The 72,089-nt window shown below is 47.2% G+C and overlaps 1 protein-coding gene across 1 annotated transcript; it reads right to left on the bottom strand.

Annotated features, from left to right (window-relative positions):
- Window positions 1–3,827: 3,827 nt before the first annotated feature.
- Window positions 3,828–60,054, bottom strand: WNT9A (Wnt family member 9A). Its single transcript, XM_084282169.1, has 4 exons — window positions 59,921–60,054; window positions 26,306–26,565; window positions 22,370–22,632; window positions 3,828–10,689 (listed from the first exon to the last, which is right to left on the bottom strand). The coding sequence occupies exons 1-4, from the start codon at window positions 60,013–60,015 to the stop codon at window positions 10,216–10,218; spliced, it is 1,092 nt and encodes a 363-aa protein (XP_084138295.1). The 5' UTR covers window positions 60,016–60,054; the 3' UTR covers window positions 3,828–10,215.
- Window positions 60,055–72,089: the final 12,035 nt, after the last annotated feature.

Genomic DNA, 72,089 nt, shown 5'->3' on the forward strand with positions numbered 1-72,089 from the left:
TTGTTTTTGTTGTCCTTGTAACAGTCAGATTTTCATCTTGTTTGCTTGCTTCATGGGACGCTCTGTATAGAAAGTGTCCCCTCGTTATTATAATTCTCATTTCCCCCAGCCCAGGCTGCTCCCAGCCCCATCCAGCCTGGCCTTGGGGAGTGCCAGGGATGGGGCAGCCTGGGCCAGGGCCTCACCACCCTCTGCATGAAGGATTTCTTCCTCATAACTAATCTCTAAATATACCCTCTTTTAGCTTAAATCCATTCCCCCTTTTCCTATCCCTACACCCCTGACCAAGAGTCCTTCCCCAGCTCTCCTGCAGCCCCCTTTAGGCCCTGGCAGGCCACTGTGAGGTCTACCTGGAGCCTTCTCCTCTCCAGGCAGAGCAACCTCAACTCCCTCAGCCTGGCTCCACAGCAGAGGTGCTCCAAACCCTTAGATGACCTTCATGGCCCATCTCCGGACTCATTCCAACAGGTCTCTGTCTGTGTGCTGGGGGCCATAGCTGAGCACAGGGCTCCAGGTGGGGTCAAACAGGAGCAGAACAGAGGGGGACAATCCCCTCCTTCCCCTGCTGCCCACGCTGCTTTTGGTGCAGCCCAGGACACGGTTGGCTTTTTGGGCTGCAAGCACACATTGCTGGCTCATGCTCAGTTTTTCATCCACCGATACCCCCAAGCCCTTCTTGCCAGGATTACTTTCAGTTCAGCAAGGCTGCACTCAGTACTAGTAAGAGGCTCAGGCAAGTCTTTATTTCTTTCTAAGCTAAAGACATTTCTGTTGTTTGATGAATTTAATTTGTTCTCATGCTTCCCTGCTGCTCAGCACATCCACAGATGCAGGCTGAAACCACTTTCTTGCGAAGACCTAGCATTGGCCTTAAGGAAAGCAATGGGAGAGAAGGCAAAAGAAAACCCATTTTATTTTTTTGGAGGTGTAGACTCTCATTTGATACTTTTTTTTTTTTTTTTTTTTAATCCCATATTCTTACAATATGCATTCTAGCTTCACCCACTTCCTCTGTGGGAACAGCTGTCAAAACGCTGTTACATCCTAGGCTACTGCGGCTTTACGACTCACATTAGCAGCTCTTTAAGGGTCTGGCGGAGGCTGGCTGTGAGGTTTCTAGCCTGCGATTTCTCATTACCCAACTGGCAGGAAGTGTAATGCAAGGTCAGATGGGAAGCTGAAGAAGCCAGGGAGGTACATTGCAGGGTTTGATGGGATGTAGACCAAATATAGCTCCCCGGATCCCCCATGTCCAACCCTTTCACCCCCAGTCATCCACTCTCATTGCTTAAAACTGCCTGGGCCAAACATCAAACAAAATATCAGCCAGGTTCCTCAGGGCCTCGTGCTGATCATTCTCATCATGACAAGAGTCATGCTTGCCTGTTGGGTTTGGTCTACTGCCAACTGAGGAACACCCACTGTGCAAGTTTTGTAAGACCAACAGAAAGTGAGTCCTAGAAACTCCTTCTCCTTTCATTTCTGTCTGTGACCAAATGATTTGATTCATGCAAGTATATCGAGTGTAAGTCCATCCTTCTGTCCCTTACCTCATGTAGACTAACTATCCTTTGCCTACCTCAACTCTTTCTTCATGGATACGGTCCTTGCTCAATGCTGTTACCATACAACCCCTCCAGGTGGTCTCCCTGGAACTAACAGCTCTGTGTACAACTCACCTGCACCACATTAGCTCAGATGATCTGTGGAGGTTGCTCACAAGGGTGGATTTTCAGGTGTTTGTAAAGGCATTCCTCTGGATAGGGATATATGTGGCTAAGCGTGAGTTTTGACACTCCAGCTCTCCATCAATGAATGGAGATGGTGAAGATCAAAGCAAGGTGTCCAATGGTTTATATGAAAAGAGGAATTGTGGTCCCAACTCCGGTAGCTTCATTGACTGGCTATCCACTGGCTATAAAAGGCACAGGAGGTGACCATCTCATGTGCATCCATCTGCAGTGTAAATACCTGCATTTAAGCAGATGAATCTTCTATTCACCCTCAGACATCAGGTTTAAAGTAGAAAACATTGTTCAGTGTATGCAGCCTCTTCACCAGATCATTGTATAGAATTGTGAGGACCCTAGGATGCTAATGCATGCAAAACCACCAGGATTTCACAGTTTGGTGCTCTGTGAGGGGGACATCACACTTCCTACAGGACTTGTTTATTACAGATGTTGATGCACTGGAAGCTTTCAACTGAAACTTTAAAAAAGAAAAACAAAGCAAACAAGAAGTGGAAGGCTCATTGGTTGTACAGAGTTCTCACTAATTTAATGCACTTTTCATTAGGTGGATGCTATAGATAATAAGCTGTGAGAAGGAGTGCAATAGTGTGCATAATGCACTGACATGAGCAAAATACTGAATGAAAGAATCATCATCTCTGAGGACAGGCAATGTTGAGTGTGAAAAGTACACAGGAGCCATTTATTAAAGGTTTGGTTAAAGGCCTGGGTGTGACTGCTGCACCACAGTGGAAATGAGCTAACAAGGGTGTTGGTGCCTGGTTGCCTGACTCAAAAAACAGCAGCCCAGTAAGCTAAATAGCTTCTTAACAGCCCACCACCTATTCTCCCAACAGCTCAGCCACACGTCGTCTATTCCAGGGCTTTGTTTTTGTTTTTGTTTTTTTTTCGGATTGGTTTGGTTTGTTTTTGTCCAGTTGATTTTTTTAAACATCTTGATAAGTTAGACTTCAGGCTGCTACTGGTAGATTTCTCATCTTTCTCCTCATCCTCATGAAAAAGCAACATCTATGAACCTCTGCACAGCTGTAGCAAGGGAAGGCAGCATTTCATTGCATGCATATACATACAGGCATGGGATTGTTTCTGAGAGGCTTTGCAAAGCCAAATAAACCATGCTCATGTCAGTAGGTTGTGAGATGAACAGCAACAGTCTCTAGATATTTAAAGCCCAACTGAAATGAATTTTAGAGAATTGTTGTAATTCAGACAGGTTACACTTGGCAGTGTCCTCATTCGGAGCTCCAGTCAGATACTCAGTCAGAGGAACTGCAGACACTGCATGACAGTGACATTCTGCATAACAGTGACATTCTGCCAAGGTACCGTGGCTTCTCCAGATCAATATGATGAGAAGGCAATCCTATGAAAAGCTGGCAGAGCTCATCAACCCCCTGCACTTAACACTGTATTGGTCAAGACACTGGGACAGCAGCTGGCCCCAGCCAGAACAACCTGTAGCAGTCCTGAACCTGATCATACTTTGTGTGGTGGTGTTTCACGCAGAGTAGAAGATCTGAGTGGGGAGAGAAGGAAGCATGGAGTTTTGTCCTAGCTGTGGGTCACTCCATCATCATTCAAAATTGGGATAGAGACACTTCTTTAACTGATGGTGATATTATGAGGACAATTACATTTTGATTTGTGAGGCACTAGGTTGGCCATGCTTGGAGGCCAAGCTCAAGGACCTACGATGGATAGACCTCAGAGGTGACATAGGTTAAGTGTCCCCAAGGCTGGGCTTGATAAGGATTTCTTTCCTGAGAGAAAATGGCAATGCTTGCTTCTATGAGGGTCATGAGCACCCCTTCTCCTGAAATCCTGAGAGCTTTTAAAGAGGGGCAGCTTGCAATGAGCCCAAATAAATGAGGATATGGGACCTCAGACTGGAATCTAGGGCAGCATGCCTCCTTGATAGCCTTTCCAGCCTTTTAAGGCTTGCATTAGCCACAGATACAGGCTGGCTACAGGACCAGAGGTGAGGAGTAATGCTGCAGGAGGTGCAGGGGCTCCCACAACCATTGAAATTAAACCTTTTTCAACAGATGTGAAGAACGAGGAGCACACTTCAAGTATAATTTAAAATACATTTATTGTTTCATTTGTTCTGGCTTTTTTGTTATACAAAGATGTTAAATAACTTAAATACATTCTCAACAGTCACTCAGAATCAGATTTATACCTACAAGCTGTACATATGAGGTAGAGAAAAATAACTTAGGCTCCCATAAGACATTGGAAAAAAAAAAAAAAAAAAAAAAGAAAAACACTAATCCTTCATGTTAGTATTCCCACCTCCCTTTAAAAGGAAATGCCATTCCAAGTGTGCAAAACAAATCCTAGACTTTACACTCAGGTCGCAAAGGTAACTGTTAGAGACTGCAGTGGGGTGGGTGGAACAAGGAAAAATTCCCATGCTAGTTTGATGATTGTGTTTTGGGATGGGTTCATGTCTAAGGGGATCTTGGCAGAGTTTCCACGATGACCTTGGTTAGGCCTCAATGCATCTCCACCTCTCTCACCTAAGCTTTATCTCCTATTGTTATCAGTTAGGAGAAACTGGCACCTCCACATTGACCGAAACACCTGTAGAGTTGCTTATACCAACTGCAGACAAGAGCCTGGGCAAGCAAGATTTTAATGCTTTCCTTAGATAAAAGGAGTATGACTCCAATCCCATTGCAAATGGCCCACAACACCAAGCATGTCAGCACTTCTTGGCTTTCCTGAGCAACTCCACGGTGCAGGCAGAACTGGATGAAGGAGCGGAATCTACTGTCCCTTCGGATCACCTTGTCAAATATTGCTGAGCACAGATTTCCCATTTCTGAAAAGATTCAGCAACAACTGAGAAAAATATGTTGTTCAGACACATCCCCTGCTACCCTAATGAATTTTCATGTGTCTAAATCATTTATGGTCTTATACTCTTCTCGTACCCTGCCCCTGAAGAAATGTAGTTACAGGAAGCCTGCCACGATGCCAGAGCTAAGATGTGCTTGAGATATCCATTGTCTTTCCTTCCCCTTCCACAAATACTATTCATCTTTTTTTTTTTTCCTTTTTTTTTTTTTTCCATTTAGTATTTTTCCATTCAGAATTTTTCCATTCATTCCATATTCTGTTTTCTGGAACCTCTAAAATAGTTTGGCCAAATCCAGTTTTATCAGTGACAACTGGATTGAAAAGACTGATAATCATAATCATAATTGATAATCATGGCCATAAGCATGACTGCTTTAGCAATAACTAGATTTCAACAGGGCTGGTCCTGTGCCACACTGAGCCTCCTTTAAGTTACATGGACAGTAATGGTCATAAAACACACTGGTCATTTTGCACAAAAGTATTGCCCTCCAAAAGTCATCACCTAGTTAGCATCCTTAAAAAAGACGACCAGGACAAGCTGACCATGGAAGCAAGACTCACCCCACCAGATGTGCATGCAGAGCCAAAAAGACTGGGAATGCAGAGCTTTGCTGCACCTGTTTTAGCAAGAACAGTATAGACCTAATTTTACTGCAGCAGCAACTGAGGAATTTTTCACAGGCACTATAATCCACCAGAAAATTACCTTAAGCAGCATCTACACCATGAAAGTACCCTTGAGAAATCTGTCCCTTCATCTGGATTCTCATCCAACCCTACTATGGGCCAAAGCAACTTAATTTCTTCTCATATATTGGCTTAAGTAGGCCAGCTGAAAAGTCACTAACAAAGAAATTCAAAACCTGGTCTGAAGGAAGGCAGATGCATATGAGCTGGCCAACCATGAAAAATCAACAGAAATTGTTTCTCCCCTGCCCAGATCTCCACAGCAGTTCTCTTGAAAACAGTTGGTTCATAGCTCATCATAGCTTCCAAAGGTGAACAACAGCCTTCCTGAACTGCAGCAAACCAAGTTCCAGCTCCCCAGTTTTACAATGCCCCATTCAAAATGATAAAAATTACTTCAGTTAGATCAAGCCTGGAATTTGGTCCTCTTCATTTAACCTTCCCACGCACTCAGATTTTCCTTTTTTCCAGCTAACTTTAACTTTTAAGAGTCTTTTTCCCAGGCCAACTGAGATCAATGGCAAGTATCTATAGTTATTGTGAATAGATTTAGGTTTTCCTCCCTTCAAAGGCATTCCAGGACCAGTAAACAAAACTAGAAGTGTAAGCTTGAAGCCTGTCACTCTCCACAAATCATTTTTTGTGTCAGGAATAAAAATAAAATTTGGAGGGGGAAAAAAAAAGCCCCACATTTCACCAACTGGAGTCATTTGTGAGCTGGAAGACAATGAGAACGTAACGTTTAGGACTTGTTTTGCACATCTCCACATCTGGTATATATGAGTCAGTCACACAGAATAGAAGCTTGTTAAAAAACAGATGACGGGTGCAACAATTATTTGTGTGGGGTTTTATTTTTTTTTTTAATAGAAAATTCTAATATAAAACAGCAAACATTTTCAGTTTGCCTTGTTTACAAAAATATTATATATATTTTTTTATATTTCTGACATAACTAAATGCACTATTCAATAAAAATATTCTTCCATCAGCTAACTTCTCTTTTAAAAAATTAATAAAAAAAGTTATATAAATAATGGTTGCACCCCCTCCACCCCAAAACTGATCTTGCAAGTCTTGCTGGATCAGCTTAGGAGAACCAACACTTTGACATTTTGGGGGGACAGGGGCTAAAAGGGAATAATCAGAAACCAGAGACTTCCCCTTCACCAATCCATCCTTCTCCAGTTATATCTGCCACAAAAAAAAAAAAAAAAAAAAAAAAAAAAAAAAAAAACACTTTCTCAGGGTGCGAGCATGTTGGGGGGGGAAGTTGTTTCACACTTGGTTTTTGTTTCATTGTTTTTTTATTTTTTAATGAAATGGCACCATGAAAGATTCAGAGCCTAAATGAACTCTTGTCATTTTACAAAAATGAGCAATTTCAGTCAATTGCACTGGAGATCCAATGGTGTGGCAGCAGAATTAGCCTCTCTGGAAAAATCCAATTTCAAGCAGCTGGAAGCAAAAGGGTTTTACGGGACACTGCTCAGTGTCTGCAGAGGACTTCAACTTTCTTACTCAGGGTTTTCTGAAGGTGCATATGGAACAGCACAAGCAAAAGCTCCTGTACAGCTCCACAGATCAATTAAATTCCAAAACACAACCTTCATAAACAGAAAACCCAGATCAAGCACTCAAAAGACTTTTGAGAGGGTTTAACAACATTTCTACCAGGTGCTACTTGCATCACACTACTCAAGCTCAATTTTTTTTTTCCAAAATGAGGCTTTTTTTCCCCATTCTTAATTCAAAGATAAGGCAAATATTGGAAAATGCTGGACCTAAACATCTCCCTGTGCCCCCCAAAAACCACACACAACAAGGTGGAGGGAGAATAGAAATAACCCACATATGTTTTACCACCCTAGGTCAAAAGGCCAAGAAGACAAGTTCTCCTGATTTCAGAGTGTTAGTATATTTTATACACTGCCTATACATTTAACACATGTGCCTTGCTACTATTTAGTTATTTATATTTTTTTTTAACCACAGGAGAATAAACCTTGCTATTTACAATATATAACAGGCAAGTAATATATCCACATTAACATAAATACAATTTGTTTTTTGTGTCTTTTTTTTTTTTCTTTTTCTTTTTTGTTTAAATACTTACAGAAAGCATCCAGGCTTCAGTGCGTGAGTTATAATACACAGAAGAGCTCTTTCACTCAGTAGTTCATTCACTCTTTGCCTCTTCTAGTCTAGCCTTAACAGCCTGCCTCATTGCCCACCCCTCTCTCTCCACAAACACACCAAGCTATCCTATCCCATCCGACACAGGCATTTTCTCTGCAACAATATCCATGCCAGCACTGCCCTCTCTTCTGCATCTAGGGACTCATTCTCCTCTCACACCAGTGCAATGTGGAGTTACTCCAGCGAGGTCAACGGAGACAGAGACACCAGTGAAAAGAAGGAAAATGAGGCCCATGGTTTAAATATAACAATAATAATAATTAATAATAATAATGCACATAAATTGCAGCCCATTCTTTAATTAAGAACACATATTTAAAAAAAGAATGGGGCCAGAAATAGTAATTCAGACCCAAAAATCCTCATGTTTTGAGCAGGTTTGGATCCAGCCTTACTTTGGAGGGGAAGAGCTATTCTAGCACACACACACAAATGTAACAGTGAGCTTGCACACATGTGTGGGAGAAAAAGAGAGGGAGAAAGAATTTAACATAATACCACATTGAAACCATAAGAAGGTCCTTCTGAAGGGCTTTACAATAAATAAATGTTTGTTCAATATTTATATATATATATTTATGTGTCTGCGTATGTGTATATATATACACACATGCACACACTGAATAATAGGTTTCTAGTCAGTTTATTTTTTAAACCATTAGATAAACTGCTTGTGGGTGACTTTCAAAGTGGCACATCTCCCAGAAGCCGTGAGACCTTCCTGCAAACCCTCTGCATCGGACGCTCCACCATGCTTCCACCATGATGGAAAGGGACAAATACTGTGAGTAGAGCCAGTATGCTTTACTTTGCAGGACCATAGCACTACTAAAAGTAATATCCTAAAAGTTCATCCCCAGTACTCTACCTCCAAATTTGATGCCAACAAGCCAGGCTGGGCTGCAGTTATTTGTTACCAAGAAAAAAAAATATTTTCTCCTCCCAGTAGATGCACATAAACAGCTTAAATATTAGTGGCTACTATTTGGGGAAAGAAAAAGTAAAGTTAAAAAAAAAAAAGAAAAAGGAAAAATAATGGTCCATTTTGGAAAACTGCTCTCCTCTTTTTGCTTGGCCAGCATCTACTACTACTTGAAAAAGTCCAGCCAGCTTTCCTCCATTAAGAACCAGATCAATGGTTTATAGAAAATTGGTGGAAATTGCTACTACTGGACAATCAAAAACTGTTATCAAAAATAAAATACAATGCCCTCCACTCTCCAGTGTCTCCTTAGAAAGCTTCGTTGAGGCATTCACTGGCTGCTTCCAGTCCCAGAAGCACTTTTATATGATTAAAGGGTATTGCCACATCAAGTCCTGGATTGCAAGTATCCTCTTCAAAGGGAAAAGAAATGCTGAAGATCGTCATCTATTTCACAGCGTCAGAGCTATATCTACCACTGCAGTTGATTTCTGGCTTCTCTGGCCACTTGATGGTTTGTCTCTGTGTCAGTTAGCTGTTCCGAATCCAATAGATGGTTACCATTTAGCAGTTCTAATTTTAAAATACAGTTCTCAATCTAGTGGTTAAAAAAATCTTAAGGTCATTGGGTTCACTACATACAGCTTGTGTCTTGTACCACTGCCATGGTTTAGGGTAAATGGAATGATGACCTAGTAAAGAAAAGTTGAATCCTCCAAAGGTCCAATCCAGTCCAAAATGGCTGCTATACAATGCAAGACATCACTGCCTTCCAAGATGCACTGGAATTTCTCTTGTCCTCCTCAAAAGCACATGTCCAAATTCAGCTGACATAAAACAAAATAGTTCCAGTTCAGATTTCTGAAGCAGTTTCCACAGGGTGAATTCAATCAACAAGAGGTGGGAAGAGGACAGAAAAATGTCATGCACAAAAGTGAAAATAAAACAAAAGTATCTAGTGGTTTGTTTGTTTTTAAATAAAATTTAAAACAGTGCTATAGGAACTGTATTTGAAGAAATTGTATGAAAAAAATAACACAACTGAAGGGGACAGGCACGTCTGGTTTTCTACTGTCTTCCCAGCCTCTTTCTTGGATATACTGCCATCCGCAACATGGTGGACCCGACATTTTTGGAACTGTATTTGGTGATCAAAGCATGTGGATACGGAGCTGTCGTTAAAAAGCTTACCCTCCAAGTGAGTCTCTTTGTGAGAGCCTTGTTTGCTGGATGTGCAGAAATTCCTCTAGAGGAATGATCAGGGCTGTTCCTGCTTACCCCACACCTCTCTCCAGTTTCAGAAGGGAAAAATGAACACTTCCTGTACCACTGCCTTCAAAGCAGAAATATTTTTCTTATCTGTTCAGCTCTCTAAGTTGTTGGGTAAGCTTCAGGAATAAAGTAATATAGGTTATTTATTCCAGACAATATATTAGCCCAGAAGTTCATGGAGGATTGGTGAAACGATCAAGATGTTCCGAGGATAAATGATCCGTCAAACTGCGTGGACGACTAAGCTGAAGGTCAACTGGTGTCTAACCCCAGTGTGACAGGCACTTATTTCCACATGGTTGGACCTCATTAAAATTCAGTCTACAGGAAAACAAAACAAAACAAAAAAACAAAACAGCAACACAGCTGGGTCACCTGTACCCTACAAAGTGCTTATGTCTCGACATAGCTTTCAGATCCCAGAAGGTCAATCAAACCCTGTTTGTCTCCATATGTAGTTCTCATAGATCACCATTGCCCATCACTGAGGGTTGCCATCAGGCAGAAGACGCGTCAGTCTTTGCAGGTGTAAACCTCTTCTCTCTGGGTGCACTGCTTGCATTCCACATAGCAGCACCAACGGACCTGGCACTGGCACGGGCGGGTGACCACCCGGCTCTGTGTGTTGTGCCCTCTCCCACAGCAGATGCTGTCACAGTTCTTGTCTTTGTAACATTTCCTTCCCGAAGTCCCAGGCGAGTATCTGCTCATCAGACAGAAGCTCGGGGAATCGTCAATGTAGACAAGATCCGTAGTCCTTGGGATTTGATCACTGTGGCCAGGGATGGATTTCTTGGGTGGGGAAATGTCTCCTTCCCCTGTGGCCTCATTGGTAGTGCTGCCCACTTTGAGCGACGTCTCATACTTCTGCTTCAGCTGCTTCCCTATTTCATGGAATGGAGAGAGCTGCCTCCAGCACGTTCGGACAGTGCAGGATCCAGATACACCATGGCACTTACAGGTTGTCTCCACTCCAGCTTTGATGACCTGCGGACACACACAGCCCCAGAAGAAAATCAGTTGTGGGGGAACAAAGCAAGGCATAGAGAGAGAGAAAAAAAAAAAAAAAAAAAAAAAAGAAAACATTTGATAGAAGAACACTCCTCAATCACAGATTTGATAACAACACAAAAACTGTCATTTCAAAGACAGAAAACACACAAACAAAGGTCTAATGTAGCTAATAGAGCGGGTGCAGAGAAGGGCGACGAAGCTGGTGAGGGGCCTGGAGAACAAGTCCTACGAGGAGCGGCTGAGGGAGCTGGGCTTGTTCAGCCTGGAGAAGAGGAGGCTCAGGGGTGACCTTATCGCTCTTTTTAGGTACCTCAAGGGAGGCTGTAGCGAGGTGGGGGTTGGCCTGTTCTCCCACGTGCCTGGTGACAGGACGAGGGGGAATGGGCTTAAGTTGAGCCAGGGGAGTTTTAGGTTAGATGTTAGGAAGAACTTCTTCACTGAAAGGGTTGTTAGACATTGGAACAGGCTGCCCAGGGAAGTGGTGGAGTCACCATCCCTGGAAGTCTTCAAAAGACGTTTAGATGTAGAGCTTAGGGATATGGTTTAGTGGAGGGCTGTTAGCGTTAGGTTGGAGGTTGGACTCGATGACCTTGAGGTCTCTTCCAACCTAGAAATTCTGTGTGATTCTGTAATGGGGAGATGCTGCTGCAACCCACACAAATAGGTGGTGGCACATGCTCCAGAACATGAGCATGAACAGCAGAAACCATCTTCCCAACACACAGGTTGCCACCTTAAACTCATGTAGCTCCAAATTAATAGCACAGGCTCAGTGGAAATGCAGTTAAAGCTGTACTGTTTCCAACAGTAGCAGCTAGGCATAGCATCCCCCAGTTCACTTTGCATCTGAGGAAAAACATTTATGTAGCTGAAAAGCGTATAAGCTGTCGAGAACAAGAGCTTGAATTGCCTCCGCCAAAACCAGCAGCTCCAGAAACACACAGGTAGTTTTCCACCTGTTATCCTATATATCCACCTATAGATCCTACTCTGCAGTGTGGCAGCACATCCTAAAGGAGCTGACAGTTTTTTTCCTGCTAGCATTGAAGAAGCCTGCACATGTCTTAGAGTGCCATTGCTCACTGGCCAAACATGCACTTAACAATGTACATTTTCTTACAGAGTGAAAACCAAGGCTATCTCAGTCTCCTCTGTGCCTTCTCTTTCCCCAAAAATTTAAGATGTGAAGGAATGGAAAACAGACACCTGCGTGAAAGGTTCAGCAAGTCAAGGTAGCCAGACCCAGTACAATACCTCCTGACTACAAATATCAAGGGCAAAGTTTGATTGAGAACAACAAAGTGTAAATACAGAAGGAAGAGTAGAGCCAGTGGAACCGTGGTGCTCACACAGGAGATGGAGATCGAAATACAAGGTTACTTTAAACAGAAAAAGTAACATGGGAAGTAGATGCAGTATCAGGAAGGGAAGAGATGAAAACACAGAGTTATTCAACAGTTACTCATCTCAGAGAGAGACAAAGGTGGTATCAACTCCCTAGGTGCTGTAAGGGACCCTATGCCCATAAGCTGAATGATGCTAAAAAAGGACCTCATCTTTTTCAAGAGAAGTAGCAATAAAAATGCTCCTTGGCACAAAAGCATATCCATCTTCTTTTAAATGGCATCTGAATGTTCTCCCCCACCTTCTCCAGAAGAGTTTACTACTGGGACTCCTCCGTGGGCAACGTAAGAGCAGACACGTTGTTTGGTCAGTGACAGATAACCTTCATTTTGCCCACAGATTATAAACAGATATTTATAGCTCTAGTTCTCCCTCCCCCTAAAATAGTTTACATTTTGACTTTAAATGGGTGAGGTATAACCACCCCTTAAAATAGCAAGGTAGAACAGAGTGTGTTTTATAGAGCTGCCTCCTGACAAGGTACTGCTGAGAAGTGCCCTTCCTTTGGGCATCTACGGTACCTAAAAAAGAAAAAAAATCTCCCCCTTCTGCCCATTATGGCATCTGCCTACATTATGGCCTCATGACAGCAGAGGACTGGCTCCAATCCATTTCCTGACCATCCGGTTCTTAATTATTTGGCTACATGAGTCCTGCCGAGCACCATGTACAAATGTGCAATAGGTCATGGACTCAGAATTGGTGTCTGGCCCAATCCTGATATTACAGAGACATTTTTAGAAAGGCACTATGCATAATACGGCCTTCAGCAAAGCCTGGCCAATGGTCACACTTCATTCCTGTGACAGCCAAGACCTTTTCAAATGCAATCCAATAATACACAGTAGCATTCAAACAAGTGACGGGTTACAGAGAGAGATGTGTTACTGCTTATAGTACTCAGCTGGGCCGGCTTGGTTAGGGGCTGTCACGCTTTGCGTGCCAAAGTGTCTAGCCAACTCTGCAAGAAATCCCACAATGTTAGACAAGAGCGTACAGAACACATTTCAACACCGAGGAAAAAAAAAAAAAAAAAACTCGCCCATGCTCTCCCTCGTATAATGTCACATTTCACTGGTTGTCTAGAAGTGAGAACTGAGCTCATGTGAAACAAAGCTCCCATACCTGATTTCACGCCCAGACCATCAGCAAACTGGACGAAATTGCTGAGATACTTGCAGAAGGGCTACAGACTGCAGTCATTCATCCATTTGGGCTTTTCTCAACCCTTCCACCTCCCCCAACACCCATTTGCATCTGCTCCACCTGGAAAAGGAGACGACCACCATTGTACAGGATGGGAAAGCAAGCAACCAGCAGGAGTTGGCTCGGCTGGTACACACACTCCTGTGCATAGCCTTGGCTGGATTTAGAGCTGGTTGAACAAGGCACAGTCGTGAAATGCAGAAAGGGAACTTCAGCAGGGGGTTGTTCTTGTCAGGAACCACCTCTCCAGAGCCCAGGGGGAGGGCTGACGCTGCAGGTGCAGTGTATCCAAAGCACCCACACGGGGCTGGTACATGCGGTACAATATGTGCTGGAAATCCACATCCTGATGGATTGGCAGCTAGCAGATGGCAGGAGACCTTCAAGTAGGAACAGACATGTAGGTTTAGGCACCTGAAGCACACTATCCAGCCAGGGCTGACCTCACCGAGGCAGACATTAAAAATGACTTTAAATGCCTACATTTGAAAAACACCTCTAAACTCCCATCTGACTGGCTGGAGCCAAGGCAGGCAGGGGATCCTGCAGCGTTGCAGACACCTGCACAGGCTCGGCTGAACAGCTCGCCAGTTTTCCCTGACTGTGCTGGCCACATCTCCACTCGCTAACAGGAGCTTAGGGACCCTGCTCACATGGAGACACCTAAATTTATAGAGGTGAACCTGTGAGCACAATCCTACCCTCTGGGCACAATTCAGGTGTCTAAAAATTAGCATCTAACGTTACTTTAGGCACTGTAAAACTGAAACATTGCACTTTGCCACCAGTTGCCTCTCCAGAAGCATAAAGGTCTCTCATACATGCTGTGTCCTAACTGCCAGGACATCTCAAATTGTACAGGTGCCCCTAAGAAGACGAATCCTATTCTCTTTACCTGGACTTAGGTAGTGAAGAACAAATCCCCTAATTAATCCCAATCTGCTGTTGTGGTTTTGTTATTGTTGCTTTTCATTTTGTTTTTCCTGACCCACTTCTAGCTCCTTGTTGACCAGTGGCTGGAAGATCTTAGGACTCGTGCACTGGTGAACCAAAACACAAAAAGTTTCCATTGTTAAGAACGAACCAGTTCATAAAATCCAGCATGTGGATTTTCATATGGCCACTGTGCAAGTGCGGTGCATCCCTGCCACCCCATAAACCTCCTTGAAGGGCAGGGAAGGGCGCAAGAATGTTATGAGGCAGCGATGGTGAAAATCCTAGAAAAATTTCTTCCCCAGACAGCCTCCCCTGCCGCTGTCAGTCATGATGCAGCTACTCAAGGCGACGTGTGATGGAGCACTGCTGCCTATGGGCCCCCTCAACACCCACCAGCCAAGATGAATCTTGGCAAAGCCTCTGTTTCCTGTCTCATTCCTCAGCTTCCACAAAGACTTTCCTCCTCTTGTTGAATGGTCCTGTCAGAGACGCTTAAATCCATCTCATCCTTCCAGAATACTCAGGCTTATCCCAATGAAATGCCAGCACATTGCTTGGAGAAGCCTTTCCTGGCCAAGCCCTGGGACAAATGGGAAGATGTCTACATCATGCTTTTAGACCTGGAGGGACTTCCAGGCCAGAATAACTTAGCTTTTGTTACCAAAAAAAAAAAAGCCTAGTATGCATGACGCAGAACAAGACTTTAACAGCAGCTATTTCAAGAGTCATAGGCAGCTCCTCTTTCTGTTTGAGGCACATCACGCAGCTCAGATCCTGGTCTGGCTCCATCCTACACAGACTTCTTGCATGCTCACACCATCACTTAATAACCATATTTCATCCACACCATGCTAAGTGGCAACGTGTATGCTTCTATCTTGCCACATGTATGTATTAACTTAAATCTGAAGTGCAAAATATTCCATGCTCCCTTGTGTCTTGAACACCGCAGCTACCACACATCAGCAGAGTGATAGTAACTCAGAGGAGCACCAACAGAGCAGTGCATTTGAATCCTCAGTGCACTACATGCTGTAGAAAACCATGAAAGAGAAGTTGAACAAAGACAAACACTGGGTCAGGGGGAGCATCACACATTGAAATTATGTCCTCCCACTCCCCTCTGATTAACCACCTGCTCTGGTAGTCTCACTAATAGGACAGCAGTTTGGGACGAAAATAAAGCTCTGTAAGCAAATTAGTTCGTTTGACTTAGGAACAAAGCCCCCCATTGATCTTGTCATGAGAATAGCAAATACTGACAAAAGCACAACGAGGAAAACAATTATGATACAGCAAGACTGAACCGTCTTTATTGGTGCTTGCTGCTCTGAGGAAATTAGATAGCACTGCAGGACCGCCCGCCCAAATGGCTTTATAAGAGCCATAGGGAAAAGGGATCACAGCAGAGCATTGCTATGCAACATGTAATCCTTCCTCACAACAATGGTTTGCTACGAAGCTCAGACTAAGTGCCCCCGTAATGATCAGTCTCAGACATGCTGCAACACACAATTTCTCAGTGTTTTAGCTGAAACGCTGAGGACAGATTCCCATTCATTCCCAGCTGGGTCACGGGGCTCCGGCGGTGGTTTTCAGACAACTCTCGTCTGGGCAGCAGCAGTCCGAAGCGGGGACGCAGCCGTGGGAATTCCTCAGTTTGAGCTCCGCTGTCGTCATGGCTGGTCTGCGGCTCCAAGGCTTCAAACCATTCGCCATGGTTCAGGGGAGAGAAGGGAGCAGATGAACCTTAGTGCATCCAGGAAAAGCCTGCCCTTGCCTAGCCTGGCTTCAGACGGGGTTTTGAGATGCTTCCATCCTCGGCATACAGATCCTCCTTCAATTTAAGTAGGCTTAGATATTGTCTCAGCTCAAATATTAATGTTTGGTTTGGACAACAGCCATTTCTTCACAGTGCCCAAACCACTCGAAGGCTTGTGCCTTAACACTGGCCACTGCCATTGGCTGAAGTATAAGAGCTTCACAGATTGCTAGAAATTTTCTTTTCCTTTCTGTTTTCTTCTCTTCCTTTCTCTTTATCTTGTTCTAAAAAGCTCTTCTTTTGAGCCTTTCTCAAACTTTTTTTCACTTTTCCCTTACCACAACCACTGCAACTATTTTAGCAAAATATGCTTTAAAATACAAACACTTAAGAAACATAGAATATCATAACCCTACTTTAAGTTGAGAACATTAAAGTAATTTTCTCCCCTTCTGTATTCCTAGTGTGCTTCACATGCTGAGAAAGTTCTGCAAAAACAACTAACTGCAATTACTTATGGGACAGAGCAAACACTTTCCTCCATCGTGTTGACTTCCAGGCCTTAGAAAGACTTTGGCTGAGCCAATCTCAGCCTGAAGGAAGGAGGGGAAAATCCAGACAGCGTGCCTGTGCATTCCTACCTGTCATAACCTGGAGCAATTAATACTAGTGCTGGCCCTGCAAACTGATCTGTATGTACAAAGTCAGGAGCTGGTCTCAGAGAGGCTATTTGCTAGGTTTGATTTGTACCTCAATTAAAGAGTGATGCTAGATTTCACACTGCAGATGAACCTCTGAAGAAACCACATAAAGGATGCATTTTGTGTCCTTTTTTTAAACGCACCAAATGAATCAGTAAGTTCATATGGATTTGCCTTATCGAAATAAGCAATTATTAGACATTTTTTGGGGGGTGTTGAAGAAACAGAGATTCATACTAAAGGAGGTTGGCTGGTGGCATGTTTTCTAGTGGGAACCACATGAGATGGGATTGGCAGTACTTGCAAACACCGACTCTGCAACAGGAGACCAGGGTGCAAGTCTCTGCTTTGCGGTGCTGGTGTGTGACCTTTAGCAAGTCACTTAATCTTTCTGGGTCTCAATTTCGCCTCTGTAAAATGGAGATACAGCAACGAAGAGGGTGGCGTGCTCTGAAAACACGTTACATGATACCTCGTGAAGTTTCTCAGACAGATGATAGCTGGGCAAACATCTACCTGATATGGAGAGCCCATCTCCAGAGCAGGCAGCAGGCTCAGCCCTTGAGATCCCTGCCAGGACCGCCTAAGGGGAAAAGCCAATCCTTGCATGGACTTCCAAAACAAGCAAGCCAGCAGCAGAAAAAGTCCACGCACCTCCCACAGACCTTCAGAGCATCCCAAACAGTCTCAGGGATGCAGGCGTACCGTGTCTTGGGGTAGGTCTAGACTTGAACCCTGCAGCAACAAGGTAACAAGGATCCTTCAGAAGTGTGCAGACAGCCTGCACAGACCAAAATACATGGGATGATATTGTGTGAAAATAATTAAAGAATGGTTCCCTCATGAAAAGAACCCATTTCAAAGGGGAATACTGCCTGATGAGAATTTTTTAGAGGAGAATTTTCTTGTTCTCCTTTACTGTCTTCCCAGATTTTTGCACTGTTGGATCTCAGGCAGCCTGTGGTTAAACCCCTGACTTCAGGGTCCTGAAGGCAAAGGCTTGCTTGTGTCCCTCCTTCTGGAAGTATAAAGGAAAAAGGGAATGAGAACATGACTTTTTTTTTTTCTTTTTTTTTCCTTGGGTAATAGCAGCCCCCTTTAATAGTGCCCCTTGGATCTGCAAGACATGCTTGACCAGACATACCTCTGGAAGAGGTCAGCACTCCTGGGATTAAGAAACTTAGCAACGCTCCAGAGAGAGAGTTGGAAAGTCATGTTTAATGATACTTTACTGAGAAACCGGGCAAATTTAATTAAAACATCACTTACTCAAGCCCAGTGGAACTAATTGAGTGCTCTAATATTCCGACTTTTCATTAATGGGTTACAAAAGAGGGCTGCACTTGTGTGTACAAGGGGGGGAAAAGGGGGAGGATATAAAGAAGAAGAGAGCCTTAGCAAGGCTGCGTGTACTTCGTTTAATATAACCAAGAAACTTCACTGCTGGCAACAGAGCTTTAATACAGTTGACTTCTCTCACCACCGCCACCCCCCATCCCCTTGACACGTAGGCAGCTCCCCCCATCACACACCCTCTCCACCCAAGACCTCTCTGAAAGAATAGCTGAATGAGTGAGAGTAGATTTGGCAAAGGAAGGGAAATTGCTTTTTTAATAAGTGGTCTATTCAGAGCTCCTGCTTCTCAATAAAGAGAAGGCTGGAGAAGTCCTGGTCTAATTACCTCATCCTCACGCTAGACAAGCTCACCCTTTCATTAGCGATTGAGGTCATATCATATAACTTTGTGAGCCATCACGGGCACAACATGCTCAGTGATTATTTCATTGGTGGCGGCAAAGTTATAGTCGGCCCATCAAGGTTGTAAAAAGCAGAAGCAAAATAATTAAACAAGAACTTCTACCAAGAGACACTAAAACTAGGTGGGATAGGATAATGTCACTCTCCCAGAAATATGTGGATTGTTTGCTAGCATGACACCATGGAGAAACTGCCGTGCCGACCAGGAGGGAATAGTGTTTGTTGCCAATTCAGTCAATTAAGCACAGGTCCTATTTTTGCTGGGTCTCAAGGGACTATTTATACATTTAGCCATGGTTGGGAGTAATTAGACGGGAAGGATTATATGTTGCTAAGAATCAGTGAGAGACCACCAAGCTTGTGCTATATCTTTGATAGATATTCCTCCACTCCCCAGTGAACACACACACCTCCACACATAGGCTGTACCTACACCAACGTGGGCAGGCACTGCAGCAAGCTCCTGCAGCAAAGCGAAGTACTGGAAAAGAAAGTCTCCTTGTCCATTCCCAGCACAGTCCAAAACAGTCTGTAGCACAGCTAGGGTTTCGGTTCATGCCTGTATGGCTTCACTAATAGACATAAAATCTGTGGTTTGGTTAGAGGAAAAACAACGGGTGCTGAGCAGGAATTCGGGAGAACTGGCCTCAGTCTCCTGCTCCATCCTCAGAAAGCTGCATAATCTCGGGAAAGGCACTCAGTTTGCATCTCAGTTCCTGCTCAAAAATCACCAAAATCATCCTTATGTAGCTCATGGGGATATTTCATGCATTAGGGTCTGTAAGAGCAACTTAGTTATTTAAGAAACCATTTCAAAATTGCTCTGTTCCAAAACGTCACAAATCAAGGCTATCTGAACTCATTCTATATGACTTTTCATTCACATCAAATATGTGATCCAAAATAAATTTATCCAAATAAACAAACTAGGTTAATTCAAAGCAGTTTTAGATCTTCACGGCCACCAGGTTAGCATCTCCTGCTATGCAATGGTTGGAAAGTCTATAAGACATCAGTTAGTTGATGGGAAGCTAGCCAGAGGAGAAAAAAAAAAGTAAAGGATGCACGTCGAGTTCCATAGAATCATTTCATATTTCACCCACTGCCTTTGTCAAGGAAGATATTTGTAACTCAGTGAGGGAGCCTGGTACTATATGCTGGACTACTCTCATCCCCCACCAATGCTGCACTAGCAGCATAGGTGAAGATCAGGGCTGGCAGGAAGCAAGCAGATTAAACCTGATACTAGTACTCTAGACCCAAGCATAAGCAGTGCCCGAGACAATCCAACCACCCCACCAAGAAGGCTCAGGCTTCAAATCAGTTTCAACGTTTTGAAGCCTGAAGCAAGTGTTGCAGGTTTTGACCTTGCAGTTACAAAGCCAACGTGGATCCTCATCTCTGACTCAAAAATCTCTAATCGTCATCTTAATGACACAATATTGTGCCAATGGATTAGATCCACGCATCCTGACTACATAGATATATGTTCCCCTTATTATTAACCACCATCCTCTTAAAAGCTTCCTCTTAACATGCAGCTCTCTTGTTCGCTGCCTAGCTTTGTGGTGCCGCTGTGAATCTGGTGGGCTGCCTGGCTTGCCTTTCAACAACAGTAAGGTACAATTATTCTAGGAGCATAAACAGAGAAATCATTTCAACCGCTGCCACAAACAGCCAAGGCAAAGCTGTCAGACAGCAATACCAACTCGACAGGCACGGCGTGGGTGGACAAAAATAGGAACACCGGCTCACTGACCTGCAGCAAAGGTCTCTGACTTGGATTGCCATGAGGGCTCTCGGTGTCTGGACAACCGTCACAACTGTTACTCAGCTGTTTAGCTGCAGATATTACACTAGCACTCAGAAACCACTGCCAATGACCAGGGCCTGATTGTGCCAAGTAAAGTGGAGGCAGAGGATGCAAGAGAGTCCATGAGATCTCCCATTGCCCCAGGACCTAACTCACAGTAGGATCAGGACAAGAAAGCGCAGACAGAATGGAGAGATTCACTCCCTCCAGTTTATCCTTGAAGTTCATTTAGCTCAAAACCACACAGACAGTGGAGAGCAGAGCTGACAAATAAGGCCACCTAACCAAAATCCAAGACTGGGTCTCAGCCATATGGGACTGGCTCTCAGCCATATGGGCATCCTGCCTGCAGCTACTGGGATGGAAAGCAATGGGAATTAGGTCAAATCTCTTGGGCAAGTGTTTTAGCCCCATCAGTGCTGGAGGGGAGATGTATATGGATTTACAAGAACATGTCAATGACACCTAAAGCCACAGCCATCTGGGTTCTGAGAAGACTGCATTATGTAACTCTGGAAAAGGAGTACAGCAGGGACATCTCACAGCTCTCTACAGCATGAAAAAACAGCCTTCATGGACCACCTTTCCCATTTTCTGTTCCATTTGCTACACAGCCAACTCCAAAGAACTATAGGACAGGCCCTCGGGAACGATCAACCACAAGGATTAAAACAGATTTCATCACTCTGCAGAGCCTGTTTCACACGCCAGAGAGCTGCAACAGGAGTTCAGAGGCACTGAGCCTTTTAATCCAGAGGCAGAAAAGCTGTCAGCCAAAGCCAGACACCAGCTAAATCCAGGATATTTCTAATCCTGATCTCAGTGCTGTCGAGGAGCATCTGGTGGTGGGGAGAGGGGGAAACTTTCTTCTGGCCAGCACTCACTGGTGGCTTTCTCTGATGCCCCAGCTCTGTTGCGAGGAATGACATTTTATGCATACGCACAGGAACAACTGAGCTGGGGTGGTGATTCCTAGAATGCACAACTGGCTCAGCAGCATTTGCCTGGGAAACTGGAGACCCAGGTCCCCATCCCTGCCCCAACCCTCCATCCAATCACAAGGACAATAACAAGGCTCGAAGGCTATTTATAGCCTTACAGTATGTCCCCCTTCGAGGTTGGCGCAATGAAACACTGATCCTAGGCACCTGTGCTGGCCAATCTGGGGGATTTTAGTGATCGAGCAGCTCTAGGGTAGGTACATCCCAGCAGTTGATGGGAGAAGGTGGAAAGCCCTTTCCTTTCCCATCTCTTGCTGGGATGAGCCAGCAGGTGCAATTTGTTCTTTACACACTCCTGGTGGAGGTCCCAGGTGGGAGAGTAAAGCCTCATGGGGAGGAGCATGGAGTAAGGTGCTAGAAGCCCTCCAAGTCCTCCAGGAGGAGAGTGGGAGAAGAAAAAATGAAAAAAAAAAAATAAAAAAAATAATGAGGGTCTGCATACCCACACACTCTTAGCTGTGAACACAACAACTCTGGTAAGGGTGGAAGGTTTTTTAGGGACTTTTAGGATTAAGTGCAGTCAAAGAGGAATAGGTCTGTCCTCGTTCCCCTCCAAATATTTGGCCAGCCAGTTTTAAAGTAACTTGGCTACAGAGATGCTACGCTGCCTACACTCTGCAGAGTTGCTTCAAGAAGAGCATCCTTCAACCTCAACCTGTGATGCTCCAGAGCAAATCCTTTCCTCCTTGTTGTAACTCATGTAAGACTGGATAACCTGTCTTGCTGTCCCTTTGCAGTGTAAGACCCTCTCCTCCTTGGGAAAAGCCAGGGACCTTTCATACAGCTCGTGTTTTCTGGAGAGTCCTTTTTCTTTCCCTGTGGTTTCTCTCCAGTGGCTTTGTATAATTCTTAGAGTACAGCATGGTCCCTAATAAGAATTCACCCCTCCAGGAAAAAAAAAAAAAAAAAAAAAAAAAAGATGACGATGACTCCACACATTTTGCATCCCATTTCCAAGCAGAACAGCACCTTATTTCCCTCACAACCTTATTTATTTCCCTCACAAACCCCACCACCACCAAGAAACCCTCAGCTCCCCTCTTTACAGGCCTCGCACCCACCCGCCGCTCACCTTCATGCCCACGAGGTTGTTGTGGAAGTCCACCCTGGCTCGCAGGTCCTTGTTGGGCTTCCTCCCCAGGAACTCCTTGACAAACTTGTTGCTGTATTTCAGGTTGTCACCGCAGCCGCCCCACTGCCAGGCTTCGCGGTTCTCCAGGTCGGGGGCCTCGTCGCAGGTGCAGCGCTCCATCCGTCCCGCGCTGCACGCCTTGGCCATGGCGTGCGTCAGCCCCGCCGAGGAAATGGCGTACAGAAAGGCCGTCTCCTTAAAGCCTGAGGGAGAGAGGAGGAAGCTTGTATTGCAGGTGGAGCAAGGCTTAAAACAAATAAAAACTGAGGTAAAGAAAACATAACGGGAAGGTTTGAGCAACAAAGTGCGCCAAGCTCTACTGACACCAATGGTGCAGGAGAGGATGTGGTGGAGAACATGGGATGATGGATCGAGGTGGCATAAACCAGGATTGAAACAAAACCAAACTGAATAAACAGCTTTGTGGCTGCCATTCTGCAGTCTCTGCCTGAGAATAGAAAAAGGTGAGCAAGATCTGGGCAGGCTGTGAAGGTACCAGCATCACGGTACAACATTGCTCCTGCCAAGGGGCCACCAAATAATAAGAGCCCAGCACCAACTTCCAGTCAGGTGATTGAGGTAGAAACCATGAGGGCTACCTTCTCCCACACCAAAAAATAAAAATCACCAGGACCTAATATAGTCCAACAAAACTGTCAACAAATGCACCTGAGGGCTGGAAGCCCTTCATTGCCAGCCTGTCACCCAAGGCAGTACCTCAAATACCTGAAGAGGTTGTTTACAGCTCAAATCTTCCGTGCACAACCCTTTTTTCTGTTGTTACTGTTAATTTAAACTCCTCTATGTGCATCTGCAGTGTTGCAACTCCCCAGGTAAACTGAGGCCCAGAGAGATTCATGATTTCAATACAAATGATAAAAGACAAAAATAAAAAGCAAACATGCCAGTATTTATAGCTCCCCATTCTCTGGCCATGGAAGCAGTAAACGACTGCATATTTGAGATGCAATCCCAGAACAGCTTTGGATGCGACTCAAGAAATCCCCCACTCAAAAATAACACAAGTGGATGGTGACAGTAGTGGATATATCTGTAAACTGGTGTGTCAACCAAGGACAGGCAGAGACACTGCCAGGTCATTTTTGGAACTGGTCCTTGGGAGGTTCACGGTAGTCCAAGCGAGCTCATGGGGCGCTAGCCTGGCCCATCCCCAGAGCCTGCCTTCGCATAGCACTGCCAGGTGCACAGGGCAGAAATTCAGCAGAAAAAAAGGTGAAAATCCAGTCCAGGAGACAGATGCTTGGTCCTCCCACTGGGCCTGTCTCAAACCAAATTGTTGGGAGTTGTCCAACCATTCCTGCTCACCTGAAGAAGAGCAGATTTATTTAATTCATAACAACAAAAACTCATGGATACGTTGACCACTAAACACCTTCTTAGCAGTTCTCATCTTTTGTAGGCTGATTCAACTTTTTTCTACACCACACTGTAAGGGATGCTAAAGAGATTCTCCTGAGCCTCCATGCTCCCAAGTTGTAGAACTGGCCTCTTGCCGCCACAACTACTTGTGCTATGACATGGAGAGGTACCAGCATGCTAACAAAGTCCACGATGGAGCAGGGCATGCACACTCTCCCCTGAGAGCTTGAGACACTGCAATTAGCAGCAGCCAGCCGGGACTTGGCACAGTTTAGCGGCCACCACAAATTTACAATCTGTGGGAAGGTCTCTTGGTTTGAGGCACTGAAAATGTGAAATCACCGAGGGACGTCGGTGCCCTGCCACCACCCTGCATACCAGGTTTGACACAAAGCCAGGAGGAATGTCTCATTCACCAGGCTTTCCCCTGTCAATCCCTGCATCAGCTTCAGCTCTCCTCCTCCCGTTCTCCATCACCAAAAGCCCCACAGATTCCCGGTGCCCATCAGCACAGGTATCATCTCACCCACAGGCAGCTTCCAAGCTAGTCCATGTGACATTTGGCTCTGGCCAGATTTAAAGCCATCTCTGCCATGCACTATTTGATTGCACCGAGATATTTTGTAACAAGATAATGAGCTTTAAATCAATGCAGGCATTCTAACCCCCAGTGCATCGACAGCCTGCCATCCGTGGCTATCCCATTTCAGCCATTTCCAAAATTGTTTGCGAGTATCCGAAGAGGATAACAAGTCCCTTAAACAATCCCCTGTTATTTTAAGAAACAGACCACATCAGCCCAAACTGCAAACCAGCAGCCAGGCTGTTCAGGTGACCAAGTGGAACAATAGAGGGGGAAACTTTAAGTGATTTTTCCCCCTCCCTTTATTTTCCTCTCTTTAAAAAGTTGCAATAGTCCTGTCCTGGAGGAGAGAAAACAAGCCCACACTGATCTATTTGAATAGTTGTGCCTTAGTGGGCTGCACACACACCCCTTTGCCCTGGGGTATCACTCGTTGCAATGCTGAACCAGGAACCAGCAGCTCCTGGAGAGGAGGAGAAAGATTTACAGGACAGCGTGCTATGCCGCGGGAACAACGGCTGAAGGATTTACAGCATCAGTGGAGGGCTGAGATGTTGCAGGGGCATAAAACACGGAAGAATGAGACAGCAGACAGAGCCCTGCAACCCTCAGCACTGCCATTCATTACACAGGGTCCTGACAAGGGGGGTGGGATGGTTCTTGCTGGTGTTTTCCAGCAGAAAACCTTCAGGCTGCTTTGAAATACCCTCTCCCCTTGCCGAGGGCTGTCCACGGGGGCAGGCACGTCTGAAGGAACAAGCTGTGGCCTCCAGGTGTCAGCATGAGAAAGTGCTTGGGTTTCCCTAGGCGCCACTAATCCAGGGACTCCTCTGGCATGCAGAGATATTTTTAAATGTCTTGCAGCTCTGGCTGGACCTCTTGGGTTTCATAAGGACTTTCCTTGTTTCCACCGCCGTCAGTGACAGTGCATGAGTTAAGCCCCAGCGCTTCTGAATTTATTACCATTTATTAGCAAGAGAGGGGGCACTGCAGACCTCCACCCTTATCTTAGAGCATGTCACACTCTGGATTTCTAGGTCCAGCTCCATCACTGAGCCTGGGACTTTCTGGGAGTCACTGAAGCCCCTGAATCACAGAAAAGCCGCCTGTGACATGGGTCTGCTGCATCATTAGCTTCAGGATAGAAATGAGAACTGGATTTAATTGGGAGGCTGCAGGAAAACTGGACTATATGAGGTGGTGCCAAGGAAGGACATGGAAAATACCACCTGTTGCCCCTCAGCTTCTGGTCACCTCCACCTGTGCAGCTGGGACGGGCTGTGGGAACTGCCCCCGTGCATGTCCAGGGAGCTTTTCCCCAGGCAAAGCAGCAGAGCACAGAAGCATTCAGAGTTTTTGCTGTGTATAATGATTGGGTTTCCCCTAATTACACCAGTACACCAGCACAGAATGGTCCATTTTGTCTTCATTCCCTTACAAAGCTTTTTTCCCAATTTATTTCTTGAAAGATTAACATAATAAATAGAAAAAAATAAATTATAAAAATAATAAAAAAAAAAAGAGGACATGGCTTTGGGAACTTTAAGCCCTTCCTCTCCAGCAAGGGTTTGACTTCCAGCAGGAGCGAGGAGCAAGCAGAGCAGCCTGCCGGAGGTGCCTGCATGGACATTTCCACCCTCTGTGCAGAGGAGCTGTGCCAGAGGTGGGAGACAGACAGGGGTTGCTTTGCCACGGCAAACACACAAATTGCATAGGAGACTTTGTCTCCTATGTGCTTTCATAGATGAGCTGAGCCTGACTTTAGCCTGGTCTTTACTTTCTACAAACTTTTGTTGGACCCCTGGGGAGGTGACCACCCACCAGTGGCACAGGATGCACCAACAGACACCACAGTGGGAAATACTTGGTGCAGGAGGTGCCAGCAAGCCCAACAAGCCCCCTGTCCCACTCACCTCTCTTTAGCAAGCTGGCCCGGTATCGGCCCTCGAGGGTGCAGTTCCAGCGCTCGAAGCGGAACTGGTACTGGCACTCGAGCGCGCTCATGCTGATTGCCTCCATCAGGGTCTCAGCCACGCCAGGGTCCCGCCGGCACATCCTGCGCTGCTTCTTCTCCAGCTTCAGGCGGTCACAGACTTTGTAGTGGGCTTTGACGGCGGCTTCCTCCATTTCTGAGGTCAGAGGGAGGATGGTCAGGGGTTCGTTCCCCGTCAGCCTGCGGAGGGACAGAGGGGCACGGTGGTGAGGAGACAAATACAACCTGCAGCAGAAATGGGAACAGACTCTGCCCATCTGAGCACCCATCTGGCTTCACCAGCACCAGAGCGAGAAGTGTTTTTTGCAGCGAGGCTCTCCGCAGTGTGTGCACAGGGCGGGAGCAGGAGAAGGGTAAGAAGCAATATTTGGATTAATTTTCTCCACCAGCTCTCACAGAGCTTGCTTGGATGTAAGAGCTTGGCAATTGCCACCTCCCTGCCAAACTCAAAACTGCCACAGGACAGTTCATTTAAAACTGAAATAGGGAAAAAATGACAGAAGGTACATAAGCACAGAAACTCAGGAAACCAGCAAGACAAGAACACTGCAGCCACTCTCCTGCGCCCTCCACAAATCATTTTAGGGCATCAGGCAGAGCCAGAACGGGCTTGGGAACGGGGAGAGGGTGACTTGTCCCACCAGACCCCAAGGGACACGCCAAGAAAGCACGCACAGCCACTCTGCCCTCAGCAGAAGAGATCTGAACGTAAAACCCAGCAAGCCACAGCCTGAGGCTCGCGAGCTGGATATGCTTTCAGAGGCAATGCTGCCAAAAGCTTTTTAATGAGGAATGACTAAAAAACGACCTGAAGAAATACGTGTCCCGCTGCCTTCTCCCCTCCCCTGCCTCCTGCGAGCACAAGGTCCTTGACTCCAATGTGCAACAAAAGCAGCCAGCGGACTGTTCCCGGTGTCAAGTGACGAGCTGCTGGAAAAGGACCAGGCTGGCATCGGCCCCGGGGAGCAGAGAGGCTGCAGGAACATCTGCTGGGCTCATGAGCGGTTTGTTGGCCGGGCTGCCCGCACCCCACTCTCCTGGCTCTGCCCTCTTCCGGCCAGGTGCCAGTCCACGCAGTCAATGGGAATCACTATGTAGGGTTTCGAAGGTCCCAAAGACACGTTTCCCCAGCCAAAAAGGAAGAATTGCTGAAAGCCGGAATTGAGAATGCTCTGGAACATCGCAGCCCTGCACAGGCGGACATGCGCCGGGATTGCACAGCCTCCACCACTGCAGGGTCACCAAGATACTGGGGCAGTGGACACAGGAGTGGAGCACAAGCTCACCCACTTCACTGAACACAGAGCAAGCCTGGAAACCCTTAAAAAACAAAAAAAAATCCCAGGAACAGCACTTTGTTGTTCTTTTTTTTAAATGAGGATTTCGCTGCAATCAATGGGACGCATCCTGCCAGGAGCGTGGTCCCTCTGGGTATGCAGCTAGGGTGCTTGAATTCCCAAACCCCCATGTACAACACGTACACAATCCTGACATGAGCCATGGCCAAGCAACATCCAGGACAGACTACAATTGTTACTAGTCATTTAATGAGGTGATTTAACATCTGAGGTCAAAAGAAAGGAGCCAAAAAACAAATACCAAAAAAAAAAAAAGTAAAATTTGTGGGTTTTGTTATTTGTGTTTTTGTTTTTCATAAAGACATGGTCACGGAAATGTTCTCCTTCTGTTACTTTTAAAAGCACATGGATTTCAAAGAAAAAAAAAAAAAAAGCTGCAATGGTAAAAAATGAAGAGTCAAAATAATTTGTGGGAAACATGGAAAACTAGCGTGACCGATGTAAATTTCCCAGAATAGTTTTATTTCAAAAAAAAAAAAAAATTCTGCTCCTAAAACAGATAAATACATCCAAGCAGTAAACTTCACCTGAAACATGGGCAAATATTAACCCTCGGGCTCGACTGCTGCCCAGGGAGACGGGACATCACCCAGTCCCTGTGGCTTGTTTATGAGAAAGGTGGCTTGGTCCAAGCTTCGTAGTAGGGATGACCTGTAACAAAATCTCGAGGACATTCATTCCTGGCCCTCGTCAATACTTTTTCTCAGAGGGTTCATTCCTGCAGGCACCATAGCTGGTGCAAGGGATACCCTCGGCTGGCAAAGGAGAGGGAGGAAGCGTAGGAGCATTTCCCACAACTCCCCCTCGTCCAGTTTACCTTTCCAGCTGAGCTGGTACCAGTCAGCTGCGTGCTCTGGAAAACAGAAGCTCTGAGTATCACGTAGCAGATCAGCTACTGCAGGGAGCAGCAGTACAGGAATTGATCACATGGCCACGATTTCTGCGGAGCAATTAGCACTTTAGAGCCCCTTCCTCACCCTCCCCCTTGGACGCTTGGCTTCCAGATTTTTCAGTGTGTGGTTTCTCACAGAGCAGCCTGGAAAAACTTGCTGAGAGCACAGCTCAACTGCATGCAGCTCTAAGGGGATTCTAGTAAGAATCTCCTAAATAAAAACAAAATAAGGAACCTGGGCCAAGGAGAAGGTAGAAAAACAGGTTCATGTAGTTGCTGCACAGAACCAGAGGACAGGCTTCCAGCACCTGCTTATGACGAGCAGATGGAAAGCCCTGGGAAACAATAGGAAACTGAGGTATTAAATAGGCTAATTATCAATGTCCATTTTCAAAGGCTCAGGCAGACGTTCACCAGCTCTGATAGCTGGGACACACAGTTATCAACGTGTGTTAGACAATGCCACAGCAAGGTGCACATACTGGGCCAGCACACACAGGAAGAGGAAGGGAGAGCCAGTGCCCCCACCTGAAATGCTGCCTCAGAGCTGCCACTGCATGGAACCTTTGTAATCCCATAAAGCCCTTTTATGCAACCTAGGCTGAGTGAGGTCCCGTAAGGCAACGGTGTCAGAGTCGGATGCTTTCTCAGCTCCTCACAAAGACCAAGCTGTTTCTTCCATAAAAATCTTTCATGACAGGAGAAAAGGAAGGCTGGCTATTTTTAATATATATATATATTTTTTTATGTTCATCCAGTCCATAATTATGATTAAAGTGCCAGCCAGCACTCCATGTTATTGTATTATTTCAGATTGGTGGGGCTGAACTTCAGACAAAGATGATTGTCCTCTAGGAAACTGGACAGAGAGCAAATAGCTTGTTTCACTCCACCCAGGAATCTCTGTGAAATTTAACTGAGGGCAATCTGAGGGCTACACAGCCAAGGGAATCAACCTGTGCTTCAGACCTCGTCCGGAACTTTCTCTGTGCCCCTCACCTGACTTCTGCTCTGAGCAGCATGCTTGCACGATCCAGCCCTCAGGGAGGACCTGGTTGCTCAGTGCCATATTGCCTAGCTCAGAGGAAGTTTGCAACATCACATGCATTGCTCGCCTTCCAAATCTCCTTCCAGTTCAATCCCTCACTGGTTTGAGGCCAGGTGGTTTATTATCACTGGTCTTGAGCAGCAAGAACTGTTGGGTTTGCACAAGCACTGCTGATGGCATTCAACTGCCTTGGTTGTGCACTGCAAAATCCCATGTTGCACATCCCACACCAAGAGGTGCCTGTAGCAACATGGTCTCATTGTCCTTCCAGAGAGGTGATTTCAAGTGGATCCCATTTTCATCTCATTTTGGAAGTCAAGGGTTTTTATTGCCTTATCAGTTCATTCTTTCCTGAGCATCCCTGTATTTAACTGGGGATTTTCATCAAATAGGAATTTGATGGGGACAAGATAGAAGGATGACACAGATCTGTGAGTGCATTCTCATTTTTGAGATGCTCAAGAGTTTCCTCTGCAAGTGCCACCTGAGACACGAGTCAAGGTGAGATGCTTTCCTGTGAGGAAACACCTCTGCTATATGCACCCCCAAAGGCCAGCCTGCTGAGGTACTACGTTTCTATCCCAGAGCTTCCTCCTCTGCAGGGAGACTTATCTTTGGTACATCTGTACAAGGCCCCAGATGATTGCATTTTCACTTTTTACTTGAATGCTTTTCCTGTGGTATCGCCACTTTTCCAATCCTTGTTCTTCTCTTGCCAGCACTTTTCTTTTCTTCTAATAATAATAAAAAAAAGGTTTTGAGAAGTTGACAAGCAGTACACACTAATCCTTGTCACTGTGATACCTACACTAATGACTCCATAACTCAAGAACCAGAGTTATGCTGGACCACCAGACATACATATTGCTTCTTGCATCCAACAACCTACAGCTGCTCTCCCTCTCCCCCACTGCAGTGTTACAAAGAGGCTTTCCTACATTGATCTACCATGCTCCCTCCCCATCCCAAAAAAGGTAATTGCTATTTGAAGTACAAAAGGTCAAAAGTCCAAGAAAACTAGGAATAGATATTTGGTATAAGAGTAGATTCTTCAATAGCCAACCATCTCATTCACAGATACAGATGCCACCATTGTGCCCACACGGTAACTCAACATCCTTTGGACAAAGCTATCAGGAGATCACCCACCAAAAGCTCAGCTCTGTTCTTGCCAGAGCTTGCAAAGCACAGGTGGGCCTCAAAGCATTTAAAGTCAGAGAACGCTTTTTCCCCTGTGATACTAAAACATAGTTCCCTAGTTTTCTTTCAGTACCTCAAAGTCAGAGCTAAGCATTTTTGCTCCAACACACAGTGCTCACCCCCAGCATTCAGATATTGGCATCTATTGCCACCTCACTAAGATAACAAAACCCAGTGTCACATAATGGTTTCAAAATCCGTTGCAATCCTCCAAGCAACAAAATCAAAAATTTCCTACCTTGGCTAATGAACACATATGCCTAAATAAATAAATAAATAAATAAATATCCCATGTCCAATGGAATACCCTTTAAAAAAAATAAAATAATGCAAGGTATTCTCTAAGCCTCAGCAAAGATTTTTGAGCTTCTACAATATCCTGCAATCTCAGCATAAATTAAGTTCCTCCATGAAGATAACTCTGGGGCATTTGGTTTCTTCTTCTTGCCGTCACCCATAGAGCACTGCCCTTTGTGTATGTCATTTAAGGTCAATCCTAACCACCTTGCTGTTTTGTGCACACCTGTTTTTGCTCTCTATGACATTCTCCACAAACAATAGTGCCTTGATGTTGGAAACTTTAAACAAAACAAACATTTGGAAACCCAAGTTACACATGCTGTGATTCTCAAGACACCTATGTCCCAACTGCTATTTTGATCCTTATCTCCTCCTCGGTACCATGGTGCACAACCCCAGAGCTTTTTTCTAGATGGAAACCCCTCAGACATGGGCCTCCTCTTTAGCCAAGAGCACACACAACTCAGCTGCAGCTTCTGGTTGCAAAGAAGCAAGCAGCAGCCCCCACCAGATAGACCACTACAACATGACACGCTTCCAGCAGCACGTGGCAGGAGCAGATGAAAAGAAGCCATACCCTATGCTCATGATCCTTGCAAATAAAGGATGGGAAATGTCTTCAGTGTCCTGGTTCTGCTTATGAATGTGGGAATCAGGAGGATAAAGAGGAGACAAACTACAGCCTGGGGGAATTTCCAAACCAATAGACCTCACTTACTGAAGAAAGCATCGGTCTCCATCAGACTCAGCAAGTATGCTCACATTTTCTTTTTAAGGAGATGAAAGGTATAGATTCTTGTAAGCTTTGGTCATTTAACCTGTCATGAATCACTCCTCTTCCTGGATAGACCTACAGAGCAGTTCCCTCCAGGCTCTCATCATCCTGGCTAAGGTGATAGAGGAGCGGGCCTGGAAGGAGCTGCCACACAACCCTGCCAGGCTCTCTTGCATAAAAAGAGTAATTTCTAGCATCCAGGGAAAGTAGAGAGAATGCCTGCATCTGGAAGTAAGATATTTTTTTTTGCTGCAAGTCTCTAGCTTTTCCTGTCCCACACAGCTCCCCTGAATACTTCTCACACTCACACGGGCAATGTTGGAGCAATGCTTCTAGCATTCACCACTCTTTGATCCCAAATTACTAAGCTCTTTTCAGACCCAGGTGTTACCACAGAAGTCATTTACGCCCAAGTTTCCCACTTTAGCCTTAGCTGAAGTTCACCCAGGAGTCAGAGGACTTCTCCCAGGCTGCTGAATGCAGTGGTCCAAGCAAGAGAAATCCACTCCCCAGGCCAGCTGTCCTACCCGAGAAGAGACCTGGCCCCACCAGTCCGACAGAGAAGTTAACACAGCAGATAAGAAGGGATTTTTCTATGAATGGGGCAAGACAGGGAGGGTTGCCTCCCAGGTACAAAATGCTTGCTGCATGTATAAATAAGCTTCCATATAACCTCATGCCAAAGCATGCCCTTAACTTCTGCACGAATTACCAAAAAAAAAATAAAAAATTGGCAAACAGCATATGAAGGTTTAGCTACTGAAGGCAAAATAGTTCAAAGACAGAGCAGGGAATACGTGACTCTGTTCAGATATGGAGACGTTCTTGGGAAGGCACATTCCTGTGTACAACCTATGGGACCAAGGTGCCATGAGCAACAGCTATTTTTGCCCTGTGGCAACCAGAAACACCACAAGCAAATACTTTGGCTGCAGCATTTCCCACCCATGCAGGGCAGGAGAGCTGTGCAGGTTATGAATGACAGCACTCCCTGAAGGAAGTGTGCCTTCCCTTCTCCCTCCCCTTCCCCAGTGAGGAGGACATGAGCAATCAGAGAAACCTGACAGCAGAGGAAGGAACCAAGCTCTGGTCTTTCAGCCCATGGGTTGTGTCCAAACCACAAGGCTAAGCTACTGCTCCCCCTTCCTCCCTCTCCTTACAACAAACCGTATTCAGCAAGTTTCCAGTCCATGAGAGCAAGGGGCATCTTATTTTAGGCAAGTGGCAGAGCTGAGATTCACCGGCATGGAAATGGCACAGGGCGAGGGCAGATATAGGACCATCTCTGAGAGCCTTTGCAATATTCCCCTGTAATTTGCATGGCTCATGCCAGAAGGGGATGAACAGCTCCCAAATGACCTTCAGAAGTGTCACTAAACTAAACACCTTCAGGTGGTGTTTTTGCAACCCGGTGGCCATCAGCTGGGAGCTCCCAGGTCCCTCAAGCCCAAGAGCTGCCTGTGCCTGCAAGTGGGCAGAGCTGGAGGAGGGAGGCGGGGGGAGAAGAGGAGGGGAAAGTTGTTTCCTCTCCCCTTCATCCTCTCAAGAATGAAGCAACAATCAGCCAGATTTATGGGGGATTTTTAACCCAACTTAAAACCAGCCGGTGAACTGCGGTGCCAGTGGAATGCATGGGCTAGGCGGCAGCAGGGGCTTTCGCTCCCGATTTAAGACAGCTTTAAGCTTCACCCTCCTCAGACGGTGCCAGGAATCAGCCCCCTGCCAGTGCCCCCTCCCCAGCTGGACAGCTCCTGGCCCCCCGCCTGCCTGCTGTTCTGGCCACTGCTTGCTTTTTCTTTTTTTTTTTTTTTTTTGGCTTAAAAAAAAAAAAAAAAAAGTTAGTTGGCACGTGTCCTACTAGACCGTAGGCAACCCATAGCTGGGAGTTTTGGTGCAGGGAAAGGGAAAGAGGGGAGCAATGCGATGGGAGAAGATGAAGGAATGAGCCTGGAAAAGAGAATAAAAGGTTTGTTTTAACCCTTTTAGTGCTACATGGGGTGGAAGGAGGAAAGAGGTTTTCAGAATATTTTCTGTGATGGGATGAAATGGTGCAAGATGATCATACACACGTTTATGCCCCATAGTAACACCAAACTTCCCCTCCTTGCAGGAAAATAACCACCTTGTGGTGGCTTTTTTTTGGCTTGTTTTTTGTTTGTTTGTTGGAAGGAAGGGGCATTTTTTTTGTTGTTTACACTGGCAGACATCCCCCCCATCCCAGGACCTCAGATCCCTGCTGCAGTTAAAAAACACACAGCAACTCTGCTCCCTCCCTGACAGGGGGATTACAGCAGCTCACTTTAATCCAGAAACGGGCCTAACAGCTCTCCACAACATAAAAACAAGGAACATTTCTAGATCACCTTTACAGTAATTTACATAACCATCCCTCCCTTTGTTTTTGAATCATTTCTGGTGATGCTGAGGACCAGAAGACCACATATGTAACAGATCACCCAAGGGAACACAGCAGTTGCACAATTTTCTTGCAACAAAGGGTTAAACCGCATCAAATTGTTACGTCTGCTCCTACGATGAAGACCAAATTCCCAAAAGGCAGAAAGTCATCTGTGATATAAACCTACAGCAACATCTTTGCTTTCCTGTTCTAAGCAAAGGAAATCCAAGTTCATGGTCTTTCTTGGTACATGCCTTTGTCTGGGAAGAGTTGCCCTTAAGCAAAGGATATTTAGAATTTGAAACATAAACAGTGAAGACTAAAAATAAACCCTGTAGATGTCTGCTAACTGTGCTTTTTGTACTGGAGTTCCATTAAGTTCACGAAGAAGGCAAAGGAAAGCATCCCACGTGGGGTAAGGGCACTCCTTCACAAGGTGCCCAAAGCAATTTCTGTCCATGCTTCTGGCTCTCTACCACTCAAGCTTCTGCATGAAGCCCACCAAAGCCCTGCAGACCTGCCCAGGGCTGGACAGTTTTGCTCAGGGTAATTCAGGGATCAGACCTGCTCACTCTGGTGAGGTGCAACATTAAAAAAAATAATAATAATATTAGGTGCAGGACAGCACTGACTGCCTGAAGCAGGCAGGATAAGCCATGAGACACATCATTATTCCCATTTCTCCTTGGAGTCCTTAGATGTCTATGTCTGGGTGAAGACACCTTCAGTTTGGCCCTGTATGGCAGAATTACGTCTCCTTGAAAGCTCCTTGGGGACCTTCAAAAGATGGCCTGGCCGTGGTCCTGGGCACCCTGCTCTTGGTGGCCCTGCTGAAGCAGGGGTTAGACCTGATAGACCCAGAGGTCCTGCCAATCTCACCTGGCCTGTGATTCCATTACATTCTCAGCACTTGAGCCAGAAACCTGCTCGAGATGTGCTGCAGGACCTTGCCTTGGGTGCAGCATTTAACCCACCTGCACTCAGGATGGAAGCACGAACCATCCCAGCGACCTCAAGCACACACCAGCAACACCATGCAGATGGATTCACACAATCATAGCACCCCTCTCTTTTCTCGGAGTGGTTCCTGCTGCTGTGCTCGCTTTGTCCACCCCAGCTCTGCAGCTCCAGCACCCCACCACGTCCCCAGCAAGCCTCCCACCCACGGCAGCCCCCAGCACACCGGGACGTGGGCATGCCTCGCACGGCTCCAGCGCCAGCACGGCCAGCCATGTGTCAGTGTCAGTCTCTCCCACCCACCCCTGCCAGGGAACGCATCTGACTTTGTAATGAATCGCCCATTTGTCTCCCTAACACCTCGGCCAGCCCTTTGTTAAGCCTTATCTCCCAAATGTAACAGCTCCACAGCATGCATCATGCCACAGGACTCGGCTTCTTCCTTCCCTCCCCCTCCCTGGTCCGTCTGTCATATAAATCGTGCTGTCCGTCCAAAACACTGCCCGGTCTGTTCTCAGCAGATGCCACAGTTATGGAGCTGCCCTTGCCCAGACCACAGAGATTGGCAGCAAGGGAAGAAACTCCTCGTAGCCAGCCCAGCAGCTTCCCTCACTGCCTGCAGATAGCCCTATGTGCACGCACCCACTCCAACAGCACAGAAGTAACAGCAAAAATAAAGTTTACAGGCAACACAAACCCCAAAAACTGGGGGGCTAAAAGGCTGGAATTAACCCTTTGGGGAATGCAAAGTGAATGCAGGACTCCTCAGGACAGAAAAACAACTGGAGTAGTTTTCTCCTCCCTCCCCACCCCCAGCTATAACTCTCAGGACCTGAAGGTCCCAGCCACAGAGACTGGCTCAACATTTTCCTAATCAAATCATGGACTAATGACAACTTCTAGCAACAAGTGTGTAGGTTCAGGCTGGAGGGGGGGTTTCACCTCCCCCTCCCCTCAAAACATTTCGCCCAGCCCCTATTTGATATCACACGGAGGTCAGCTCGTGGAGTATTTAGATGGTTGGGCGGTTTGACACATCATCTGATCTATTTTAGGAGCAGTTTACGGCTCTGCAATTCCTCCCCTGCACAGCAGCGATAGCTTTTCCACTCTAATGTCACATTATCCTCGTGGAAGGTTTAAAAACTAAACAGGTGAAAAAACAAACTTTCTGGGCACTGGAGAGAGCAGGATGCATGTGACATGTTATGCTGATGGGATGGTATTGGTTTATCCTCGTTTTCATCCCCAACAGAGACTGTAGGAATCAACTGTGAGCAGAGGCTGGTTCCTTACAAAACTAGTCAGGAACACATTGAAAGGTTCTCATATTAAGGCCATTCTGTGACAAAAGGTGTCTATGAATATCTTTCTGAAGAAGCTTTGAAATCCTGGGGTTTTACAAGCTCCAATGAAGATCTAAGGGTCAGGTCTCCAGCCAAACAAACTAGCTCTGGCAAAGGTTTCAGACTTATTAAAGATAAGTCAACAGTGCAGGAGACAGCATTATTGTGAGATGTCCCAAGCTGCAGAACAGGATGCCTTGAAGCCAACCAACACCATAATCCTTGTTGTCTTCCACTCCAGATGCGAGGGCCTTCCCTCACTGCCATCCATTGAACAACATTGATCTCCCTCTCTTGATTTCCCCTGCACCCCAAAACGCCTCTCATCCAATCCAGAATTTATCCCAATGAGACGAAAAAGGAAAGAACCAACAATGTGAACACCAGCTATCAACTTCCCAACAACCATCCCCCACCACTAAGAAAGACCCAGGCCCAACACGACTGTAGGGACATTGCAACCCTTCCTCAAATCCATGCACAGTTTTGTGGAAGAGATGCAGACACTGCAACAGTGGCCAATCACACATGATGAATAAATTAATAGCCAAGATGACTTTAACAAACCTGTGCTGCTGGCAGGATCCTCACCTTTTGAACTACTGAACTACTGAATATCAGCATGAACCTCAGCCAGACCTACATTGGCCAACAATTCCGGTAATTAACCTCAGGATGCTTGGTGACTGCAGTGAGCACATTTTTGTTACACTATGTAGAATTTACACAAACAGAAGTCAAATTAACAAAAGTAAAAAAACCTAGGGAGGCCCAAAGTTTTATTCTATGATTGCTGCTTAGCAGAAGGGACAATATTGTCCACCAGAGCAATGTGTTTGCACTCCAGAATTAAAAAGAAATCCTTTATCCATTGTATTAAAAAAGTATGTGGGGCACACTCCCTGAACCAGCATTAAGGAAAGTATTTCCTTCCTGTATTGATCATCCATCCATCCACGTTGCATTGAAAAGGCAGGGAGAAGGACAACAAGCCAAGTGTTATACATAGCAAACTCTGATTAGATTATGAAACTTTAAGAAGATCTTAACAAGTGGACAGTGTGCATTTTACATAATTAGCTTGTTAATTATAAATGCCTTACATAGTGCCAATGGCAGATTTTCACCACCTAAAATAGCCCAAAGCTGTTGGATTCAGGAACTGCTGCCATCCCAATTTAGATCAACCCAAATACAGAAACCACGAGGTGGTTTCGTTACACCAAGATTAAGAATTGAATCGGCTCTTGTGTTCCTGGATGTTGGAAGGGGTAAAAGATTACAGAGGGCAAAGACACATTATGTCACACTGCACCTCGCCACCCAATCCTCACCAAACACGAAAGCTGTTCTTCACCGCATTTTGACAGATTTCAAGCAAATTTAGGGGGGGAATAGAGCCTCACTTTAAGACTGGACATAAAGTCACAGCACTGTGGGATGCCACAGCCGCATTCATATTCATTTAGCTCATGTTGCAGAGAACTGTTCCCCAGCTCCGTGAGATGCATGTTTCATGAAGCTGGGACTGTTCCATCTCTCTCCCAAGAAGCAGCTCAGAGCAGGCCTTGAGGTATAATCACTGCCTGCAAAAGATGACTTCAGGAACAGCAAACCAGGAGAGGAAGTAACTTGATTTGCAAGTTGAGCATGCTTGACACAGAAGTCCCAGCAAATGCAGAGCTACAGTACCCCACTACTACCCATTGCATCTGAAGGTAGAAACGTTTTCAATACTGAAGTAAAAAGTGCAAGAAAAGCGGCTAGAAAGTATCTCAAGGAGAAGAAAAAACATTTCTCCTGGGAAGGGGATCCACACACTTGGAATTATCCCAGCATGCAAACCTGATGCAGCACACAGCCCCAGAGTGCTTGGGGTAGAAAGGAAGTACAGCCCATTTCCCTTTGTCTTAATAGTTATACTCCTTAAATCCCCCAAAGTTCTTTGGATCCACTCTCTTCCACAAGCCTACAGAGCAGGATTTGAACCTTTTCCCATAGGAAGTTTATCAAGATCCATCTGAACGAATGGCATGAGATTTCAGCTGACTATGAGAAACTGTAGTAAGGTCAGCAGCTCTGAGAGATGCTCCATGAATCTACACATCAGGGAAATATCCAACAGGGAATAACCAAATCCAACCAGTGCACTTTCTGCAGTCACCTCTACTAAAATGACCTAGGTTGATACTCCATATTACAGAAAAAATTGTTTAAGTTCTGAAATCACATGATCCATCTCCCAACCTAGAACTGGATGATTGGTTTTGCCCACATTCACAAAGACATTTAGCTAACATCTCATTTAAAGTAACTATGATTTATAATCCTAAACTTCTCTTGAATTCAGTATGCTTTTGAGTTCATCTGTGAAACAGAGATGGAGATTTGAAAGTCTTGCATTTAAATTATTCCTTGTGAACTGTTTTGAGAACTAGAAGTAGAAATTAAGAAAATTTTATGTGGTCACTTGTAATTCATCTATTCAAGGGTCAGGAAACATCAGCATAGCTATGTTCACACCTTAGGAAATCAGTTTCTATCTCAAAAGGCCATGTGAAAACATCCTACAAAGGAGCACTGTGTTAGATAGATATTCTCTTCCACACTCCTGTCTGGTCTTCGTTCCCTCCAGAAAGAAGGCAGGGAAGCGCCAACTGTGATGAGTAACATGCTGGAAAGTTAAAACCCATTCAAGCAAGGAACTATACAAGGCAAATTCAGTCAGTTTCTATAGCCTTTCACAAGTCGTTAGCACACCTTATTTTCCTGAGTACTGAGGTTTTGGGTTACTCTAATGACAGCAACTAATCATGGAATAAGCTATAATAAAAATTTTAAGTAATCAGCAATAATGAAATAAAAGCTGACTTTAAGAATCTGACAGGACGCTTATGTGGATTCTCAATAGCATTGTCTGAACTCTGTCTCAACATCTTTAAAACACTCACAATGAACCAAATGCATTTTTCACAGAATCACAGAATTGTCTAGGTTGGAAGAGACCTCAAGATCATCGAGTCCAACCTCTGACCTAACACTAGCAAGTCCCCCACTAAACCATATCACTAAGTTCAACATTTAAACATCTTTTAAAGACCTCCAGGGATGGTGACTCCACCACTTCCCTGGGCAGCCCATTCCAATGCCTCACAACCCTCTCAGTAAAGAAGTTCTTCCTAATATCCAACCTAAAACACCCCTGGCACAACTTTAGCCTGTTCCCCCTTGTTCTGTCACCAGGCACATGGGAGAATAGACCAACCTCCACCTCTCTACACCCTCCTTTAATGTACTAATAAAGAACGATAAGGTCACCCCGAACCTCCTTTTCTCCAGGCTGAACAAGTTTAAGCCCTTATATCTTATTGTGTTTGCAGCAATGAACCCTGAGAACCCCCTCCCTGGACTATTCCATCAACAAATATTCATTAGAGCCACTCTCAACCAGAGCAACTCCAGCCTGAAATGGAGATCCCATCTGTCTTCAAAATGCACGTGGGCTCACTTTACAATTCCCACATGCCACCTCACTCAGTCTGGAGACTGAAGCATTGTCCCCAGGATGATACAGGACATTACTACACAGAACCTATCAGAATTAGAGCCAATGAGCTGAAAAAAAAAAAAAAAAAAAAAAAAGTCAGGCTGGTAGAATCTAACTTAATTTCCAAGTGTTGTAAAGGCATGCAGCTATACAGCCAAAACTCAAAAACTAACGAGTGTTCCTGAAGCATGAGCAAATTCTGATGTTTGTTCATGAAAAGAAACAATTTCCCTATGAAGAAGTCTCCCCACCAAGCTTTCTTAAAACACAGGGAAAGCAAGATGTGAGCTGTCTACTCAATACTAGGTAACACATAGAAGATGAAAGTCAGGACAAAAGAAAACCAAAGCCAGCTGAACCACCAGCAATGCTTTGCACTCCAGTTTAGAGTGAGTTATGTTTGCCCTCAAAACCTGTGGCAAAGCACACTTGAATGGAGGGCTATGAATGCAAGCTGATACTTAGGAGACTCATGGATATTTCATCTTGAAAAGATGCAAGCACCAAGACAAGACATGCCTTTGGTCTTCTCTACAAACATGAAGATTTCCTAGCAAATTTAAGCAAATCACTGGGAAACAGCACTGCTATTTAATCCCAAACTGAAACCCCATAGCACTGCGATGAAACATGGCTACATCCTTCTCCCAGAGTGTACGTCCTGCCTTGGTAGACAGTATCAGATTCCCCTTCCCTTTTCTTCATTTGCACTTGAGACTTTCCAGTTGGCCCATTATCAAGAAAACCATCCCACCCCCAGCCTTCATCCCTCATCCCCGCAAGAGCACACGTCTTGTGCCAAGCCTTCCCCTGCCCTCCCTGAGATTATGGAAGCATCCAGCATTCCCACGCCTGCTCCCCGACCCCAAGGGACATGAACCCACAAGTCTCACACCTCACTTCCTTGCAGCCCCACGAGGGTGGGTTGCACTTGCAGATCTGCAGGCTGAACCACAGGAACAAGAGTGGCAGGATCCCGCTCGCTTTGCCAGCTTTCTCTCCACCACGAGCCCCTGAGTGACGTTTGTTTTCTGAGTGGTGGAGAAAGGAATCCCTCCAGTTTACCCCTCTCCAGCCCCAAAATAGCAGTGGTTGAAAGTGCCCCAACAGCATATTGCTTACGCAGCTGGAGCAACAAGAAATACTGAAACTAAAATCAGGGACAGACATTTTATTTTACAGCAAAGGAATCATCAGAAGACAGTCACTTTTTTTTTGCATTACAGGCTACCAACAGGTTTCAAAGCAGAAGGGAGAAGGCGTAACCTGTCCTAGCACAAAATGATCACTACCACATCAAAACCACTATTTTTGTAAGCTTATACCAATTCCTTTCATCCATCCTCTGAGAGTTTAAGTAGACATCAGTTTTGTATGCTCATGACTTCCAACCCAGCTATTCACCAAAGGACATCCACATGGATAGTTTTGACATTTCAGTAACAAACTCTGATCTAATCTGGAGCTAGCAAGAAGCAGAGACAAGTTTATCAATGCAAACAGCAGCTTTAGGGAGGAAAGTTAGGCCCAAATAATGCAGAGATGATAGGAAACCTTTCGACCTGAGCTCTGCAACTTAATTTCTTTGTGAATCAAAAGCATTCTTCACATTGAAATTTTCCTCCACATTAAAAGAGGTTTTGCAACTAATTAAAAAGGCCCTCCAAGTTTCCAAAGTATTTCAAGCGATAAAATCAAAGTTATAGCCTGAAAATAAATCATAACAGTAATGTGCACACACTTGAGGGGAAAAAAAAAAAAAGATATAAACCAACACTGGAAAAATCTTACACTTAGTGCAGCCAAAATGCCAGTTGATACATGTCACATTTGGGTGCTCCAGGCAACGCTATCACAATGGCTAATAGAGGCAGGCAGAGCTCCAAGATGAATGTCCAAAGCCTAAGAGGACACACAGATGCTCCATGTAGCCTTAGAGAATGGTGATGGCATCTCAAGCCTTTTGCTGAAGCTCTCATACGCATTTAGCATCCTGAGCAGCAGAGCAAGGAGAAGCAAGGCTGCGACCTTTCAGACGTGGTTACTGGCTAATCCCTCTTGAAGGAGGGCCTCGGAAAACATTTAGATTGAAGTATCCGTGAGATTAAGATGTTTATCCATCTTGTATTTTGCACATTTATGATTTCAGTGTCTCCTGGCTGCAAGAACTCAGGGGGACCACAGGCCAAGAAAGAAAGAGAATGACTCAGGCAAAAGGGGAAGGAGAGCAACGTTAACAAGTGCTTTGTGTGTTTGCTAGAAACCTGTCATCAGTCTGCAAATAAGAGAGTAAAACAAAATTAGGGGAGATTTTTCCCCAGATGGAAATACCTTTTGCGGCTGAGTTGACAGATCTATTGGGCGTAACGAGAACTAAGCATAACGTGAGGGTTGCTCCCTGCTAAAACTTTCCAGGTGTTTATATCTGGCTTCAGCTAGAAGTGCCATGAACCTCTTGAGATCACCCCAGCCTATCAAAAGCTCAATGCTATCTCAGCACAAATGCTCAAAAGGAGGTCAAATAGCTCCTGCTGTGGCTGGAGTTACTGTGCTAGCAACTGCATGCAAAGACAAAGGTCTCCCCTTCTCCTGCTCCAAGCTGGAAGGGAATTTGGTACCAGAATGCCCATGGGGAAACTTCATGGAGACACAAATCCCTGGAGGACAATACTAACAGGATGCTATATGAGACTGCAAAAAAAGGAGAAAAGGAAAAAAAAATACAACAAGAGGGAGGGTGAAAACAGCAGTAAGACAAGAGGGATCCTCACAATGCACATAGAGGTGTGGGAAGTGGTGGAAGGACATTGGTGTATGGCAAAAATACAAGTAAAAACCTCTCTAATGCCATTTGCCAACTTCATCTTAAAATAATTATCATTTGCAGAGTGCATATAACAGCTTGCAAACTCCAGGCATAGGAAGCTCATGCAAGGCATCACAGGTGAGACGTTGCTTTGCTCCACCACAGCACAGCCACCCCAACCTACAACTGCACTCAACGTCACACCTCAGAGTGGGATGCTGCACAGCAGGAGCAGCTGGGGAGGTGGTCACAGGACAAGGATGGTCCCTATCGGTTTCAGGTTCCTACACATCTGGTTGCATCAGAGAGGGTCAATGGAGAGGGAGAATTTCAGGACATCATTGGACGTGCCCCAGACAAGGTTTTACAGCCTCCCCAAAATAGTCTTTGTTGGTTTCACACTGAAGGCCTCAGAGCTTGCAAGGCAGGTTTAATTTTAGAGCACGCTCATCGGATTTGCTTACATAATTTTCTTGATTTGGAAGGCTTTTTATTTTCCTTACTGAGAAAAGCTATCCGAACTTATCATGTTAAGCAGGGGGCTGCTGGCCCATAAGAATCTTAAAATACATTGGCTGCGGTTTTCCTTTTAAAATTTGCATATCACAATTAGGGCAATTTGGAATTAGAACAGCTTTAAAAAGTGAGGTGGGAAAGAAACCATTAGAAAGGGCAAATCCTTACAAAATTATACCAGCATCTAACTGCAACAGCCCCCAGGGCATCCAGAGGCTATTGAAAACAGGGCAGCAAGAGATCAGGAGGTGTTCCAGTCCAAATCCATTAAGCAGGACGTACAAAAATCCCACAACAGGGGACAGCAATTTTTAGGGACTTTTAGAGAGCACCATCTTTCTGCTAAGCATATACATACAAGTACTCAAGAAGATGCTGCCCTCATTGTCTAACTGGACTAGAGATTAATCAGCTTAGTCTACAAATAATTGTCTTTTTGGTATCCTATAAACCAGTCCCTGTAGCCAGCAACAGGACCTGACAGCAGCCTAAATGCTACATTAGATTTGGATCTGTTGTTCAGCTCCTCCATCCACTCCTTCACCTCCTCACTTGATCACAGCAAGAACTCAGCTTCTGAAGCTCATACTTAACAACATGAAACCACAAAAAGCCACAAAACCCTCTCACCAACAACTCACTCGAGCACTGCTCCTAGTTCTGACACCATTTACCTCTTGTCTGAAGTTGGGCATTTTCTACAGCAGTTACTTTTGACAAGTCGCAGTATAAAAAAGTGGTCCATTCCCACAGCCTGCAACCAAAGCATGGAAACCCCACAGACCCCACAAATACCACAGAGCAGTATCCCTCAGACTACAGGCTGATAGAAGGGAGACTTCAGTTCAGGCGTTGTCAGATTTCTTCTGCCTACTGAAAACCAATTTTAAGGGCCAGTTCCTGCAGCTACTTTGACATTTGCCCAGTGGTGGTAGCAATACACAGTGGAAGTCACATCTCAAGCAGAATCATTTAACTTGGGGCCAAAATGCCACTCACAAGTCTCCAAGGGTCTCACATTTAGGTTTCCAGCACTCCTCAACACAAGAGCTGCCCTGGAGCTCCCCACCACCATCCTGGGAGACCCCAGGGGAGGGCACAATATAGGGCTGCTCTTTGATGTGATCAGCTTCCACTTCACAAAAGCAGCTCATTAGCCTCCCTCCTTTAGACGGTGGTTACAAACTCAATTAAAGGCCAGCTGCCTTCAGCCACTGGAGTCCGAGGCCTTTTGGCTGCAAGCTCTGCATAAGGGTGATGCCCCTGAGATAGAGGCCCGAGACTAATTAGCCAGTGCAGATCTTCATCTCCAACTTGCTGCACGGAAGGACAGCAGTGCCTCAGGGGATCCAGCCCCTTGTCTAATGCGATACCATTTTTCCCAGCACCTGCAACCCTATTTATTGCCTTCTGCTGAAAAGCCTACTTCTTAAAAGCATTGCTTCATCAGAGAGGCCTTCAAAGAGCTACCTCAAAGATCCCCCCAGACTGCCCCAGCCTGGCCCAGCATCCCTAGGAGATGAGGAGGAGGTTTTGCAGATGACACAGCATGGCAGGATGTTTGATATGCCTCTTCGTGGATCATAATGCTGGAAGGCTGCACCATCCCCAAGTAAAAAATTAGCATCCCCATTCAGCAAGGCCTTGGCATTTTCTCAGGAGTGAGGTTAACAAGTTTGCTGCTCACACGAAATGTGATGGCTACCCGGTAGTCATTTTCTTCAGTACTGTCCAGAGGAATAGCCTCCTAAATGAGGTAAATGGCCTTGTATCTTAAACAAAAAAAAAAAAAAAAAAAAAAAAAAAATCAATGCTTTGTGCTGCTGACTGCATCAGAGCTTGCCACCAAAATCTAACAAGACAGAGGACCAGATTTACAATTCTGCTACAGGAAATTAACCGGAGAAATCGAGTTTAACACCTGATTATATTAGTAAATATACACATCATCATTTGTGCTTATCTTGTGACCATGCCTGCAGGAGGCAGAGGACTGAGGAGCCCACAGCAATGGTGTTCAGCAATGCACATGCTGCTACAGGGGTGGGAAGGAGGAGTTCCTCAACAGCATGAAAATAATCAGCTTATGGTTCAGCCAGAGGAACTGCCATCACCCATTAGAGGAAAGCCTTAATTGCTGGGAGGTGAAGCACCAATGAAAGTGGCTGGTTTCACTGTGGACCACGTTTCACTGAATATTTGAAAGGCTGGTGTGGAAAAGCGTCTGCCAGGGACCATTCAGCTGCTTCCATACAGGGGCTTTCCTGACCCATTTTACAATCAAGCCGTGGTGGCCTGCTTTATCCTTCCACCTCTGCTCTCCCAAATAAAATTCAGCAGGCCCAGAACACCTCCAGCTGCCTGGTTAGAAGGGAAGCTGGGAGCTTCGTGCATGCCTCTCCAAGGCTGTAAGTGAGACGTAGGCCTTGCAGGGCTGCATAGCATGTCCTTTGAGGGATTTTGGAACAGGTTCACTGCCGCTGCCTCCCAGCACAGAGCAGGCTCACAGCAGGGCAGCAGCATCCATGCCCCACTTGTATGCACTCATCTCCTGTGCAGCGTGCAGCACAGGGACTCTTCAGAAGAGCAGAAACAAAACAAAACAAACAAACAAACAAAAAAAAAAAAAACAACAAAAAAACACACACAAGCTAAAGAAACCCAGGTTTGTTCCCGCCCCCCCCCCCCCCCCCCCAAAAAAAAAAAAAAAAAACCCACATAGCTGCCCAGATGCTCCTTTGACCACCCAAACTGCTCACCTATTTCTTAAACGATGCTGAACTAAGTAGAGGAGCTGAAATATCACAAACAGAGGAGAGAAATTACACAGGGTGATTAGCAAAAGAAACTTTCACCCTGGCAGGCTGAAGCAGCAGGACCAGGAACAGTGTTGATGCTCAGCACAGTTATGGGGTTTAACCCTTCCTTCTCCCTTCCCTGTGAAAGATGGCAAATCTGTACCACATAACTATTCCACCCCAGCCTTCTTGGACTCACTCAACAGGTGATAAATTAGGGCGCAGAGCAGCAAAACCATGGACCCAAGTGAAGCCTGAGGGGGCCAGAATGGTATTAAATGGGTTAATGGACTAGAAAGATGGAAAGCTTCAGCTGCAAGGGGGGCTGCAGCATCCCTCTCTCTTAGGAAAGCAGAGAGGAGACATTTAGCATCAGAATAAAGGAAAAAAATTGTGACAACATTTTTCCCCCCTGTTCAGGAATCTTCTCCCCACTTGGTACTGGTAGGATTCCCCTCTTCTCCCCAGCACATGTCACCTGATGTGTAAAACCCCTGAGAAACCCCCTGTCCTGCCCAACTGTCTCCAAAGCAAGAATTATCTTGCTTCACACATCACAGGCGTAAAGACAATTTTTCAGTCAAGCTTCAGGGAAACAGAGGCCAAGCTCTTTTACAACCACAGCTCCTCTTCAACTGGAAACATGCTATTAGTGAAGTACTGTCATTTTATCCAGGGGGTTAAGGACAGCAGAGAAAAACTAGCGTGTGACTCACTGTCCTGACTTTAAGTGAAAAAGCAAAGAGTTCAGTTTAAAAAAAAAAAAAAAAAAAAAAAAAAAAAAAAAGCAAAATCTGGAAAAGAAAATGCAGAGTAAGAAATACAGAGGAAAAGGACAGCAAACACCTCTAAAACACTCAGGCCAGGCACTTTTGAGCACTGAATCATCAGATGCAGCTCTGCACAGGAGCTGGTTCACACATTAGCCTGGTAACGTGTTTGCAGCTTTATATCTGAGAGGCTGCTTATATTAGCCATCTGTAAGAAGACACTCCAGCAATGCTAACAGGAATGAATCGAGCACAGGAATGCAAAGTGGGTTGGTTAAACCACATCAGTTTGAAGGGCTGCCTTCACACAGGGCTCTAAAGTGTTCTTAATTCAGTTTAGCCTGATTTGCACTGAAATCAAGTATGTTAAAGTGAATTAAGGCTCTTTAATCCCCAGGGAGAGCGTTTCCACCAGGGCTAGTTAAGAGTAATTGAACTAATCCACTTTAAAAGTCAGCTCAGATTAGTTGTGCTAAGTGGCTGTGCAGATGAGGCCCGGGAGCACAGGGACTGTCTCTAGCATGCAAGGATCACATCAATCTGCCTCCGGGGCTGCTTTGGGAGGACAGCTAGAGCAGGGCTATTTTGCTTTGCAAAGCTGGGAGTGGTCCAAGACACTCAAATAAGACTACTGTAATAGAAATGTCTACTTGTGCTTGACAGGTGCCATCTGGTTGCAAGCAAAGGCATTTTCCACATGTATTTTCTCTACGTGCCACATACACTGGCTATGGCCAAGGGGATGCTGTTTTTATGGGCAGCTAAGGGACCAGGGTCACTGCTCCAAAAAGTATTGGCACCATCTCTCCTTCAGGCCATACTTAAATGCCACCAAGAAGTTCACTGGTCTGCCCTCTCCCTGCCACAGAGATGCTTTAGGGGAGGACTGAAGGGCTCGTCTCCACCTGGCATTAATTTATTCATTTATTATTCAGTGCTATAATATCCACCCCACTCCTCTGTGCTCCCAGGTGCTAAACGCTTCCTACTGGTTCCCACCCCAGATTTTCAACTGGTTGGAGAAAAACAGTCCAGCCCCAGCCAGTTCCCACAGAACTAGGGAAGGGGAAGCAAAGAATGGGCAACATATCAAGGGGAGGACAAGCATCCCCAGCTCACCCCAGCTCCTACAGCAGGTCCCCCCCAGACCAAGCTGGCAGCAGCACAGAGCAGGCTCCGCACAGGTTTTGCCTTTCTAGGAAAGCACCGAGCCCCTGTTTGATCCCAGGCTGTTCTTCCCCAGCTAAGAATAATCCCCCCAGCTGCTGTTTGATTTCCACATTACCATGGACGCAGAGTGTTTTTATCTGGTACATATACAGGGGGAGAGGGAGCAAGCCTGCGTGTGTTCGTTCTAGTTAATGTTTCCTGTGTGGTTCAGGCTGTTATGCCTCCAGGTATGTTTATTTCACTACTTTAGCAAACCAGCAGACTTTTTAATGGAACTGTTGATATTTTTCCTGGCTGCTCCTCCTGGAGAGGCGAGGCAGTGTACAAATGGAGTTCATTCCTAGCCTCAGCCTGAAGCTACTCGTCTCCTCCTGGGACTGCAGGGAATTGAAGGTTTCCATTGCACTGGTCAGATTTCTTCCTTCTCCAGCCTTCAAGCTTTAGATACATAAACAGAGGCGCTCAGGCAGCTGACAGTAGCAAGAGCAATGCATGGCCAGTGCTCTATGCAAGAGCAGCAGCTGCACTGAAAATCCAGCCGTACTTCCCCAGCAGGGCTCTGGAGGAAGATAGTGGTGCAACACCGCACCCCTAAAGTAAAAGCTCCCACTACATGGCTAGCTTCACCAGCAGACTTTGCAGGGTGAAGCCAGGGATTCCTCCTTACTGGGCATTTCAGAGTTAAAGCAATCAGTGCATAAATTTGTCCTGACACCCCCTTTATTGATGCAAGGGGAGCAGTAACTCCTGTCTCATCAGAAGGCTCCTGAGAAAATCCCAGCCACCTAACAGACATGAACTGAGTCCCCCACTCTGCTCACAGCCTGCTCCCCCAGTAACAGACTGGTTTTACAAGCTGAGGCACCCTGAGGCTTATGCCCAAGCTCAAACCCATGCGGATAGCCGTGGCAGTCCCTCTGCTCCCCACCTCTGTCCCACTGCTGCTGAGTTGTCCAACAGCAGGTGAAGTACAGCATCATGGAGAGCAGCTCACCAGCCTCATATGGCACCCACCACAGGAGCCATCAACCCCTGCCAGCAGACAGGGTCAGCACCCGGCTCCCCACCACAAGGTGCTCCCCTACCTACAGCTTGGTCTGCAAGGGAGGAGGCTCAGCCACTGCCGGCTGCTTAGGGACATGGTAAAACAGTGCCAGTGTCACTGCATGAGGCCATCAAGCCTGGGGCAGTCTCAAATTCTGATGAGAGAGAAGGCCAAGCCTTTAAGCTCCCCTCTCCCAACTCCAGCTCAGGCTTTCCATAAGCCTTGCAGCAACCCAAACAATGCTGCAGGGGATACAATGCTGAGCAAAGATGTCCTTCTCTTCCCCACTACATCTGCAAGGCAGCCTCTGGGACAGCACACAGGGAACCTAACCCATCACAAGCTCACCACAGCCAAAATGCAGTTCATTTGAAGGCATCGCCACTACCTCAAGTGAGATTTGTTTCTGCACAGCTCCCGATCCTTTTGCAAGCCCAGGAAACAAATGCAAGGCTATACATGGTTCCACTCCCCTCCTGATGCCAGCTCTTTGAAGCAATGTCAGTCCTATATCTTGCATAGACACATCTGTATATAAACACATTGCATCAGCTACAGAAGCCAGCATGGAGGTTTTGGCTTCAAATACGCAAAACAGGAGGAAAAGGCATGTAACACTGACAGCAGGGACTGCTCAAAGCCTCATTTCATCCAGTTTTCTCTCTCCCGAGAGCAGCTCTTTGGTCTTCTCTTCAAACTCATGCTAAGCCTCTGGATTTTCCAGAGTCAACATGGGACAAGCCAGAAGATAGAAATAGTCACCAGGGATGCAACACAGAGCACTAATGAGCCAAAGGAAGTGTTGGATCTTTGGTTAGACCCTGTAATTCAGCTCAAGTGGCTGTTTCACCTCTGGCCTGTCAGATCAGCTTGCTAACCACAGACTGGGAAATAACTCCCTGCTAGCTCCCAGCAGGAGATTTATCTTTGGCAGGGGCTGAAAACACCCCTGCCCCCCCTCCCACTTTTGATTACAGAGAGGCCCAGAGATGCAGAAAGAGCTGTGCTATTAGTTTGCCAGGTATTTCAGGATCTCACCTTACACTGGAAGAGGATTAGGGCTAGGAAAGAATTTTGTCAAGATTAAGCAAAACAAGCCAGTTCTGTTAAATAAAGTATCAGTTGTGGTGAACTGTCCCCAGAGGGGTTTGGGCTCCAGGGTAGGGTTTCTGGTCAGAGGAGATGGGCAGCCCCCAGGAGCTGTGGCACTGCAGGGCTCACAGCAGCCTGCAAGCTGAGCTAAGCTGGACAAGCCCAGCTGAAGCCAGCTTCTCTGAAAGAGGTCCCCAAATCCAATACCAATGGAGCCAGTGCAAAAGGTTGGGTCCTCATCCTAAATGGCATAACATGACAAGCTCCCCAGCACTGAAAGGCACTACCCTGGATGAGGCTGAGGTCCATAAGAGGCAGGACTGGTGCTTCCCACTGTCTTTCAATTTGTGTCTCATGATTCCATTGAAAGCAGGTTTTGACGGGAAAGCAACTAGGAAAAGGATGTGGCAGACCTCCTGCAGGTATTGGGGAGCTTCAGTGGTAGGGTTGGGCAGAGAACTGATCCCCAAAAAGCACATCCTGCCAGGGGTTGCTGACAGAAGTCTTAGCACAGATCCAAAATGAAGCACTCATGTTGCTTACCAGGCTAAAATGCAGACCCTCTAAGCTCAGCTACAGCACAGCCCAGGAGCACTATTTGAGCATGCAGAAGAGTGAACACTTGGCAGCTTCAGAGTTCAGACCAAGGTGTTTGCCAGCAGTAATCCTTGAAGACAGAGCTGGAAAGCTCCGCAAGAAGTCCTCTGCAACAGGTCCACCTGCACAGCAGAACCAGCTCCACCTACAATCTCTAGTAAAAGTGTTGTAGGCAGCCCAGTGTAAGTTTTGTTTTATTGCAACACCAAGCACAATATCAAGTCAAAAAAAAATAAAATCAACCTGCAGAGAGAAAACATTTCAATGCTGATATCTAAAGGTCTGACCTCACCATAGCATTGACAGCCTGTCAATGCACTCAGCTCAGGAGGAGTTCACAGAGCAAGGTCTACACTGGGAATTAGCTGCAGGCAGCTCTTCTGCACCATCCCTGTCCAGTAACAAGGTGAGGAAGCTACAAAGATTGAAGCAAGCATGTCATGAGAGCAACCTGCCAGGCCACACATTAGAGCCTGGAAGCGGGCACTCCTCTAACACAAGCCCTTGGTGATCCCACAGCTGAGACCAAATGGGGGTCAGCAGCACAAGCTCATGCCCACATGGAGGGCTGGGGGAGCTGGCACCTCCAGCTGAGTGGTGGCAGCAGGGAACAGAAATAGAGCATTCAGAAGTGGAATATAAAGGGTAATAACTTGCTCTGACTGGAGTTTAGAAGAGGCTTTATTGAAGGTGTGGGAGAACCCACCTCTATCAGTGCTCACCTGGTAACACTGATCCTTTTGGAGCAAAGTTGTGACCAGCTTCTGTTGACATGTTGAAGGGTACAAAAGATACAAAAGCGGGAAATTCAGTGTCAAACCACAGGCTCTGTCCACCAAAATAATTCATCTTGGCAACCTGTCCCACCTAATTACCTGTTAGGTATGAATGCACCACCCAGAGGTCACTCAGGACACATCCTCATATCTCAAATTGAATTTCATTGTACTGTGAGTATGAAAGAAGATTGAAAATAGACCAAGAGGATATGGAAGCTTGTTCTTTTACTCCTGGGCTTCTTCCAGAAGGACTTTGTCTAGAATCCAGAGTTTGCTAGACCCTAGCTTACTTTGGGAAGCTGCTCTACAGTTTGGTCCCACAGAGGTTTCCCAACAGCAGACCAAGGCCTTGGCTAAACTTCTGCCCATTCCTCCCAGTGCCTCCATAGCCAGAAGACAGCCAGTCGACATGTTTTTAAGCTCAGATATTCCTATGTGCATCTCAGTACTTCATTATTCACCTCCAGACAAAACCACTTGTTGCTCCAGAGCGCCAGCAGCTACCTCCTACCATGCACATTAAAGGACCAGTTGTGCTCCTTCAGTCTCTGGAGCACTCTGAACAGTTTTTCCAAGAAAGGAAACTCTTGCTGCTGTTGTGAAACATGTCCACCTAGTGTAAGAAAAATGCAGAAGTTAGAGCAACCTATTTTTTTCCTCCCAAGCTCCACAAGCGTCTGGCTATCCAATTAATGCTATTTTAATGAGCTAGGCCAAATGAATATGCTCATAAAACGCCTGCCAACTCCCATACTTCATGGCATCCCATCAACATGAACTGCACGCTCCATGTTACCTTCCAAGCCAGCACAGACTCAGCATTAATGTCAGATACTGTTGAGTTTGCATGTTCTGCAGCGGGTGTATAGGAGCGCTGTTCTGCTCCATGTTCTTTCCAAAGGAAGAGTTCAAGTTTTTTTAACCTGTCATTTCCCCTTCCCCCAAAAGAAGCCCTTCAGCAACTGAACCAGCAAAATATTCCCCCCCACCTTGCAGAAGGAGGATTTCAGGTCACAGGCAGACTGGAAGACCACGCGGCACATACGGGAGCTGTTTGATCCATTGGAAATAGAAAAATCTATTCTGATGTTTTTCTCCCCGTAGCTGTTGCAAAGAACTCTATCAGCTAAAGCAAATCCCATACCTGCTGTGTTTATCCATGTAGTCACAAAATACTCCCTGTTCCACTTAGTGCACTGCAAACACACATTACAATGAAATGTAAAGCTTACCGAGCTGATAAACTTCATAAGTGTATTTTATGACCGTATCTCGAGAGATAAGGCTCATTAGCACTTACAGCCATGATCCGAGGGAACCTTAAAAAGCACAGTTAAACAGTGGGGGGGGGGAAGAAAAGAAAAACTAGGATTTTTGACATCTAGTTCCAAAAGGGTTAACCCTTCCCATCCAGCATCATAACTTCTAGCTCCTATTCCCAGCTCTGGGTCCAGTCTTTCAGGAACATGTGCCCTGCCTGGCGTGCTGCTCCAGGACCTGCAGCAGCCTCACGCAACCACATCCTGCAGGAGGGACAGCGTTCCCCCCGGTCCCGGTGGCTGAGGGCTGCTCAGACTGAGGAACCAGCTGCATTAACACACCACAAGCCACTAGAGCGCTTTTCTGTCTGCACGGAGCAAGGCTGCTTCCTTATGGAGAGAAGCCAGGGGCTCCGTGTGGTTGCAGTCCAGAGAGCCAGGTATGCAAAACTTTTGGGATTGCTTCAACACCACACCCCCTCAGGAAAACACTGGGAACCTGGCAGGTTCCTACCTGGAGGGTCAGGGAGCTTGGGATGAATTTTAACATATGCTTTAGTATAGGAAGTGCCATCCCACTCAGGAGTACTGTCCACAGGACACAGCTGTAGCTACATAGACAAAAATCAGAGCTTTAACATACAGCAGAGCAAAACAGTTTTAATGCTTTGAGCCCTCTCTGCTTAAATACCTCTGCCGAAATCTGGGATGGACTTGTCCATCAGTACCACAGACCAAGTGACCAGAGATTCAGCCACATGCTGAAGATGTCACTGCTCCATGTAACTGGAGCTGAGGATCTATGTGGAGCTTCTGGCAGTAGAAGTCTTTACACCTCTGGTAACCTGACCTAAGGGTCAGTGTTCAAAATGCTTCCCTCATATTCCAACAGGAAAGCTCAACAGCCTCCAAAAAAAAAAAAAAAAAAAAAAAAAGCTGTAAAACTTCCATCCAACCCAAATCCCTCTCTTGAATTAAGAGGGATGAACAGGGACATGAGCAGAAGACAGCACAGACAGATGTCTTCACCTCTTCTGAGCTTTCTAGGCCCCATGCAACTCTGCAGCAGAAACCACCTCATGCACTGGAAACAAAGGGGATGCCCACCAGTTCTGTACCACCTCTGTCTCTCTGATTGCTCCATGAATACAGATGGCTTAGTTGAGTGTCTTCTGGCTTGGCTCTCCCACCAAAAAATCTCAAGGAATAAATAAATATCAACACTTCAAAGGAAGACACCAGGAATGAAAGTTGTCAGTATCCACCTAAACAAGATGAAGGGAGCATCCTCGGGGCAGGAACATTTCCAAGAAGCAATTACACCACCAGCAGAGAGCATTAAGCAAACAAAAAAAAAAAAGAAAGCAAAAGACTGACAAAACCCAGTCAAGCTGGGATGATTCAGACCAAGGAGCATCACACTGGATTCTCCATGCAGCCTCCCAGACCTTCCCCCCTTAAAATCCCACAGCCTAATTCAATTACCCACCACTGAATAAGCCTTAAGGCAATTCTCATTACCCTTCGATAAAGCACAAGGCCTTTAATTATTAAACACTCATGGGCTTTTTGTGTTGGGGTTGTGGGGCTGGACTCCCTTTTATTGTTGTTAGCAGCTTCCAGAAAGCAAGTTAATCATTGACCAAGCCTTTCACCAGGAGACCAGAGTCCTATAGATCCCCGGCCTCCAGTTCTGCATCACCAGTCACATTAAAGGAAGTCACTGGCTGCCTCCTGCTTTGCCAAGTATTCACTTAATGGTCTCATAACGAGCCACACTCTCCCCCAGGAGTCATCTGTAGCATTGGTGTCCATCCCAAAAAAAGGGAACAGTATTTGGACATAGGGTATGCACAGCACTCCCCATTAACAAGCTCAGTTTAGCTGCTGAGCTGGCAGCTAAGGGAAACTGAGGCACGAGGCAACTGTCCTCATGTCTCAAGCAATGCAGTCAATCCAGGGCATGAGTCTAAGACACAAACCTGCATGAATGAAGCTCTGCTCCAACACCACACCACAGGTGGAGGGAGCTGCCAGGCACCCCCCAGCCTGACAATGCAGGTCTGGGGGATCTCATGCACACCCAGAGCTACTTCTCCAATGCTCCCAGGTTTGTCATGATCCTTAGGGCACTTCATCAGTTCCAGTACCACCTTCAATCAACCACAAAGCAAGTGCATTATCTGGACATGGGGGTCCCCTTTGCAAAAGAACAGGGGTTAAATGCTGCTTTCAGCTGGCCTGGAGAGGCTAAACGAGTGAGAGCAGCCCATCAAAGCAGGCAGAGCCTCTACGTGACAACTCACCCAGCTGAAAAGGAGCAGGGAAAGCAGCCAGGCCCACCCTTTCTATTCCAAGCAAACCCAGAAATCCAGCACCTTAAACTCCAGCCTCACCATCTGGGGGAAAGGCAGAGAAGCTCCCGGCAGCGGGGCAGGATGGCAGAGTCACCTCCCGGCACTCCAGCTGCGCTCAACTGTGCGCTGCATTCCTCCCTCACCACCCGAGCCCAGGTTTTGTTTTCGGGTTGTGCCGAGAACCAGCTGCTCCATCTCACACACACGCCGGGGACGGCCAGCGTGTCTGGAAAGCAAACCCAGGGCGGCCTGGCTGCGGGGAGTTCACAGGCAGCGGGTGGGAGCCGCCAGTCGGGTGCGTGGCCCCACACCACCATCAAGTGACAGGTACAGAGAGCTTGGATGTGCAGCAGCTGGGTGAGCACCTAGCACGTCCACAGGCTGCAAGAGGTGGTCAGCAGAGGGCCAGCACCCATGGGGTTTGCTTTTATTGGAAGGGATGTTCAAGCTGGTACCGCGCTTGTAGCAACTCCATCCAGAAGGTCATGTTAACTCAGACTCCCCCCACAAACCCACCCCATCTGGGTGGTCATCATCACCTGGACATCCACGCCAGTCCAGTGCTCACCGCAATTTTCTGCATTGTTTTGCCAAAAATGCCCCAGAATGCAGGGCACATTGCACTTCCACCCCAGCAGCACCCGAAGCATAGCTCAGGCACCTATCCTGCACCTGCCATGGGCAGCAAAGCCATTCTGCACTTCCTGCACCAAAAACCCCACCGTGCAATCCAGCACCTGCTCCCAGTAGCAGCATGTTGGTAAATTAGGGTAAGCTATGCTCCCCTCCCTCCCTCTCCCCCACGCAAGCATTTCAGGGTTCCTGTTGCCTGCGTGCAGGGTACGGATCGGTTACATTTACGAAGAACATTGCAATCTGTCAATATAAACACTATGTGAGCATGAGCCACTTGTAACATTACTACTGTCTTGACAAGTGTTTGCAGAGGGGGGCAGAGCTGCTCGGCTCCTCAGCTCCTTCTGCAGAGGGAGGAGAGCAGAGCAAACGCTGAGCCACAGAGAGGAACACTTCCCTCGGCAAAAAGTTAGGGGTGTATCAAAACAGAGTCAGGCCATAAATCAGAGCACCCAGAAAGAAACAGAGGGGTTTTGATTTATGGCCCTGACATGATGCGAGCTCAGAGCAGGCGGCTCAGGAAAGGAGCAAGCTCCTATGGGCCACCTCCCCATCCTAGGGCACCGCAGGGCTGGAGTTAATCACCCCAGCACAGCTGATCTTGTCATCTGCCACCTCCAAAGCCCAGCAGTGTAGGGCCCAACAGAGCTCCCAGATGCTGCTGCGGCATTTCCACCACCCCCAATTTTGTGGGAGGAAAGGGAGGGAGGGGAGGTGCCCACACCCAAGGCTGAAAAGCACAAGAGAAGCAGGAAGGGGAGGCAAGTGAAACGCAATGCCTTCTCAGGGATCCCAGCAGCCTGGGGCTGCTCCAAGCAATCCCCCATCAGCCAGCTCTAATACAGTGAAAATTAGTTTTAAGACAGCCCAGTTGCAAAGGAGAGGGCTGAACTTGAAAGCAGGCTGGCTTGGGGCACAGCCCGTGCATCTCACCAGGCTTATCACAGGGCAATGCATCCCCTTCTGTGGTCACATCTCCCAAACATACCCCTATCCTAACATGCACCCTCACCAGCAGGCATCCCAACGGGTGACGTTGAACCTGCCATAAGCCACCAGCTCCTGGGCAGTGTCACAAGCACGCTGTCCCCTCCATAATATCAGGAAATCCCATCAGACAGGGCTGGGGAGATGCTCCACCACCGCATCCCCAAGGCCAGCCTCCACCAGATGCTATCTGTGACTAGGACCAACAATCCCCTTCTGACCCTATAGGTCTACAGGGACACAGCCCTGCTCACTAGGGAAAGCACCAGCATCCCTGCAGCCCCTGCCTTTGCTGGGCCAGGTCAAGCTGGCAGCTTCTCCCCTCCTGCACCAGGGAGGAGGTCAGCAACACCCAGCGAGCAGAGCTGAGGCTGCCAGCGTAACCCCAAGCAAAGGACAAACCCCTCCCTGTCACTTTCAGCCCATATCCTAACCAGGCAGCCCGGGGATGGAGAAGGCAGCAGCCTCCAGCTGTGGCCTCCTTAGCCCAGCATCACCCCTGCCCCACGGGGCAGGCACAGACATAACTACATGCTGACACAATCTCGTTATCGTGTAACCGTGCCCCATTTCTGTACCCCCCCGCACTAATTCCCTGGCAGGCCACACATTTGGAGACACCAAATTCTTTCCCTGAAATAAGACTTTGGGGATGAGGGGGGAGGTGGAAGGGATCACCCACAGCTGTCCCTATCCCCCAGCAGCCTGCAGAAGGGAGCAGCAAAGCTGCAGCATGACATCTGCTTCGTGCACCCACTCCAGCAGGGATGCAGCACCCGGAGCAGAGGTGCTAGCAGGCCACCAAAGGTGTCACGGTGGCTCTGATGGCACCTTGGAGCAGGAAGGAGCATCCCTTCCCCTGCCTAGACAAGGTGTCACATTAGCTGAGCCCACTTTGACATTTCAGCTCTGTCCCAAAGCAGGGGGTAAAGAATCACATTTTTGGGGGGATGGATTCACATTCAAATAACACTTGGGGCAGATCCCCCAGCACACAGCTACCTTTATAAGCAGCAGCATAGCAAGAAGGATCAACACCAGCCATCACAGGGTACCTGAAGCATCAAGAGCCCTGCAAGAACACAGGTTTTTCCAGGTGAGACCTCCAGGAAGAGCAAGCTCCTTTATCAGGGGTAAGGAAGCCAGCAGTGAGCAGGGCTCACCTCTCCCACACCCTCGTGGGATCACACATCAGTGGAGACCAAGGACCTCCATACTGACTATTCCCCCAGTCCCCAGCAGCCCAGCAAGTGCAGGCTCCGCTGCAGGCCCCCGGGAAGAACAAAGAGGAGATTAGCAGCAGATGCTTCTAAGGGGCGAGCAGGATGCTTTGCATAAGCAAACTTCCCTGCGTACCGCAGCAGCCTCAGAGCGCTGGAGAGCACATCGGAGCGGGCACACATCTGGCAGCATCTCCTCTCCCCTCTCCTTGCCAGGGAGGGAGCCTCAAATCAGAAGCAGCAGCTGTCCCGAGGCACCCAGGACAGTCAGGACACCAGACCATCAGCACACTGCCCTCAGCTCAACACCTTCACCCTGAATTTAAGCCTACACCAGCCCCATGAGGCCAGAAGCAAAACCCCAGAAGCCAGAGAGGAGAAGGAGTTACCTGCTGCTCTGCAGCAGATACCAGCACCACATGGATTAACAGCAAAATTACAGCCAAGCTCCTTACAAGCCCCATCAGTCCCCCAGGCACACTACAACTGCTCAGTGCCGGTGGTCTTCAGCGGATACACGAGCTCCTGGGCTCAGTGCAGCTGCGGCAGGAGAAAAAGGATTTTTTTCCCCCAAACCTGCACGCACAGGACAGGCGGTTTCCTCGCTAAAGCAGCCCCAGCAGCAGGAAGTTAAACAGCTCTCGAGTTGGAAAGAGAAGATGTAAGTAGCGCTGCTCGGAGAGCTTTGCCAGACCACAGGCAATGGACAAGCCTCGACACCGGGATTTGTTTTACTGGAAAGAGGGGGGGGGAAACCTCAACTCCGCTCCGGCTTCCTCGGGGCCGGTCCAGTGGCTCCTACCAGCGGCCAGAGCACACCAGCCCAAAGCTAAGCGAGAACTACCTCTCCTCCAGCTGAGCCAGGTGCTCACACCCCACTCCCGACCCTATTATTTGGGTAGGGTCTTCCCGACAACAAAACGCGAGCCCCCAAAAAATCAAAGCAGGGACAGCAAGCAAAGAAAAATCAGCGGACTCTCCGTGCGGAAAAGGGTTTTGCAAAGGGGCTGCGGTTATGGGGTGGGTTTAAGAGGGTCGGGTGGGTTCGTGGGGCTCTGCTCTCGGCCGGGACATGGGCAGGGGGCTCGGATCCACCTGCGGGGTGCGGAGCGGGCGCGGGCCGGTGCCGCCCCCTGCCGGCCGCTGCGCAGCGCTCAGGTGAGCACCGGGGGCACCGGGATGCGGGGCAGCCCCGGGAGGGGACGGGGAGATCCTCGGTTTTTGGGGGTGCAAGCCCTGCTCAGGCTGGGGACAGCGGGATGCACTCCCTGCTATGGGAAATAATCCCGCTGTGGGGATGCTGACAGCACCTGTGCGTAAAGTAGGGGGAAGGAGAGGGTTTGGGGTGCCCCGTGCTGGCAGCACCCCTAAAAAATGCCCCGGTTCCTTCTGTGCAGGGCAGAGCCACCCGTCCTGTCGGGGCAGGGCGGACCCAAACCCTTCCCTGCAAGCCGGGGGTAGGATAGGGGGATCCGGCTCCGGGACAGCACGGAGAGGGTGCCGGCTGTCAGCAGGGGATGCCCAGCACCTTCCAGCGAGAGGAGACAGCAGGCATGCACAGCATCCCTTCCTCGGGGCGAGCGAGGCGCAAAACCTCATTTTTCCCCAAAAAATAAAAAATATAAAAAAAAATAAAAAAAATAAAAAAAGAAAAGGGAAAAAGCGTAGGAGCCGGCACCTACCCAAAGTAGGCGGCGGAGGGCCGCGGGGCGCAGGCGAGCAGCCCTAGGAGCGCGCAGGAGGAGAGCCATCCCAGCAGGACGTGTCCATCCAGCATCTTGCAGCGGCGCCGGCGCTGCTCATCTCGTTCCCCCGCCGCGCCCGCTGCGCCCCGGCCGCCCCGCGCCGCCTCTTATAGCGCCCGGCCGGCCCGGGGAGGGGCCACGGGGCCGGGGGAGGGGTTACGAGGAGGGGAGGGGAGGGGTGAAAGGGAGGGGAGGGGAAGGGGAGGGGTGGGCACGCCCTGAGGTCCGTCCTCCCCCTCCTCCGGGAGGCGGGCGGAGAGGGGAAGGGCGGGGAGGGACGGGGACGGGACGGGACGGGGACGGGACGGGGACGGGGACGGGATGGGGACGGGATGGGGACAAGGACAAGGATAAGGATGGGAACAGGACAGGGACGGGGACGGGACGGGGATGGAGATGGGGACGGGGAAGGGGACAGGGAAGGGGACAAGGTCGGGACGGGGACAAGGATGGGATGGGCACAGGGATGGGGACCGGACAGGGACAGGACAGAGACAGGAACGGGGACAGGGATAAGGATAGGGACAGGGACAGGGACTGGGACTGGACAGGGGCAGGGACTGGATGGGGACAGGGATAGGACGGGGAAGGGGATAAGGACAGGACGGGGATGGGGATGGGGACAGGGGTGGGATGGGATGGGGACAGGGGCAGGGATGGGATGATACGGAAAAGGGACAGGGAAAGGGATGGGGATGGAATGGGGACAGGGATGGGACGGAAATATGGACGGGACATGGATGGGGATAGGACAGGGACAGGGATGGGAAAGGGACGGGGATGGAATGGGAATGAGGACAGGGATGGGGGTGGGAACGGGGACCAGGACAGGACAGGGAAAGTGACAGGGATGGGATGGAGACAGGATGGGGACAGGGATGGAGACAGGGCAGGGATGGGGACATGGATGAGACAGGGCTGGGGACAGGAAAGAGACAGGGACGAGATGGGCACACGATGGGGATGGGGACAGGACAGGGATGTGACAGGGAGATGGACAAGGATGGGTGTCCCAGAGCTGGGACACAGGCAGGCAGGCCAGAGCTGGCTGTGCAAGAATTGGATGCACCAGGGCTGGACGGGTGTGCAAGGGCTGGGCATTTGTGCAAGGGTTAGGTGTGTGAAGGCTGGATGTGGCAGGGCAAGGTTTGGACATGCCACAGCCAGACGGTGGTGCAAGGAGTGCATTGGTGTGCAAGCACGGAATGTGTTGCGATCAGAGAGCATCATGAGGAGCAGCAGTGTCACAAAGGCTAGACGTGCAAGGGCTGACCAGCTGTGCAAGGGCTAGGTTGTCATGCAAACACCAAAAGGCTGTGCAAGGGGTAAGTGTGCAAGGCTGGCCAGCCATGCAAAGGCCAGATGCTCTTGCAAGCTCTGGACACTTGTGTAAGGGCTAAGCAGGCTTACACGGGCAAGGCATGCAGGAGCTATAAATACAAGGGCTAGGCAACCCTGCGAGGATTGTCCACGCACCAGGGTTAAGGGGCATGCCAAGGGTGAGGAGCTGTGCGAGGGCTCGCAAGCCATGCACAGACCAGGGATGCAGGTGCCCATGGCTGCACACAACACTGGTGTGCAAAGGCTGGGCAAGGCACACCAGGCAAGCGCTGATCCCTCGTACAAGAACTAAGTTATGTACAGCCTATTCAGCCCTGTAAAGGCAAGAGGGACGGGGGCTGATCCAGTGTGCAAGGTGGCGTGCAACAGAGGGGAGCACAGAGCCCCCGGTGCACGGGCAGGAGTACCAGGACGTGGCTGGGAAGCAGTTAATGCCCTAAATGTCAGCCTTTGGATCCGCGCTTGGTGGCAGCGTTGCTCCCCACGTCACTCTCGCCGTCACGCTCAAAGCAACTTCTGCACCTGCCACGGGCCAAGAACAAAAAGGTTTTCCTCCCAGGCGTGTGTGCATGTGTCACGCTGTGGCAATGGCCGCATGTCCCACGGGGACTGGCACAGGAGGGGGCGTGGGTACTTGGCACCGGCCCCTCACCTGTCAGCCAGCATCCCCAGAGCTTTAAAACTCTCATCTCTGCAGAGCTGTGCCCAAGGGGTGCAGGATGAGGCAGCAGGACCCTCAGATAACCCTCAGAACAGGCTCTGGAACAGCATCAAGAATTTATTCTCTCTGCTCACCATGCACTGTGCCATTTCCAGCCTTACTGACACTGCACAAACTATTTAGGTTTTGCTTATTTTCAGAATAAAATTATGGGGAGGGGGAAAAGAGAGGGAGAGGGAAGGCTGTTTAAATTTCCAGGATCCCATAAAACATCTCAGCCATTCCTGGCCCCAACCTTTGCCAAGTGGCCCCATAGAATGGCACCCTGGTTTGCACCCTGCCAAACTTTGAGCATCCGTGCGCGGGGTAGTCCCGAGGACACTCAGCATCAGTGGGTGCAAAACATGGGGGGGGGTCAGTGGATCAATTTCAATGAGATAAATAAATTAATCAGACAGACATGACCCCCCAGGGCCCTGCAGTATTTCAGTCCCTTTATTTTGATGGTCAGGTCAAAGCAACACAGCTCCATCCCAGCGTCTTCGTGGGCTGCTGGAAGGTGACCGGCTCCTGGGCTCTGCGGGCAGCCGGCAGCAACGTTGCATTAAAGCCCCATCTAGAGGCCTTTCACCGAGGAGACTTTGGGAGGCAGGGACCGGCTCTGGGGTCACGTTGGGTGTCCTCATGCTCCCACCTGAGCTCCTCCAGCTTAAATAAAAACAACACCAGACTGCGAATGAAGGGGAGGACAAACAGGAGTAAATATATCTCAACAGGAGGCTTTGCCTGCATGTTTCCCTGCTGGAAAAAATGCAAGAATAATCCTTCGTGCACATCTCCAAGAAGCTGGTGTGTTCAGCAAGGGGAGAGTGGAAGGAAACCCGGCTTGCTCCAAGCATCCCTGCGCAGAGGTGCGAGGCTGGTTCCTGGGAAGGCAGCGTAGCCCTCACCCTTACTCATTTCCTCTGCCTGCAGCAGGGTGCCACAGACAGGGAGATGTGCTGGGGTGTGCGTGACTCTTTCCAAAGTGAGACAGCACTGAAAATAGTCAGCGCTTCTGCTTTTTGGTCAGGGGGAAGGGGAAGCCTAAGCAGATGCTGACTTTGCCGCTGATGCTGCTTGTGGTGCTGGGGGACTGTGCACCGGTCCTGGATGTAGCATCCTCCCCAGGCAATCTTGAGGCTTTCCAGGTCCTTCAGCAGTTGCTGGGGTGACACAGAAGCCGGGTGTTTCTGCTCAGCAAGGTGGCCTTGGCCGGTGTCCCTGGAACCACTGACAGCAGAGGGCAGTGGCACATCGGCACAGGCGTGGAAGCGCTCGGTGCTTTAAGCAGGCGTTTTATTTACAGGATGAAGGGAAACAACCAAATTTAGGGTTTTCAGTGGCAATGTCACATCAGAAAACAATGCTGCTGCCAGCATGGCAAGGTCTTCTTCAGGACAGAAGCAAGACATCAGGTCACAATGCGAATGAGGAGCCAGGAGGTTGGGGAGCTTGGGGAGCAGCAGCAAACCTGGGGTCCTGCAAAGGGCCCCAGCATCTCGCACCCACTGCCCGCCTTGCCCTAGGGGTGACTCTGACCCCTGACAGCCACCAGGACATCCTCAGGCAGCAAATCCAACCATGGCCACCCCACCAGGCTCCCCGGGCACGTTAGGGCACATGGTAATCTGGAAGGTGGCTTCAAGTTTTCCTGTTCTGTGACTTGGCTTTCAAGTGGTTCCCAGTGCTCAGCCTGTGCCCAGTGCGCCAGAGGCTTCCCTACCCCAGAGGAGACTTTGCCACCATCCTTGCTAGGATTTTAGAAGGAAGCTTGGCTTTTTCATTTTTTTTCCCTTGGGGCTCCCCTTCCCTCTTTATGCCTCTGTTCTGCATCTTTTTCCCTGCAGAGCCATCTGCCCTCCGAGCTCACCCAGGTCTCGCTGCACGACCCAAAGCTCGCCAGCTCAACGGGGCAGCTGAGTCACAGGAGTGCAAGAGGGAAGGAAAATACCCATGAAGTCATCTGGCTCATCCCTGGCTGCCAGTTCTGCATGGGTCCCCCACCAGATCCTTGGCACTCGCTCCCCAGACGGGAGTAACTCCGGCAAGGCAGCGAGAGGTGGGGACCTCGGTGAGAAGCCTCCAGCTGCGTTTCCTCCCGGCGGATCACCTCCGAGACGAGCCATTCACATTTCCTTTCCTCAGTTTCCTTAATTAGAAGTGGGCCTGGCATTTATCTGCCCTCCGGATACGGTCTGAAATAACAGACAAGACCCAGGAGCGCTGCCTGCCCACGGGTGGTTGGTTATTCCACCATCTCAGGGACCACACCGTGCAAGTTCCTCCAGCCGCCACCGCCTTCGTTTCCAGTTACTCTTTTTTTGCCGTCACAGGGACTTCCAGGGTGTTCCCTCCCTCCCAGTGATCACACATGGGCTCAGAGCCAGCTTCGTGCTTCTTTTCCAGCAGGCAGCCGGAGTCACCCTGGGGACAGCTCTGAAATTCAGGACTGCGGTGTTATGTTGTGTAGTGTTGTGTTATGTTGTATTGAGTTGTGTTGTGTTGTGTTGAGTTGTGTTGTGTTGTGTTGGACCTGCTGGTGCCCAGCCCTCCAGGACTAACATTTCTGGGGGCAAAGATGTGCCCAAAATATGCCCATTGCTTCCAGCTGGGCTGCTGGGAACCAGCCTGAGAGCATCCCCCCTTTTCCCAGAGCTCTGGGGAGGGCAAATCACTGCAAGCGAGGAGCATCCTGGCCCTGATTGCCCCCATCCCGTGTGTTCCCACCTCTCCAAATGAAGAAGAGGCCCAGAAACCTGCACCAGTCTGTTATTTGGGGCTATTCAAGGCAAAAAGGAGAGCCTGTCATGTCGCGATGGTCTGTGTGTAGTTATCCACCACATTTCCCCTTCCATCAAGGACAGAGATGCAGGGACATGGGCGTGTTGGGTGCCCACCCCAATTACAGAAGATAGAGGATTACCAGACTGAGCCATAGCCCATAGGGCTATGCCTACTAAGTTTTTGTTTGTTTCTCTGTGATTCTACCCCAGAATGAGTTGATCTGATGAAAACAATCAGAACCAGGCCAAGGCACAGGGCTGCCATGGGGCAGACCCCTGGCAGGGCCCCTCGCACCAAATCCCTACAAGCAGTGGGTTTCTCTAACCCTCTCTGACATCAGAAGTCCCCTCTCTTAACTAATTACAGGACCCATATTAAAATACTTTGAAAGAGACTTACCCAACAGGTCCCAATAGGCATCTGTTACACAGCAGCAGCTAAATCTTATTAAGCTTTAGCAAGCACCTTACTCCTGGCCTGCGGTAACAGGCTCATGCAGATCCTTTCTCAGCATTGCCAGCTCTTGGTATAATCAGGCAATCTCATAAAATATGTTTACAAGGGGCCTCAGGAGGTCATCTGGTCCAGGCCCTGCTCCCCAGCAGGAGCAGCTCCTTTATTTATTTTCTTTAAAAAAAAAAAAGTATCAGCTAGGCTTCAAGGTCCCCATGGGGGTGAAGAATGATGCTTTGGCAGGACTCTTTATCCATTGATGAGATTCATTCATGTGGGCAACAGGGACTTTCAGTGATATGGAGAAAATAGGATGACTTGGTGGGTATTCCCCAAATAGCTTTGATGGACCTGAGCCACAGAATAGCACCCCCACAGGGGTGCCCCAAGTCTCAGGACTTGCTAATATTATATGTATGTGTGTTAACCAAGCTGTTTTCAATTGTTTTACTTTTAATTTTTTCTTCATCATTTAAAAAAAAAAAAAAAAAAAAGAACCATAAATTATCTCATCTTCTTGGAAAGCCCAGCAAATGTTTTTAATGTTTTTATGTTTTTCTGAAGGCCCAGGCATTCCTCTCTGGCAACAAAGAGCATCTCTGTTTGCTGATCTTCCTAAGAGCTGGCAAAATGACTTTAAAACAACCTAAAAATGGGATTTTTTTTTCTTCCTGCTTCCACGTGTATCATTCCTGAGTTGTGCTCTGCACTTTCAAAGGTTTTTCTGCTTAAGTACCATCAAAATAGCCCCTTCAAGTAAACCTAGACAGGTTGTCCTTAGCATGGACACCTCTCATGATTTCATGGAGAATCAGGGACTTCATAGCATGGACCAAAGTGACTTTTTTAATGTAACTAGTCCCAGTACAAAATAAGGTCCTTATTGTCTTTATGACAATCAGGCATGTTAGGAATTAATATGTTTTTGTTAGACAGAGCTGCAGGAGGTGTTTTTTAGGTCTGAAGGAATAGTGCCAAGCAAGCTTGGACTCTTTTCACAATCTGCCTGAGCCTGTGCTGTAAAATGCAGTGATTGACCAGCCAGTATTTGAGGGTGTTTACTGATAGTTTGCTTCCTTGGGAAAATCAGCAGCCAGATAGAAGAGAGAGACCTGGATCTGTGCACTGTGAGGCCCTGGGTGAGCTCAGAAGCCCTTTTTAGCTTGCTGATAATGCCACGAGTGTGGTGCCAGCCCCTGGCTGTGCTGCTGGGGGATGCTGCAGGTGGTAGGGAAACAAGCAGAGATGGGGAAATCAGGAAACTGAAGTAGTACATGTGTGTGGGAGGCTTTAGGGGAGCTGAAAGTCAGGGTTACTGCACGGACAGATATCAGGACACTGCCTGCAGATCCATAGGAGACCTCATTAGCTCTGTTCTCATAAAACCTCTTGTTTACCTCATCCTTAGGGTGACAGGTGCCCTGGGGTAACCTATTCCTCTATCTTTAAGGTCACACACCTTGCCTCTGTATCTTAGGGATGGATGGCAATGACCAGGGATATGCCCAAGTCAAGGGTCTTTGACCTTGAACATATATTAACCGTGCAAGGGCCCAGGGAGGGAAAAGGGGAGATACGATAATGTGGGAAAAAGGGGAAAGGAGCAGACAGAGAGAGAGAGAGAGAGAGAGCAGGTAGAAGAGGCTGATTTCTGCAGCCCAGCAGGACTCTGTTTGTGTGCCCTGGCTGTGATCGCTGCTGTCCCCTCAGAGGGAAGTGCACAGAAATGTGCAAGCCCTCCCAAGAAGAAATCCCATCAAATTCATGGAAATAAATCTTAAGTTGAAGTTTTTTAATTGATTGTGATTTTCTAGCCATCCCTGTCTCCAGATGTGGCCATGCACAAGTTTTTTTAAGTTCCTCTGAAGAACTGCTGCTCTCATTTAAAAATAAAAACCATCACCATCCTTTTACTGACTCCTAGTTTCTTGCCACTATCAATTTCAGGTTTCTCCTTGCTGGTAATGGACAAGTCATGGCATCAGCTTTTCCCAAAGTGTCTTTGTGCACGTGGTTTGCAGCATGAGGCCAGATGAGGCTGAGATGGGCTGGTGTGTGTTGAATGTCAGTGAGTGGTCAGGGGAAGGAAGGAAGGAAAAAGCGTGGGTGCATGGGGCTGGAGAAGCTCATCTTGGATCCAGTTCCTTCCACTGGTTTCACTGTAAAAGGATATGGGATGTTTGGTCAACTCTGAACATGGCAAAGAACAAGACATAATAACAGGGGATGAGGAGCAGATTTGGATAGTGTATTCTATTTGGATAGTGAGTTTTCTGGAAATGGACATTTGGAAGTGACAGAAGATACAAATTCCTGTTGAAATGGTTTGGGCTGGAGAAAAGGTGGAAGAAATTTTCTGGGGAAAAAAAAAATTCCTTGCCATGGTCTCAAGGCAGGTCCAAAATGCCAACAGATTTCCTGGGATATTTCCAAATGTGACCTTTTTTTTTTAAATGATACACTGTCTTAAAAAATAATAATAAAATAAAATATAAAATAAAAAAATCCCTATATGCAAACCAAAGGCAGCAAAGAGGGGAGCAAAATGCCCTCAGAAAGAAACAAAATCAGTAACTGAGCTCAAAAGCACGGTTACGAACTGAGCCAAAAGGACTTTTGTTGTTCTCCAATTTCACTTTTCTTTCTGAAAAACCTGGGGAGAAAAAATAAAATAAAAAACACCTCTGGTCTTTCCAATCTAGCTGTGTTTGTTTCTGTCCCCACTTTCCAGCCCCATTTGGGGCTCAGCCTCCCTTTGGCTCTCACTCAGAACCAGCTCTCTTCACCTATGCTGGGGCTGCTAGAGTTTTGCAGAGATGAGGCAAAAACAGGATCCAAACCTTTTCACTGCCGGTGCATGGATGGCAGGCGTGTTCCCAGAGACTTCTCCTGCCTTGCTCCATCCTGCAAGCAGGCACACTTAAACCAAGGGAAAAACCTGTTGCTCCTTAGTCCTGCTATGCCCCATTTGCATTATTGAAGCAGGACCAAGAAGCCATGGGTTGTCTTTCAAGCAGCTCTGGGCAGGTTCTCTCAAACTGTTGGCAGTTGTGGGGGCTCAGAACAGGGCAATATTTCTAGGATATATACCAGGGAGTCATTTCCCAAGTCCTGCCATGCCACTGTCCGTTCACGCCAGGCAGGTTAGCTAGCAAACCCATCTTATTGAATGCTGAAGCAGACTGCATCCAGCCAAGAGATCTGGCAAACCATCAGCTGCAAAACAGCCAGAAACAAGCTGAGGGAAAATATTTTTGTAGTCACAATATCAAGCCCACCCATTGACCGTGCATCAGGTATTTTCCAGCACCACTGAAACTCTCTCTCTTAGCTTTTATTTTTAGACTAAGGGTGCTTTTGGTCATGTTATTTCTTTTTTTTTTTTTTTTTTTTTTTTTTGGGGGGGGGGGAAATTTCTTGCAAATAAAAGGGTTTTATTTCATGGTGTTTAGTTTTCTTTTAAAGTCTAGTAAAGCAGGTTTAGGATTTATGGCTGCAACTCCAATGTCATTGTCTTAAAGGTTGCCCTCTCTCTGGTCTTTGGCCAGAGAGTCTAGGAGTTGGGTGTTTTTACCTGTGTTAAGGTGTGAGTAGGCTGACAGATCTTGGCTCATGAGCTCCCAGAGGGCAGAAGTTTCCCATGAGAGAGTCTCAACTCCCATGAGCAAAGTGAGCTTTTTGAAAATAAAATAAAATAAAATAAAATAAAATAAAATAAAATAAAATAAAATAAAATAAAATAAAATAAAATAAAATAAAATAAAATAAAATAAAATAAAATAAAATAAAATAAAATAAAATAAAATAAAGCCCTCAAGCTCAAAAGTCAGCATCACAGTCATTGGGTTGGTCAGCAGTGATACTCCTGGATGGATATTGGGCAAAACACAGAACCATCAGTGGGACCCAGATCCATCTGTCTCCTGCAGCAGCAGCTGAAGGACACCAAGACACTCTGGGGCATCTCAAACAATACCAGATGACCGTGTCTGGACCCTTGAATCCCACCTCATTGGCTACACTTAGTGTCTCCGTTGGCTGTAAATGGAGCTTGGACACCCAGGTTGCTTGTAAAGACTTAAATGTTTTTAGGGTTATGACTGCCTGAGCAGAGAGTACAGGATCATGTGTGCTATGCTACCTGTCAGCTGCTAGTCCTGTTCTCTGCCTGCTTGTTCAGTGTTTAATTCCTCCCTGCACAGCCAGGGTGATGAAATAATCATTTTGCAATGTGCCAGCTGCTACTCAGGCTCTTGCAAACCTTATCCCAGCCCACCACTGAAATCCTTTACCACTTCTTTCCACCTAAGAGGCAGAATGAAAATGCAGATCTCAATAGGGAACTCATTTCTGGGGAAAATCTGAATATCACTGCTGAGCTAGCTGGTGCAGCTGGGGTGGTCTCCAAATACAGCCATTGCAATGACTCAGGGCTGAATTGAGTGATGCCTTCATATTTAGGCATTTGGATATCACTGATGGTGGGAGACCGTCACAATGAACAAGGATGATAATAGCACATACTGCTTGATCCAGTGTAAGTGCTTGCTGAGCAATCTCATCTCACTGTTTCCTTATGTTGTCTTCCCTCTCCACAGCTCATTGCCATCTGAGTGCAGTCTATAGGGTAGAATCCTCATCCTGGAGGTACCAGCTGGGTCTCTCCAGATCTATCCCAAAATCCAGCAGTCGGTATATGTCTGGGTAATCCAACTTCCACCCAATCCTTACATGAGGTTCACTGAGTTGCATGTAGATGACTCCATCTGAGTTAGACACCCACGGCAGGCTTCCACTATAGCTATTGGAGATCTACATAATATGCGTCATGGGACCTAGATGGTAATTCTTCTCCCTTTAAGCACCTAAGGCCTCATTCTAGTCAGTACAATCCATTCGTGGCAATCAGTTGTCTTAATACAAGCATCTTAGGCCATGTGAGAGAACCTAGGATATCCAAGACACCAGCATGTAGCTGGCAGATATGACTCAGGCCCTCCTGGATCAGCAGTTGTAGTCCACGCAAGACTGACTGAGACAACATCTCCAGAGCCATAGCCCTGAAGACTAGGGCTCGAGAGCCAAAATACACTGAGTCTCTTACTGAGCAACCCAGGCAGAGTATTGGCAAGTAGACCCAGGAGCACATGAGAAAGCAAAATAACCCACACCCTGCCTGACACTGGCATATTGAGCACACTGGGGATTTAAAATATCTTGCAAAATGTTCCTTTAGCATCCAAAGATGTAATATTGTGTGCATGCAGAGCATCTGCTGCCTGAGCTGAGCTGAAGATGTGCTTAACTCTAACTGTCCATGTCTTTGAAAAGTATATGTGCACCAGTTTGAAACAGCTGGGCAAGGTTTCCTGTCTAAAAGGACTAGGGTTTTCTGGAAACGAAGGTTTTGTTTTATTTATAAAGCCATTTTGGGGAAAAAGGAAGTAGAATTTAAGCTCAATATGTTGAAGTGTTTCCCCTTATTTGTTTCAAATATCTGTTTTATTTTGAAATTTCTGTTCAAATGTTGGACTTCCATGTTTTTTCTCTTTCTTCCCTGTCTTAAAGCAGATCTTTTGTCTTCTGTCTTTTGTTTTCTCCTTTATTATACCAAACAGCCTTAGCAATCCAGCTCTCAGACACCTTTGATGATCCCAGACTTAGTTCTGCATTTGGCGAACTTCCTCTTTCACTATTCCCAGGAACCCAGGTATCCCATATAACAGACTTACAGCTTGCAGAACACCCATCCAGTCTACATCCATGTACTAGCCTGAAGAAAAAAAGGTATCTTTCTGTGACAGTATCAGGTGTTTTGTTTCATCATGACTTTGATGACATCCTGATCAAACAGATTCTCCCATCATATTATTACATCACAAATTTTCTTTCTCATTAGAAATTAGAGAAATGGAAAATTCAATTCCCTGAATTTCCAGCAGCACACACCAAGAAGAATGACAGGTAATTAGTACTGGATAACTGAACATTCATAGAGCAAAAACACAGATGGGATGGTTGGACTGGAGATGCATCTAAAAATATGGCAATGATGGCACACAATGCGGGGATTAATTAGTAATGACAAGCTAGAAAGGAGTGATTAATTCTGCCCCATGCAAGAACTGATTGTGTTTTACCTGTGATGAACCTGATGAGTAAACCTTGTGCTACAATGCTGCTGACCTCAGCCACAGCATTTCTGCATCCCCAGCAAAGCAACAGAAGTGAAGGTGCAAAACAAACGGCAGCTACTGAGCCTCCTGGGGTTGTATACAGAGCATGGATTCTGGCAGGATTAATTTCCAAGGTCAACATAGTGCCCATGAAAACGTGGGGAGCACCAGCCTGCAGCACATGATTTGTTGCGTGGGAGCCCAAAACGAGCCATTACATGGCAATATCCTCATGGTTCTGTCAGCAGTGGTGCTGGCATGATGGGCAAGTCGGGGTGCTTTCTGTATGGGACCCATTGTTTGGCAAATCAGAGGGCCTTCCTATGTGGTTAATGGGTCAGCAAACTCTGTTGCTTTAATGGTTAATCATCTACTCACATTGTTCAACGAGTAAACCCGCGCAGATAGTGCTCCTTGCCTCCAGCGCATGCGACAGGCCAACTTCCCAGCTGTGAGCAGGGAAAGTATTCAACACTGGGAGAATGGGAGAGAGGAGAAATGTGGGGCTGTGGGGCTCTGATTCCAGCTTAGTGGAAACATCTGGAGCAATAGCACATGAATACATAGGTGTGTCCATACAAAAACATGTTTTTGCACATGCAGCAATGTGTGTATGAACAGACACTGATTCACATGAAATGAATGTGTC

The sequence above is a fragment of the Netta rufina genome (assembly GCF_964035555.1).
Source record: "Netta rufina genome assembly, chromosome: 2".
NCBI classification, from domain to species: domain Eukaryota; kingdom Metazoa; phylum Chordata; class Aves; order Anseriformes; family Anatidae; genus Netta; species Netta rufina.

Excerpts from the sequence above, each read along its gene's own strand:
- WNT9A (XM_084282169.1), bottom strand. The coding sequence starts at position 60,015 with ATGCTGGATGGACACGTCCTGCTGGGATGGCTCTCCTCCTGCGCGCTC. Across the intron at positions 26,566-59,920 it reads CCCTCCGCCGCCTACTTTGG|GCTGACGGGGAACGAACCCC; the intron begins GTAGGTGCCGGC and ends GTCCCTCCGCAG. Across the intron at positions 22,633-26,305 it reads GGCCAGCTTGCTAAAGAGAG|GCTTTAAGGAGACGGCCTTT; the intron begins GTGAGTGGGACA and ends TCTCTCCCTCAG.